At 43.6% G+C, this 71,569-nt stretch overlaps 1 protein-coding gene across 5 annotated transcripts; it reads left to right on the top strand.

Annotated features, from left to right (window-relative positions):
• The first annotated feature begins 29,573 nt into the window (after nucleotides 1–29,573).
• SESN3 (sestrin 3) lies at nucleotides 29,574–65,915 on the top strand. 5 transcript variants are annotated; one of them, XM_086481735.1, is made up of 12 exons: nucleotides 29,574–29,680; nucleotides 39,316–39,322; nucleotides 49,547–49,576; nucleotides 53,119–53,184; nucleotides 56,095–56,292; nucleotides 57,047–57,229; nucleotides 57,619–57,855; nucleotides 59,389–59,536; nucleotides 61,777–61,892; nucleotides 64,269–64,459; nucleotides 64,875–65,019; nucleotides 65,829–65,915. In XM_086481735.1, the coding sequence occupies exons 1-12, from the start codon at nucleotides 29,574–29,576 to the stop codon at nucleotides 65,913–65,915; spliced, it is 1,515 nt and encodes a 504-aa protein (XP_086337861.1). The 5 variants fall into 5 exon arrangements, with proteins under 5 accessions (XP_086337861.1, XP_086337862.1, XP_086337860.1 ...); XM_086481736.1 differs by lacking the exons at nucleotides 39,316–39,322; nucleotides 49,547–49,576 and having other exon boundaries at nucleotides 29,574–29,672; XM_086481734.1 differs by lacking the exons at nucleotides 39,316–39,322; nucleotides 49,547–49,576 and having other exon boundaries at nucleotides 29,574–29,672; nucleotides 59,368–59,536.
• Nucleotides 65,916–71,569: the final 5,654 nt, after the last annotated feature.

The following is a 71,569-nucleotide window of genomic DNA, read 5'->3' as shown; positions in this document are numbered from 1 at the left end:
TTAAACACCTCCAAAGATGGTGACTCCACCACTTCTCTGGGCAGCTCATTCAAATGTTTGAATTGTGTCCCAAACCAGGACAAAAGATGAACATCTCAAATATATATACGCATCTGAACAACTCATTCAGACTATCTTAATGGAAAAATTTGAGTCGAGGCACTCTCAAAAGTTATTTCTTTAATATTGATCATAATTACGTTTATGTGCTGAAACATATCAGCATTAAGTGCATCTTTCCTCCAAATGGTGGAGAGCTTTGATGCGACTGTACTAAATAATATTGAAGATGTTTCACAGATTGGACTAAAAGAAGAAAATTTTACTGGACTATACACCTTGGCAAATCAGCTTGGAAAAGGGTGTCCAAACTCAACTTAGACCCCAATATTTAGGATGCTTGGAGTGTGATTCCTCTTCTTAGCTTGAGTTGAATGCAACAAATATCTGTTTACATCAGAGCTACCTGTCCAGACCCCATTAAACTTTGTACATCTAGGTCTCTCCAAAAGGCAATGTATCTGACCCACCTGGGTGAGCTGCACCATCCAACTGTCTGTTTCTCCCCACTGATGTGCAAGAGCTGCGCTACCTGTCTATAATGCAGATGTCACCTCTGTCAGTGTCTAAAGTTAGGTGGGGTGTCCCCTCTGGCCCTATTCTAGCACTCAGTGATTAGCTACGGTTTGTCCACCACCAGCTGAACATCTTGAAAGCCAAACAATACATTTCAAATCAACATCTCATTTGAAATGGAAAATCCAACTTTCTAATTCCAAGCATATTTCAATAACCATTTGAACATGTCCTGTCCCAGCCTCATCAGAGCCTGCCGCCACCCAGCCTCTGCCCCTGCCTCACTCCTTCACTCTTCCATCCTTCTTCAGGTGTCTTCTCCTTGCTTCCCCATCCACAGGCTCCCACAATTGCCCCTTCCCCAGCCTTAACCATTACATGGGCACACACTCCCCAATCTGCCCCTCTTGGGTATTACGACCTCCTACTACCTAGCCCAGTGCTTGAACACACTAGGACTGGCCTCTCCCAGTGTTGGGGTATGGGGCACACAAGGTGTCCTCCCTGACTCACTGTGTTGGTGCATGCCTTTCCTTGCTTAGGCACTAGTCCCTGCTACCCATCCTGTACACAGGACACAAATATGGTACTCGAGGGCAAAACAGGACATTATAATGTGAAAACCACAAAGGAGAAATCAAGAGGTATTTTTGCCACTGCCTTCTGCAAGGCAGGGTTGGGCATGTCAAACTTAATCTGTTTTAACTCTGTTTTCTTGGAATGTTGTTTTTCAGTCAATTCTATATTCTGGCTGTAAGCCTATGGCAACAGATCTGGAGAGATGACTGGGGTACGTGTTCCTGCAGAGGACAGTGATGCCAGGAATCCCTCCATCTTGCAGAGTTTATTTCAGTCTCTGTCTGACAGAGAGAGTGCTGCTTGTTCTTTTTCAGTAAAAGACACCCAGAGGTAAGCTAGCCTTTCCTGACAGCACGCTCACCTTCCTCCCCCACGCTCCCCCTCACCCCTGCCAAACTGGATGAACTGGATACCTTCCCAAGATACACCCCAACTTTTAAAGCACTGTACTGCTGACATGGTCTAATTCATGTCTCTCTCCAGCTCCTCCATGTACAATGACACAAACTCTTGTTGAGTTCCAGGACGGGCACCATGCAGTGGTCTGAGGTGCCACACGACCTGGGAAGGCAGTCTGTGTGCCACTGGGAGCAGCCAGGCAGACCCGGGCAGACATTTCTCTCCAGAGGATGAGCTGGCAGAACAGCTGAAGGCAACACTGCCCTGGCTGCAGGCTCGTGTGGTCCCTGCAGGAAGCCCATTCAATCAATCATGTTACATTTCTATACTCACAATTTCCACCAGGATGAGTGATTTAGGAGAGGCTGTCAGCAGAAGATGGGGTCTGGAAATCACTGTAGCAGCAAGGGTGGACCACATACTTTCAATATGGGTTTGGTGCCCTTGACTGGGAGATGATAGTTGGTTTCCACTGACGTAGGAACAAACTGACTCCTAAACAAACTCAAATAGGCAGATCATAGGGTGCAAAGATGAGCTGCTCCACAGCATCCACCTCTCCTCCCACCACGGAGTCGTGAGAGCCCTCCTTTGCCCTCATCCTTGGAGACCCTTGTCCCCTTTACCCAAAACTCCCCAAGCACAGGACTGCAGCACCTGGATTTATGAGGCCCTGCACAAGATTCATTCTCTGGACACTCAAATATACAAGAGAAATTTTTGATCACACAGCCTGAATGTCAACTTACTCAACTGAAGTGTAAAAAAACTGGGTCATATTTTGAGGAGAATAGGATGTGTGTGTAAATAATAGCTCTCAAAATTCCATTTATTTTTTTAGCTTTCACTATATTTGATCTGTGATAGTCCAGCACCCAGTCTGACCTTTAAAACAAACAAGTAGATGTACTTTTTCACCCAACACATAATTAAATTGTGGGACTCGGTGGCATGAAATGTTGCTGAGGCCAATAGTTTAGACAAGTTCATAAAGGACAGATCTACCAAGAGCTGCTGAAAGTAATATTCTGGATGTAACTTCCAGGCCAGGAAGATCTCAGCCTGCCAACTGTGAGAAGATTTAGTTCTTTCCTTGGACTCCTGTTACTGACCAGATGGAACCTGGACTGAGCTGGGTGGACTTTTGCTCTGGCTGCAAAAGGCAGTCCTTCGCTCTCTGCATGGCCTCTTTGTCATAAACGTAAACCTTTTTTTCTCCAGTGCACCTTATGCTGTAGAGCCGGACTTTAAGGTCAGATGTTTGCTTGTTCTGGAGGGGTATTTGTTTGCTTGGGTTTTGGTTGCTTTTGTTTTGAAGGGTGATGTGGTTAAATAAAAAGAGGTGCAGGTTGGACTCTTGCATTATTCATCAGAGTTAGGCAATCCCAAACAAAAACCAGGTTGGCATTAGTGGGAGTTTCATGTGTTACTTGTTCCTCAAGGAGATCTGCTCCAGCAGCGCTAATTGGTAGCCTCAACACCAGGAGTATGTGTCTCCGTCTCCAACTTTCCCAGGGACACAGTAGTCACTTGTGGCTGCTGCAGCCACCATCCAGCATGCACCCACCTCCTCCGTGGGCTCAAAGGGGGGATGCAGGAGTAGTAGGAGTAGTGAGGCAGCTAACCCATGCACAGCATGAAAGCCTGTGCCAGGTTGCAAGAAAAAGGAGAGGAAAGTGATGGATGAATGAAATTTGAATAGGAAATGGGACACATTAAGTTGGAGTTTCTCCTCACATACACAGCAAGACTTGCAGGGACATAGAGTGGACAGTGATAGCTCAGTAGAGAGCCCGTGAAGCCAGTGGAGATGGGCTCAGCTATTCCTGTGTTGCGATGATGTGTGATGCACGCTAGGGCTGACTCATCCTCATGCAACTTTGGTGGATCCCCTTTGTTGTCAGGGCAGCAGCATCAGCACAAAACAAGGAATCACACAGCAGTGATTTTGGGAGCCAGGGAGCTGCGTTTCCACAAGAATCAGCCTCTGTTTGCCATGGTCCTTGCTGTGAAGAAAAAATAAGGCTATGGCATGAATTGAACTTTTAAACCCAGGCCGCTCAAGTGGGTTTGAAATTACGACCTTCTTTACTTAATTAAAAATGAAAGGCTCTTTACAGCATTAAGCTACCCTTTGATACAGTTAAAATTGTAAGAAGGGAGACAAACCAGAATCTTAGCTCGGGTTTGGAGATGTAGTTGTTTCGCCTCAGTGGAGCACAAGTTGTTTACAAAATTGATGTTTACAATAGGAACAAAGCACCCTCAGATAAAGCAAGAAAACCCCGTTTACCTGTGGGGAGAACTGGTAACAGGATGCCTGAGTTAAAATCCCTAGTTCAGCAGGGCATACTGAAATGAGTTATTTTGTGCTGCTTTCTGTTGATTTAAAATGAGATGACACAGAGACAGATTAGCTAAAACCACAGACATTATAAATTGCAATTTGGCCTCAAAAGCTGAAATGCTTTGATCTGTGACTCAGTTGGGTCCAAACTGAAGAGCATTTAAAGAGGGGGAAACATGTACAAGGGAAAAAGAGCTTGGACACAAACAACATTTTCTCAAATTACAGTAGCTGACCTGAGTAAGTCTTCACCATTATTTTCATCGGAGTTTAATCACGTCCACCAGGAAATGTGCACAGCAGCATCCGCACATGGAGTTTCTAAGACAAAACATGGCAGTCTCTAGTATGTTCATTAACCACAAGCCTAGAAAGCATTTGATTCTTTTAATTCATCTGATTCTTTGATGCCCAGTTTGGGGCTTATATTTGGTCTGGCCTTTCAGTGAGAAGTGCGGTAAGAGACTTTGGAGCTGATACATAAGCAATTAGTTTGATTTATTTTTTTAAATAGAATCAGAAAATCTAGGGTTTGGCAACTTTGAAAGTCCTTAAGGGTTAAGAATATACTTAAAGTTAAGTATGTGAGTCAGTGTGTGCTGAAGCAGCAGCAAAACTGCCCTGTTCTTTAGGGAAAGAGATTCTCCATCTCTCCCTCCCTCCCTTTGGAAATGTTACTGCTCCAGCCAGCCCTCCTCACTCTACCCAGCGGGTCATGGGGCAAAAACCTGGCTCATTTTCTCAGCAACATGAGTTCCCATCACTGCTCTTTACACTGTCTGATGGTCTTTTGCAGTCTCTTGCAACATTAATCTTATAAAACAGCATTTTATTTTCACCATGTGAGCAGACCTCCCTTGTGCTCCCAATTGCCTTGACATGTGTTTCACAATTGCTGCTTTTGACGATGAGAAAGGGCGAGTGACAGGTGGGTTTCCAGCTAGGGACCGAGCCTGGCCACCCCCACAAGCTGGGCTGAAGATGGAGGTGGCCCCTGAACAGCTAGAAGTCTTCCCAGGCAGCAGCTCAGCCGCTGGAGCAGGGGCCATGCTGGAGGACAACCTGCATCTTTCCCATGTATCTATGCAAGCCAGCGGAAGGCCTTGCTACATCCTGATGTTGGAGGGCATCCAACAGAGCCTCTCTGGAGCATGGCAGAGAAGAGATTTCAGATTAGTTTTGCCAGGATCTGGGGACAGGTAGTTTAAAGTCAGAGGATTTTCCTACTTCCGAGTGTGTAAACAAAATGTATCTCTAGTCTTTCTCCCGTTGGCCTCATTACTGCCTAGCAAGCATTAGCACAGCCATGTGAAGAACCCCTTCAGTTCCGTCTGTGCTCGTCTTTCCTTTATGGGAGGTGCAGTCATACCTGTACTTGTTTGTACTGCTTTTCAGAGGCTTACCAGTACAGTGTTGTAAATACTACCTTTCATCCCAAGAAATGTCCTTCCAGATGGGAAGGGAGCCCTGGACTTGCTGAGATTATCCTAGACTGGAGGCAAGGAGACTTTCGGCTGACGTCTCTGGTGGTGGCATTTGGTGATCCAATGGTCTAGTCCCATGTCTGCCGTGGCACTGACTGATTTGCTGCACACCTTAACTCACTTGGTTGCTCTGCCTCAGATTCCCTTTGGCAAAAAATCAGCAGTCGTATATCCCAGGACAATCGCACTGTTTAATGAGACAGCAGCCCCTGTCTTGCTCTTCTTTCTTTAATTGCTCCTACTGAAGACAGACCCGTCTCCAGAGTAGGACGAGCAGAATTTAATGCACTATTTGCACAGACCTGCAGTGTGAAATGCTGCTAGGAAAAGTGTTTGGGTGGAAGAGTGAAGACAACTTACTTTCAAAAAGGCTCAATTTGGAGAGGTCAATAACTTAAATTTAGATACTGATTCAACATATTGCTGAACCAAATGCTGCTCTTTTGTGTGCAATTCCACTCTTACCACTCATGTGCTTAAAATTAAGCATATGCTTGAATACTTTGCCAGATGAGGTCTTCAGAGCTCCATTATTGCTGTATGTTTTTGCTCTAAATTCACTGTAATTGTTTCTCATTGAATAGATGCTCACTGAGTAAGATATAAAAAGAGCATGGGAACAAAGGGGCCCTCAATCTGAGACTTTGATCCACATATTATTCAAATACATAATGACTGCTTTGATTTATGGATTTATAATTCTATTGAGGCATTCCGGAGATTACCCAAAACATTCCAGCTCCAGTCGATGCTGGAGGGTGTTACCAGAGCCCCTGCCTCGAATTAGAGGGATAACATTTAGTTGCCTGTTTGCTGCTGGGATTACATCACAGATTGCAGGATAAGAGCAAGCTGCACGGCAATGCACTCACTTATATTTGGTGCTAATTGCAAAGGCTTTTTTTTCCCTGTCACCTAAGAAAAGTATCTGAAAGTACAGACTCTCTTCTACCCGCAGCAGATAGAGTTTTGGCAGTATAACAAGACAGCAAACTACATAGTGGGTGTGTTGAAAGGAGCAGATGGTAGATTGCTAGCACAAGGATTTAGCAATGCATTTAGAAAACAGATTATTTTGGAAGATAAGAAATTATGAAGTATGATTAGCCCCCTCCCCTCTACTCCCACTCCCCTCCCCAAACATATCCCCATAAAATGTTAGTTTGGCCACACACCATAAGAGTGACTCAGCTCCGATACTTAGTAAGGCTTTTGCAAGAATTCAAATAGGTGACCGCTGTGAAGAAAAAAATGCCCTTCTTTTCATTTGCATCAATACCAGTTTGGATTTTTAAATTCATTTCACCTTACACAGCAGACCCACCCTGTTGCTAACAGAGAGGATTACAAGTAAAGGGACCTGGCCTCCAAGAGGGACCATTCCCAGATGATGGGGACACATCACCTAGCTCAGGACCTGTTCTTGCTGTTGTCTGTTCCCCACCTACCACCACTCTTGTGGGTAGAGGTGTTTCTTAGTCAGTGGGAACTCAGATCTAGGATGAGGACTTACCTTCATACCTCCCTGGCTGTAAAATTTCCTTTCTCCTGTTCATTACATATTGGTTGTGTTGAGAAATTTAGGTGTGGGATAGTGTGATGGTTCTGGTGTGCAAGCAAGAGGAAAGAATAAGACTTTATTAAGTGCTAAATCTCTTCATGTGATCCATATAGTCTGGCTTCTGGGAGAAAAAGAGCAACATCAGAAATGTGGGAAGCCTGTACTGGTAGACCCTAGGGGGCCTTCTAGTTACATAAGGAATCCCCTCTTTCTTTAAAGGTGGCCTTGTCATGAGGAGAGGATAGATGAAGGGCTTCGTACAGCAAATGGGTGAAATCCCCGGCAGTGTGAGAAGAAGTAGGTTTGTGTTTCTCCCTATTGCTGGGACTCTGGAAGCTGGACTTAGGGGTTAGCCAGCGATCAGCTTGGGGAGTGATTGTGTTAACATTTCCCTCCACTTAGCTGTAGCAACAAACAGGGATTTAAGAAGGACATAAGAGGGGCTGTAGAACAATATCAGGAAAGCCCTTCAGTGTGAGACAAGGAGCAGGAGCTGGGCAGGAAACAAGAGTGCTTTTCTGGTACGGTGCTAGGAGGTCACTCTTGTTACCCACTTCTCTGCTCAACAGCTGCATCTTCTCAGTGGCTGCCATCATCAGTGCAATAACAGGGACCCAATACAAACATCAGCAGGGGAGTTTCGTGTCCTCAGTCCCTGTGGCATCTTCAAATTAGGTAATGGCAAACCACAGACACAATACAGATCCTGGCCAAAGAGTTTAATTTTAGTCTTTTCCAGTTCATCCTCCTAAGATCTCAAATTCTTGGGACACAAGGCTCAAATTCTTGGGACACAAGATTCACCTGAAGACCTAGATCATTTTGGATGTTTCAATTCATGTCATCCCAAATAAGAGGTCTAAAATAAAATCAGGCGCGTTGCATTCTGAAGCTGTCAGTTTCTTCCAACAACTATATAAAGTGCCCAGAGTAATCAGCTCAGGTATAGACTATTACTTCGTAGATATTTAAGCTGGGTGAGGTAAACACCACCCAAAGATCATGGTTAACAATAAGAAATGTTCTGTTGGTAGGAAAATCAGCCATCTGCAATTCAAAAAATAAATGTAGTGTGTTACCTGTGGACGAGAATAGTATTGAACACAGCTGTCATTTAGCAGTACACCATGACTTAAAGCCATTAGGGTGAAGAAGAGGCTGACTGATCACTGAGAGCAGATTCTCTTTGGAGATGAAAATGCCTACTTCAGCATGAAATCACACCGTGTTCAGTGTGTCATTTTCCCAGGTGCACCATCAGATTAGTTCATCTCACTTCACAACTTAAACGAATTCATCAGTGCAGTGACATTGGACGTGGTCACTCCTGGCAGTGTCCGCCTGCCTGGAGATGATGGAATTGAGAAGGCAGTCAGGAATTTTCTGGTCATCAAAGCAGCTACATCTCAGCAATTACCAGCAGCTGAGTGTTCAGATCTCATGTTTGAATTGGGAGTGGAGTATAGGATCTTACATCATGCATCAACCACTACCTCAGCATTTCAGAGTGGAGGCACATCCCTCCAGAAACCACCTGTTTTCCATTCATGCTAGGGCTGTGTCCTTTTTGCTATCCAGAATCTCAGCAGAGGTTTCTTTTGGTTTTAGATAGACTGGTAAGTCTGGATGGTCTTGATCTCACAGCAAAGCCAGGTGCCTATAATCAGGAAGGAACTGCTTTTTTGTGGATAGGACTGATCTGGTGGTGGAACAAACTCACAAGGTAACACAGTCCTCATCTTCTTTTGTGGAGTGTGAACTATAGGTACTCCTATAGATATTGTACATGTTGGAAGAACAGAATTTATCTTGCATCTGTGTTGTCTGCGGCGGATGAAAGTTGGTGGAGAACTATCAGGTCCTTGACTCAGAGATGATCAGCACTGCTTTTGAAGAAGCCAGGCTGATTTTGCTTTCAAGGAGTCAATAAAGTGGTTTTTGCTCAAGAAGTCATTGCTGAATATTAGTAATTCTGGTCACTCTCAGCTACAGTATTTTCTTTCGGCATCAGATTGTGGAGAGGCAGCTTTGAGAGAAGCCAAGTGCCTTTGCTCTATTTCACTCTCCTCAGTCTCACTGTAGCCCTGTGTAAAATGGAGAGCTGGCTTAGAAACCTCCTTTTGGAGACTTGCAATCACCAGCAACATACTGCCATTGGGCTGACTGCTGGTTGCAAACTTTCCAAATGAGCTTTTTTTTTTTTTTCCCCTTTTTTTTTCTCTCCCTCTGAAAATGCTGATCTGACACAAAGAAAACATACTTTGGGAATGGGATGATTTTGACAAGACTCTGACAGAAACCAGGCAAGTTTCCAGCACAGCTCCACTTGCCAGGTGGGTTTCCAAACCCTCCTCGCTCCTTGTTGGCTCATGCACAGCACCCCTGGCAGGCTGCCCTGCTGAATCCCAGGCACAAGGCTCATGGGCACAGCAAGTTCCCAGAGCTTCCCTCTACTGCACTGAAAGAGCCCAGCAAAGGTGACCGATCTCAGGGCTGCAGTGCTAAGAAAGCCATCCTCCTGGGTCTTCTCTCTGGGAGTCTTGGGAATGCTTGTAAATGGCTGACACACAAAATACTGTCTGAAAGTTTTCTCAGATGACACTTGGAACTTTGCCATTTCAAAGTTTTAATTGCTTTTGGAGTAAACTTTTTTTTTTTTCATCCCATCTGTGGAACTGAGCATGGAATAAAATGTAGCTCCATCTGTTCAAACTACCAATTACCTCTCACTCCATCAACAGGGAGGTGTTGCTGCACCACCTGCAAATGCTTCTGGGAGTAGACATGACCTCTCCTCAGCAGCTTCATTCTTTCTTTTTGGTAGATCTCCACAAATGATGCCACTCCCCACACATCCACCCAAAGGGCTCTCAACTGTGGGGCACCACAAAGTGTTAATCCTGTCAACCTCTCTTGTTCCTTGTGGCCATGTGGAAAGGCTGTTCAGCAAGATGGAGCTCTCTTCTCATCAGGTCTACAATGATCAAAGGTATGTCACTGTTTCATCTGGGCTGGAGGACACAAGTCATCTTCTACATGGGACCAATGCACTGCCAAGGACAACCCAAAGGGAACTCCACAGAGGTGAAATGAAGGTGATTATGGCAGCCTGGAGACATGGACTGCAGGATTACACAATCCTGTAATTCAGAGAAAATCTGCAATTCAGGATTGATTTTAGACTCCCTGCTTGTTCCTTGGTGGTTTGATTACAGCAGTGACACAGCCAGCTTTGCAGAGCCTGAGTCTGCCCAGCAGGTTGTGAAAAGGGGCAGCCCTTCTTTTCCACCCTTTTCTCACCTGGCAATCAGGTGGCTGCAATGCCCCAGTGGGTTTGATGGACACTGCAGTTAGAGCCCTGCAAGAGCCTGGCTCTGACACACAGCAGCACTTTGCTAACCAAGTATGTGAAACCCGCTGGTTCCCAAGGGGAATTTTAAGAAAACCCAAATTAAAAAAAAAAAACAAAAACAAAAACTGGTGTTTTTTAAGCCATTCTGGGCTTTTTGTGTTGAGGGAGGGGTGGATCTTGGGGATTTCGTAGGCTGCAGTGCCAAGCACAGCCAAGAAGCAGCCGGGAGCCCTTCACTGGTACAGGGCTGGGCTGGCAGCCGATCGAAAGCACTTGGTTCACTCTTTAAAGACAGACTTGAAAGGCTCCACCATAGGGGAAGAAAAACATGAGAGCAGTGGTATGAGGAGCTGGCTGAAGGGACAGAGACAGGCTGCAAGCTGGAGTTTAGCAGCTAAAGCCTATTAAATGGACAGATCAATCAATAGCCCTTCTAATGGGAGGGAGAGATCAATCTTTTCTCTTTCCCTGCATGGCTTACTGCTACCCCTGCTCCCTTGTACTCACTTCTTATAGCCAGGCAAATTCAGAAGAGCTGGACTGTGGGAGGCTGGATTTGGCCCAGAAAACTTGCCCTGGAGCAGGATCCTGCTGGGCTGTGCCGGCTGTGGCAGGGATCCTCACTCCATCCCAGTCCGGCCAGTTGGTACTCACCTACACCTGGCACAGGAGTTGGGGCTGTGCAATGGCCATGTTGCTCAGGGCAGGGAGGTGGGAAGTTAGTGACAGTCATACTGGTATAACTTGTTAAAAAGTCATACTGTTAAACAACAGGGTCAGGTACAACACCTGGTTTTGATCAGAATCAAGTAAAAGAGAGACGTCCTTATGATTTATACCCGTGGCTGAGGAGGTCAAATCTCCTGTTTCCCACAGTGAGCAATGCTTGGAAGCTGCAGAAGATGAGTCCAGAACTTCCTCAGTAATCAGATTTGGTCCCTCCTAATTGGATATTAGCTTCAGAAATGTTGCCGTGTTGCTTCAGAAATGTTCCTATCAGCATTTTGCAAGGATCCTGTACTTGTTTACGGGCAAGCAAAGAGCCCATCAGTCCCAAGAGACTGGCCTTCAGCAGTGGCCCATCCTCTGCCTACTTAATTTGGAAAGCTCCCGGGTGCAGGCCAGCATGCCTGCCTGCTCACACAGCCCCCACAGAAACGTGCAGTGCTCTAGACGTGATTTTTATTCAGAGTCATGAAAATAGTCCACCCAGTCAGACAGGCCCAGCTTTGTATTGTTAGGAGCTGGTTCCACTGGGGAATTTTTGAATTCAGATTGCCCAACTCTAGCTTGGCAGGGCTGGGTGCCAAGGTATTTGGGCACAAAACGGTCAAGTGAGGTTTCATTCTTTTTTGTAGGCAGACAATATTTTTATGCCCCGTCATGGCTGGGCAATCAAAACAGCAATTAGGTTGCATCAGCAGATGTGCTTGCTTTTAGTGACTGTCGGTCTCAACAGTGCACAAGCTATATTCTGTTTGGTACAAAGATCTTTTCATTTCCAAATAAAACTTGGACCTTTAAAGTGCTTCGTCAACCATCTGAAAAGCTGAGCAGGGGTGGCATTCGCTTTTAGCACTCTCAGCCCAGGAAACTGCAGATGTTTATATTTAGCACTCCCATAAGGTGAGCAGAAAATGGAGACCTTGCATCTGCTCAGCGAAGGCAGGCAGAGCACAGCCCATGCTGTCGCTCGCAGTCCTGGATAGGAACAACAGAGTAGATTTTATTTTCACATCAGCCAAAATAAGCCCGGCTTCCCAGGTATGCAAGGCCAGTGGGAGCCATGGCCAGCACAGCTCCACATTGTCACTCTCTGCCCTGGTGTGGCCTGGCCCAAAGTTAAGCAGAGTCACGGAATGTCCGTCTGTGACTGGGGACAGTGTATGGTGCTGCAGGAGGAGAAATCTGCCATGAGCCCCCCAGGTCAACAGAGAGAAACAGTGACTTACGCGGTCCTGAGCATTTTAAACGGAAGAGACAAACCATCTGCTGAGGGCTCCTGTCTCTGCAGGTGACTAGAGCAGATGAGCCACTAACACGTGGCACTTTGCTTTTAGATGACCAAAGTTAGGTGCAATTAATCCTACCCTCTACCTATACCTAGCATCTGCAGCCATAATTTCCCAAACATCCTGCATTCCCAAATCCACCAAGCAGCGATGAAACTTGCTAGTACCTGTCACTTCGGAAAGTCAGGTCTCATCCACGCCTGAAGCTTCACAGGAATTTTTGCAGGTTGGAGCAACTAGGGGATTAGGTACAATAATACACATGAATTTCACTCAAATTAGCCAAGATGCAGCAAGTTAGAGGCCTAGGAGAAAGATTTGTCTCCTGCTGGCTCGGGCCATTGTGGGCACAGCCACATGCCCATCCTGGCACCAAGAGAGGGCAGGAACATCCACCTAATAGCATGGGCACCGTGGGTTACAGCACACCGCCCTGGAAACATGCTGCAAGAAGACAGTGCAGGGAAAGCTCAGGGTTTGAAAAGGACACATGAGAAAACGGGGCTCCATTTTCATTTGAGCTTCTTTGGTATTAACAGAATATGAACAGAGTTTAACAGACTATTATGCATGGCAAGAGCACAAATTGGTTATCCTCAGGTTGTCTGTAGGCTGCCTGCAAGGAAAATAGTTTCACCTCTCCATGTTAGGTTATTTCTAGTAATGTTTGAAGTTAAGATAAAAACCTTATTTTTTGATATTGCTCTTACTTCTGTTATATTCACTTTGCTCTTTTTTGCCCCCTCTCTGTCCCCTCAGGTCTGTACACGTGTATTTGCACTGAGGATGTAGGAAGTACATAATTCACTGGATGCTACTGGAACTGGCTCCAAAGTTAATTCTATATCTAGGGTCTGAACCAAGGCAAGCAAAGGTCACCTGAAAGTCTTTTACTAACTTCAGAAGAATGCTAGATACTCTGTGCATGTAAGAAAAAAAAAAAAAAAAGAGAGAAGCAAATTCTGAGCCTTCCAGCTTTTGCCCTGGCCCATCGGTTAGTCACTGCATGTGGCAGTGGCCAAAGCACCAGCTTCGTGGTGAGTGTGGGACAAGATGGAGAAAGGATTCACAAGTGCTGAGAGAGCAGGGACTATTCCACATGAGGTTATGAGGGCCCTGAGCTAGGGCTGATGGAGTGGCTGCGACGGATGAGCCCAGCGCTGAGAGCCAAAGGGCTCCCTGGGGCTTTCTCACCAAATGTGTCCCTTGCGGGTGCATTTCATCAGATGCAATTTAAAAGATATCAAGCTCTTTCTTAACTTCATTTGTCTGTATAAATAACTACTGCAGTTGACAAAGGGCTTTCCGGGATCACAAAAGGGATGGGAACTGGTACTCAGAGCTGGAAACGGGAGGACAGACTTGAGACAGTAGTGTTTCTTCCAGGCAAACTGTCTGGGCCATCCTTTAAGCCTTTGCAGCACTCTGAGTCCTCATCACCTCAGCAGGGCTGGGGCAGTCAGGCCAGGCACAGAGGGTTGGCTGATGATCTTCCACTCATTACATGGATGGAGGATTTCAGCTGCACAGCCTCCTTTCCATAGACAGGGCTTTGGGACTCATTGTTACTCAGCCTATGTTACTGTGCTATTTATGTTTATTAAAACCAACACCAATCACCTCCACTTTACCAGCCTGCTTAACCTCCTTAGTGAAGCAGGGCCACCAAGGCTCAGGGCAGTAAGTGGCTACTGAAACAGTCTCCACAGCACTGTGGCTCCTGATTTCTCCTGCCTGTACCAAGACAAGACTCTCACCAACACCAAGACTTGGGTTGTCTTTGTGCCCTGGACTCATGGCTGCAGAGTGACTATCAATGGTTGCCTCAAGCATCTATGTTTATTGAACTAAAGCCTTAGAGGCTGATCGGCCAAGAGCCCTGGGGAGACTCAACAATTTCTCTCATGGTGTACAGAGTTGGGCATCAGGACACGCCATGGAACAACGCAGGAACCATGGGGTGCCCCCAGACCATGCTGACTGCAGCGCTTGGGAGGACATGGCTACACGCACGGGACACATCCACAGGTTCAACAGGGATACTTGTACCTAGGCTAATATGGGGACCCAAAGGTCAGGATCAGACACAAGTAAACCCCGAAATACCAATGTACTGTAAGGCTTAGACACATCTTATATCACCCACAATTATAGGAAATTCCAGTGATGCTTCAGATGTCAAATTGGCTGATTTACTCTTCAGAAAGGTCCACCCCTCCCAGCTCACTGCAAAGGGAGTCCGGCGTATCTGTGGTCCTAACTTAAACACCTCTGCTCTGAACATAACTTAGGTGAGCTAAATAATGCCCAAGAATTGTTCATGCAACTGCACAAACACGCACTGAACTCCTGGGAGGAAAATGTTTGTTCATTCCTTGAGCCCTTATCTGTGCACTGCAAATGTTAAAACAGGCTGAGGAATTTGGCTCAAAAATAGTGATGGACTAGGAATGGAGATTAGCTTTGTGTGCCGAACAGGGGCTCCTGATGCAGTGGCATTTTGAAATGGGTGGCAAAAGGAGGGTATGAGCCACAGGGGAAGAAGCATTTTGCTTTTGAAAGAAAGCCTGAGCCTTTCTTAAAACATGTAAATTCAGTTTTGAATTTGCCTATGCATCTTTTCTTTTTTCCTACCTCACTCCTACGCAATGGACAAATGCAGGGGGTAAGCAGGGGAACTGTAACACCCTCTAAATACTTTGTGAGCCCATTTGTGTCCCTCACCACCCTCTATGCTTCAGCAACTGCATCAGAAGTGAACAGATGCCTATCACAGTAGCTCATAGCAAGTGCTGCCTGTTGCACATATTCAATAAAAGCAGACATTTGAAGATCCTATTCCTTTGTGGATTTTTCAAGTCAAGTTTACATCCAAGGACCTGTTTTATTTGCAACAACTAGGCAGAAACATAAATAAGAAGGACATCTCATAACAGTGTCTGTTATAAAAGTACTATTAGTCAAAGTCTCCATCTCACTTGTTGGATCCTATCCCTTTAAATGACGATTTTGCAGGATCACCAGGATGTCCTGTGAGATGCCCTTAGCTAAAAAGCATCTCTGCTGGCAATTGATTTTTCTGCTGGTGAGGGAGATCTCACAGTACAACTAAGAATACAATCAAATCAGATGGTTTCTGGAGCACGCCACTGTAGAAAGACAGATTCAAAAGTTCAGTTCTCAGCTGTGCCCGTGACCTGCGCCCTGACCTGCACCAAGTCACTTCATCTTCCCGTGCCTCCATTTCCACTCCAAACTTTTTGCATTTATCTCCACGACTTGTGAGCTGGGCAGATGAGTTTCATTGTGTTTGTACAATACATACTAAACCAGAGCTGTCAGCCTGATTTGTGCCTCTTGGCACTGACAATGTTACCAGTTCTTGGGGATTTACTGCAAGCCTGCATGTTCAGTGGCTCTCACGAAGTCACCTTTCCTGGGATGATGTGTTGAATTAATTTTTCATTTAAAAGGAACGTACATTTTTAGGCAAGCTTGAAAAGGCAAGCACTAGAAGTTCATACTTGAAAATGGAAATAGTGCAGAGGTGAGGTGGTGCTATTTTGGGTGTGCTAATTATTATTTTTAACACTTGGTGTTAGCAGCATGGCAGTAACACAAAAAAAAGCACAAATGACATCCCCACAACAGTAAAATCAGTAAGGAGTCAAAATGTTCTTGTTGCAAAGACACTAGACAAGCAAACTTCTAATTACTGTGCTTTAACAGTATGGAAACCCAGTTAATTTACCAGGGGTTGCATAATGTGTCTGCATAGTCTGTTTACAAAGGAAGATGCTGCCATTCAAATGCTGTGGGGTTGTCGGTGGGGGTTTTTCTGCACTCTGCCGCACATGATGCTGGCGGCCCGGCGCTCTTCCCTTCCTCCAAACTGCATTGCCAAGCCAAAATCTGCCTGCTCCCTATGCACTGTGCAGGGCAGCCCTCCAGGGAGTAAGAAAAGGGGCTGGCAAGGAGGAAACCTGGACTTTCTATTTTTTTGTTGTTGATTCCATGGCTGGCTCATTATGGCGTGTGATGGCCTGCTAGCCCGCCTCTAAAATGGGGATAATGAGTCATTATCCTGCCAATAACAATGTGTATCTCTATTTAATTCTCCTCCCAGCACGCTGGCTGCCAGCAGGTGATGCAGATGGCCCAGGTCGGGTGACAGGGAGCGACTGCTAAGCAGCTGGGGTGAGCGCAGGGTGCCCCCGGAAGGGTGTACAGCACCCAAAAGCCACCTCACCCATGGGCCTTTTGAGGAGGTGCTGGAGAGGGGATCACCACCCCAAGGAGCTAGGCACAGTGTGGTGCACTGGGGAGAGGTGGAAAGCCCATGGCCAGGGCTCCCGTCAGCAGCCAGATGCCTCCCATTGTATTCACTTGCATGAATAAAATACAAAAGCGGGTTTATCACATCCCAAGGTGGGAGGCAAATGACTTGCCCCAAGTTCACCCCAGGAGCCTGCAGCAAAGTGCAGCCTGCAGCCAGATTTGTGAAGGAAGAGAGAGGAGACAAGACCCTCCTGCCATCTCACTGATCTGCACAGGATGCCCTGAGACTGCAGGGGGAAAATCTTGTTGTTACTTTACAAACAACTTGATAAATTCAGTCTTGAGGTAAGCAAGATAAATTGCTCACTTCAGTAGTTACATGCTCAGATCCATCCCACCTTGGTAGTTTATGAGTTTCCCAGTTTATCTGATGCAGGGGGGATGCACAGTGCAGCTCTCCCGTGCCAGCCGCGGCTGTGCTGTGCTCCACCACGGGTACCTGCTCGGTCCCGGCACTGCCTGTATCTTGGCATCAGATCTCGCTGGGCTGGTGTGCCGCATACAAACCATTACATGCAATAACAAGTAAAGCGCTGCTTGAACCTTAGCACAAAGAAGCAAAAAACCAAAACAATAAATGCATTTTCCACAAGGGCAGAGACAGCAGCCTTTGAATAGGAATTGCTGGATCGGCTTATGACTCAGCTGGCTGCTCGCAGAGCACTTCAGCACAAGCTCAACTTGGGACGGCAGCTGAGGCTCTGCTGGCTTTGTTGAATGCAAAGCAAAATGCAGGTGGAGATGCCTGGTGAAGGGTGTGGGATATGGTCAAGGTCTGTAGCACTGGTAGAGCAGGGGGGATGTGTTGCCTGCATACCCTCCCTCCGAGTGACGGGGTCACCCTGTTGCAGGCAGCCCCTCAGGGGGAGTCCGGGTGTGAAATGGCGGGTGAAGGGCAGTCCATGCTGCGCACAGGACTCGGCATGGCATGGGGTGCAACGCAGGGCTTGAGGGATGCACTTCACCACCCGGGTCAAGCCCTGCTTGTTGGAGTGGGAGGAGGGAACAACCCAGGCGCCAAAATGTCTGTGACTCTGCTTAGATCATACTTATAATGTTTTTCTGCATACGGATCTACGTAAATAGAAAGAAACCATTCATCTCAGCTGGGAGGACTGGCAGCCTTTGGAGTCACCCTGTCCACTGATATGCAGCCACCTTATTTTTTGCCTGCTCTTTGATTTCTGCCCTCCTCCCCCCACCAGCACTGTTCCCAGGGCATCGTCTTCATGAAACGGCCTTTTGTTCATAGGTGCCCGAAGCCAATGTGTCTCTTTGACTGGCTGCTTCATTTCACGCCGACACCCTTAACTGCTGGTTTCATCTTCCTGGTAGCGATTGTCTCAGATGAAGTTTCAGTATCGTTGTTTCTCATCTGCGGCTTGAGAGTCCCATATTCACCAGCCAGAAGCCAAAACCCTTGCACTCACCTGACCTCTGCAATTACCAGCAGGACTCTTGCTCCATCGTGGTGCAGCCTCTGGCCATGGGGAAACTTTGGAGCAGGGGGCATACAGATGAGCCACGGGAGACCTAGAAATGGTGCAGTTTGTTTAAAATGTCCGGCTCTTCCTGCAGTTTCATTCAAATTCACTGCTGAGACCTCACTTGCTGTGAAGTACAGTTTTGATTGCAGTGTCATTTGAATACTGCCTGTGATGGCAGAGAGCCTGTCTTTACCTCTGGAGGGTCTACTTGTTTTCTACTTTTTTGTTGCTTAATCTAAGAGAAAAGTCGCTAGTCACTCTAGACTGCAAGTCTCCCATGGATTTCATGGGCAAGAGGCAAAATAGAAGTGCAAAGGAAAGTGTTAAACACAACTGTTTGGGAATTTCTCACCTCCTATGCATATTTATGCAGAGCTTATGCAGGTCTCTTGGTGCTGCTCAGGATATTCTGCTAGATACATGCCACCTTTGGTTTTCATTATACCGTGAACATCCGTCTAACTTCAGCCAGCAGCTTTTAATAGCTCTTCAGCAAGCCCCACATATTTGCCAATGCTTTCAGTGGTGTAAGGAGCCCACAGCATGCATTTCAACCATCCTCTTAAAAGATGAAGAGCAAAGCATGTTCTTCCGCAACAGATTGAGCAGAAAAATGGCAAGCCCGCCACATACCCGTAATGCTGTTGCACCGTGTAGGTCCGTTTTTTTATTTCAGCTATCACATTTCAGCTGCAGTGCACGGGAGTCTGGGCTGGAAACCCCCCGTCACTCCATTGCCGCACCATGGCTGTGTTCAGGTCCAAATGTGAACTTTGCAGATCAGGAAAGCACCCAACAGCTGGAGTCCGGGTGCAGTGTCCATGGGAAGCCTGGCATCAGAATAGATTACCTTAACTCCAAGCCCCCTGGAAATTTTGCAGCAATTAGACAAGACATTTAAGATAACTCAGAGGCCCAGGACCTGCTTGCATTCCTATGGGCTCTTCTCAGGCAGCTCTTTGTCCTCCCAGGGTAGGCTGCCTGGTGGAACAGAGACACCGTGCTCACCAGCTTTGCTCAGAGGCTGGAAGAGGAATAGACATTCGCCCCAGCATCGGGGAAGCCAACTGGCTCTGCTCATGGACCAGCTCCAGCACACAACTGTCCCATGTGTCAGTCCCAGCCCCCAGTGCCCACAGCCTCAGCACACAGAGACAGTGGAGACTAGGACTTGGGTACCGGGCAGCTTGCGAAGATACCAAGTAGTTTCATTGCTGCCATGATGCCCATCCAGGACTAGCACCTCCACAGCAGCCAACCAGCATCCCTTCTTGTTTCTGAATAATCTCTCACGTCCATCAGCCCTGTGGGCAAAAGGAAAACATGCTGCAGGAAGGACATGCCTCGATTTTTTTTTTTCTTTTACCAGACACCAACTATTTTGTCCAGTATTTTTCAGATTAAACGTCAGCTTCTCTGCTTTGGGGCAGATAGCTACAGGTCTGAAGACGTGATTTATTCACTTGTGCCCCTCTCTCCCACCCATAGCCAAACAAGTTGGTGATGCTTTAACAACAGCTGCACATGGCGGCTCAGAACACAACCAACAAAATGACCTGGCAGGGTCGCAAGTTGTTCACCACACCGACAAACAGTTACCAGTCACTTTCTTCTGCCTCCCCTAGCTTAGTCATACTACAGACACCGCTTATAAACCACATCCTTTTGTTGCAGTATGACTTGTCCCCACTGCTTGTGACACGTCTTCTGATTAAATTCATGCTTGCCATGTTTTACCATGGGAAGAAGTCGCTGTGGAGGTCCAGAGGATCCCCAGTCTGGAGAAGTCCAAAGCATGGAGGACGCTTTGCCCACCAGCTGCAGGAGCTTGCTCGAGGCACCAGGACCCCCTTTGCCTTTAATGAAGTGCCACCCTCATCCCATGGTGCACTTTCTGGCACTCCTTCTCCAGCGCTTTCGGCTCACACGTTACTTGCATGGTAGCACATCACTGCTAGTTTACCTAAAGGGAATCTAATGAGGCTGTCAGGGAAGTAAGAGGAGAAATTCACTTCTCATAAACTGACTAGGAAGAGACAAATTCTCTGCCTACCAACAGGAATGTGCCTATGAATAGCCCCTGTGTAAACACAGATTACATATTGCAGAATGACACCAAGCATGGTTACCACTAGTCATCTCTTCCTGAAATTCAATAGACATTGATATTTATATCCAGCCTTTGAGGTTTAGCATGCTTCAGCACAAATATACATTTATTAATACCACAATGCATCGGGTCTTATTGACTCTTATTGAGTCTCATTTCACCCACAGATACACTTTTTTCCCAGACTGTCATGCTTGAAATAAGTTAAGCCAAGAGTGAACGATCTTTCAATAGAGTAAGTAATACACTTAAGGCCACATTCAGCATTATTTTACTCACTTCTCTTGATCAAAGTGATATTTATAGAGAGGGCTACATTCTGCTCAGCAGCACATTAGTGTTAATGATATGTGACTCCACTGATTACTGCAGAGTGGCTCTAAACATATATCGACAAAACAGGGAGAAGGAATTTGGCCCAGCATTCTCAGAACAGGAGTACTATGACTGGAGTTATGCCAGGGAAGAATTTGGCCCATATTGTTTCTGAAATGAAGGAGCGAAATAATCCAAAAAAGTAAGCTGATCTGTAGTCTGTTTATAAGAAAATCCACAATTTCCAGCAATTTATAGAGCCCAGCTAGAGGAAAGTTAAGTTTCAAGAGCAATACAACACAACTAGAAGAAGTTATTTCTCCCTGTAAAAGGACATTTTAATAGAAACGAGGACAAATAAAATTCTTAAGACATGACCTTGCTGTGGAAATACAAACCTTTTATGTTTTCCAACTCAGATCATGCTCCAGTGCTGTAGAAAGGCATCGCTCTGCCTATAAAACAGTCATTTCTCTGCTTGTGCTGTCCAGCATTCTCTTGAATCTTCTTCAATATAAATGCTTCAGTGGCAATAGTAAACAGTCAGGTTTGTGTGCCTGAGGTTCAGTTATACCAGTTAGCAGAGCAAGATGAAATGACCCCTGTTATTATTAATTTATTTGCCCAAACAGGAGTCGGGCACTGCCACTTACAGCTTGGGGTCTCCAGCAGTGAAGCTGTGACTGCCAGGGCTTCACCAGCAGAGCAAGGTGCATTGCTTACACCCTTTTTTTTTCCCTTCCAGACTTACTTTCCCTTTCCCCTCTCCTGACATTATAAACAGAGCTTGTGCCTATTGCAAAGCCAGGCTGAAATAGGTCAGAGAGTCTTCAAAGGAAAATCCACATGCAGGAGTCATGCATTTCCATCCGGCAGCAGACAAACAGGCAGGCTAGAGATGACGGGAGCAGAGAGCAGTGGGCTGATGTTGGTCCAGGGAAGCTGCTGCTCCTTTTTTCTTGCTCTGCAGCACCAGATGGCTGGACCCATCCTGCTTGCTGTATTTTGGTACATCACAGCAGGCACCGCCTGGCCACGCAGGAGGGAGGGAGGCAGAAGTGCCAAGGTTAGCGGGTTGCATGGCTCCGCACAGGCACGCTGAGTCAGTCAGCCAGCTCCCTTGCAGGGGTCTTTCCTTAAGGCTGGATCTCAAAATTTGGGACCTCTCCTGTCCAAGGATGTCCCCAGCATCTGGATGGCAATGGGTGAAAGAAGAAACACACCATGCAAACAACTCTTCAGTGCTTAGCCAGTTTTGCTGGGGAAGATCCCACGTGCTAACTGCCTTCACTCACACACCTAATTGCTTCTAAGTGTGGTACCTTCTGAGAAAATCCCGCTTTCACTGACACTTTTTTTCAGGATGTAACTGTCAGAAAAATAATGAAACAGGATAAAACCATTTTTAAATCAAAATAAGCCAAGTCCATAACAGATGCAAATCTCTCAGCACTTCAGCTCTTCTTTGTGTAGAAACAAACAATAAAACTCTGCCATAATTCAGCCTGATCTTCCAACATACTTATGTTCATATCTTGGAGGCTTCAACGGGAAATGGACCTAAATTATGTGCCACATCCCAAAAGCTGCTGAGCTTTGTATTTGTTTCTTGTATTCGTATTTTGTATTTGAAAATAATGACAGTCATAACATTGCTAGTGAATACAGGAAGCTAATTTCAATGATCAGCTCCATCCTTAATGTGGCATCATGCCGTACCATGTGTTTCATTTGCAAAATAGGAACAGACAAGTTTGGCTGCTTCAGAGATTTTAGTTTTTTTCAGCCAGCCAAAGACATTTGTGTGCTCCACACTGGCCAGGCACAGAACTGAGCCAAAGCAGTGTAAAGAAACAGGCAGCAAAACCTTGGTTTCCATCTTACCTCCCCAACCAGCAGGTATCTGAGCCAGCTGCCTCCTGCTTGCCCTCTTCTGGCTGCTTGGCTTTTGAACTCTTGGCCTCATGGTATCCTGTCTGCAAAAGAAGGGCTCAAGGTGGTTTTACCCAGCCTGACCTGTATCTATTGGAGTCCCTCAGGGGTCAGTACTGGGACCAGTACTATTCATTATATTCATCAATGACTTGGATGAGGGAACAGAACGCACTGTCAGCAAGTTTGCTGATGACACAAAACTGGAAGGAGTGGCTGACACACCAGAAGGATGTGCTGCCATTCAGAGAGACCTGGACAGGCTGCAGAGCTGGGCAGGGAGAAATGTAATGAAATACAACAAGGGCAAGTGTAGAGTCTTGCATCTGGGAAAGAACAACCCCATGGACCAGTACAGGTTGGGGACTGAGCTGTTAGAGAGTAGCGCAGGGGACAGGGACCTGGGGGTCCTGGTGGACAGCAGGATGACCTTGAGCCAGCCATGTGCCCTCGTGGCCAAGAAGGCCAACGGCATCCTGGGGTGGATTAGAAGGGGGGTGGTCAGGAGGTCGAGAGAGTTTCTCCTCCCCCTCTCCTCTGCCCTGGTGAGACCCCATCTGAAATAGTGTGTCCAGTTCTGGGCCCCTCAGTTCCAGAAGGACAGGGAACTGCTTGAAAGAGTCCAGCGCAGAGCCACAAAGGTGATGAAGGGGGTGGAACATCTCCCTTATGATGGAAGGCTGAGGGAGCTGGGTGTCTCTAGCTTGGAGAAGAGGAGACTGAGGGGTGACCTCATTAATGTTTATAAATACAGAAAGGGTGAGTGTCAGGAGGATGGAGCCAGGCTCTTCTCGGTGATGGCAAATGATAGGACAAGGGGCAACGGGTGCAAGCTGGAGCACAGGAGGTTCCAGACAAACGTAAGGAAAAACTTTCACTGTGAGGGTGACAGAGCCCTGGAACAGGCTGCCCAGAGAGGTTGTGGAGTCTCCTTCTCTGGAGACATTCAAAACCCACCTGGACGCGTTCCTGTGTGATCTACTCTAGGTGGTCCTGCTGTGGCAGGGGGGTTGGACTAGATGATCTTTCGAGGTCCCTTCCAACCCCTAACATTCTGTGACCTGCATTGTTGTATTAGGCTGTGCTCTGCAGTGATGTGCGATGTAGCCGGGAGTTAAGGCAGGAGTTCCTACTTCCCAGCCAAAGGCCAGCAGCATTTCTCTGTCTTCTTGAGGAAATCTTGCCACTTGGATGTAGGCCTACGGCACTGGGGTACACTTATATCTCACAGAGATGTCCTAACCACAGCTTTGATAAAACCATGTTTAGGAAAGGGATGAAACTTTGGGCGCATTCTTCCCAGTGCTGTGGCTGGTGCCTCACGTTGCAGTCAGGCAGCCTGCACTGCAACCCAGACTTGTCCCTGCTCCATGTGTACAACCCCAAGCATCCGTGTCCTCCCCGTCAACTCCAACTCCAGTCCTGGAGGGAAGAAGTGTTTCTGTCACCAAAGATAGTCCTGCTGCTGTCCTTAAATCTGGTCGGTAGGGCTGTCTTCAATATTAATATGAACACGTTGCAAGGGTTTACTTGTACTTCTCCTTTTGCAAGGAGCAAGACCAGGCTACCTTTATCCTGACTTTCAGATTTTCTTTCAATTAATGCATTTCCTCACTGTATCACTCCCAAAAATTGTACAAGTCAAAATACTTCCAAAGTTAACTCAAAGTATAACCTATTTTTTTTCCAGATGATCCCTCTTTACAAGCTTGCAGCATTGGCCAGTGTGGTCTCAGAAGGCTGAACTGAAGTACACAACATGTTGAAATATATTTAGCGAATTATCATGCAAATCACAGAAGAATATAAAGAGACAGAGGAGAAGAGGCTTCTTGGCTGGGTAGTGATTTAATGCTTTTTAGAGCTATCTAACTGTCAAAGAAATTTGATATTAAAAAGGCCTATTAGGTTAGGGAGCTCAGGTCTCCTGGGCCAGGCCGTAATTGTTTCTTACAATAAACATAATTTCAAGCTCTTTATCTAGTCAGGGTTTAAACGCTGCAAATGAAAAGGTGTGTACCCCCGCCCTCGAGAAAGAATTCCACAAACTATCACATCTCCCTGTCTCGTGCAATTATCTGAACACTCATTTTGCAAATTAGGATGTGTAATCCCAAGGATGGGAAGTCATTTTGTAGTGTCAAAGCGTGCGTAACATCACTCACGGCAAAAACTTTATCTGATGTCCTTCCTTCCCCTAACAATCAAATATAAATCCTGTGCAAATGATATTAAAACAGTGCAACAAAAATTATCATAATGAAGGCAGGACTGTCATTCATTTGACATAATGGCAATGGGTTGGATTTTTGGCCTGGAGAAACCACACCTATTTTCCTATGTATCCATGTTCGGTATGGCTTTATTGAATGATTCATGGACTCATGAAATCTAAGGCATGTGACATGTGTCAATCACCTCACCTAACCACACGCATAACACTTTATTGTGGCAGTCAGACAGGGAGAGTGGGTAAGGCTCCAGAGCTGGGTACTCAGGCATGACTTCTTTTCCTGCTCCTGCGCAAAACTTAAGGATCTTTTAATTTCATGCGAGATTTCTAGTCTTGCAGGAATCCAGCCAGAGCTATTGCGTGGCAGCTGCCCCCTCCCTTTCTCTCCAAGCTGCTGGAGGTCTATGAATCACAAATATATTCACTGCATAACAAGTGTGATTTTACAGCACTTGATCTTGTCAATCCAACCTTTCCAGGAAGCATCAAGCTGATGCATTAACGTCTGAACAACAAAAGCACTGCATGCTTGTGCATTAGGTGCACATCTTGGGGAAACACCATGCGGATTTACTGAGCACTCCTGTAGCACCTGCGCAGCACACTGTAGCTAGGCTGACTTTTCCGGGTCATACAGCATGGTCAATACTGTACAGTCGATCTTGCTCTTGCAATAAGAAGATCCTTATTGCTCCGTGCTCTCTCACAGATTGGTTGACCAGAGGATGGTTGTTGGGTGTGATGCTTTCTGGAAGGCAATGGAGGTGCACTGTGTCCAGCTCTCAACCTACTCTTCAGAAGAACAGAAGTCTGCCAGGCAGAAATATTGCAGCCCAGCAGGAGTCCAAAGCTGGTATCACACTGTTAAACCACGGTATAAGTGCTTGTTCTGGCGGATGAAAGCAGCTCGATGTTTGGTGAGCCATGGCTCATAGCTGATCCATTTGAACCACGCTAGTCTGAAGGGTGCATAAGGCATTAGGAGAACTTTGACCTTCCAGCAAAGGCTGTCACATCTCATCCACTCCTATTGCAAGGGCAGCGGTCCAGGCCTGGCTGCAACGTGTCTGCCAAAAACGTATCTGATGGTTTCGGGAGGCAGAGAAATTCCCACTTCCTTTGGAAGTTTGTTCCTGCCTTGTTGTTTCATCATAGTGTTTGTTTTTTAAACTTTGCAAAAGTGACAATCATTGATGATAAAAATCTGTTTAAACCAGTAACCACTTGTGCAACACTATCTCAGCAGGTCAGTAATCTCTCTGAAAGGACGAGATGGTCTCAAACCAGTATGCTCCACATCTTCAAGAAAAAAAATCTCCACCTTTCCCATACACGGAAATAACTCGCAGCCTCTCTAGGTGGCCTCAGCAGAGAGGACTGGTTGGGTTTATAGAATTAACGACCTTCTGAAAATTCCCAGGCAGGTCAAGATGCCAGGCTGCTTGTAACTCAATTACCTCTGCATTTCAGGATTCTGCTTTCCTTTACGACTCAGCAACCGGGCAAAAACTGAAAGATATGCACAGCAGCAGATGGCAGGTGAGGTACAGTCGGGTCATAAAAACTGCCAGATAATTGTGAAGGGAGCCCTGAATATTTTTTGCACTACTTTGTAAGTTTACAAGGAGAATTTTCAAAAATGTGGATATGTTCACCAAGAAGCCAGCTTGCACAAAGCGAGGTTTTACTCTGCAGAACTTATGCACATGTTTAACTCCAAATGGAACAAGCCAAGAGCTTAAAATCGAGCACACATGCACAAGCCTTTGCAGACAGCAGGACTCCACAGATGGCGTAAACTGAGCACATACGTCGTGTTTTACAGGATCAGTGCCACAGGGATCACATTTCCACTTCCAAACACTGTACCCAGAGTTCAGGTGTTTTGAAAATTCTGATGTTGTCTCTAGTCTATACACTAATTCCCTAACACTGATACTGGATAAGCACTGTATCTGTAGAGGCACACTTCTGATTTCTATTAGGCATTAAAACTCTTTATAAAAAGAAAATGCAGAGGAAAAAAATAAACTTCAGAAAAGATATCCAAGAGAATTTTTGTTGGGTGCAGGAAAGGATTTTAGGCAACTTCCATTTGCTGTATTGTTTCCAAAACCAATGAAACACTTTCAAAGTTCACGCTTCTCTTGACATTTCTCAGATACTAAAGTACTGAAAGGCAAGAGTGGGAGCCACAAAGGTACTTAAGTGCTTATGGTTTAGGTGAGGGTTGATCAACCAAATACTTCAAGCATCTGGGCATACATGTCCCGCCCCCTTTCACAAGAAGCTTGTGGCAGAACAGAGACTAGATATCAAATTTCTTGAATTTTAAACTGCCTTACAAGTCAGCCTAATTTTCACACTTGGTCAATGGAAAATTTTCCTGGTTTTATTGGGCTTTGTTAAAGGTTGGAAGTTGTCACTCAAGGTGGAAATAATTTCAGTGCAGAGGACTGGGACCCAACCAAATTTCTGAGGATGCCCAGTCATGTGTACTTGCCACTGTGGAAATAAACGAATGGATGCTATTATTGAAATCGTAAGTATTTGCCAATGTTCCAATGTCAAAGAGTAACTCAGCCAAAATCATTCCCTTACCCGTGTTTCAAGCTTGCCTGCTACCATCCTTGTTGGAGTTTTGAACCAGGTGCTTTGACAGCAAAGGATTCAAAGTGATCTTGAGCTAGAGAGTCAGCTCTCTGTTGCTAGCGGCTGTAATAACTGATCCTCTTCTGCTTCTTTTAAAACTTCCCATTTCAGACAACATTATCATGGAGCTCAGCAAGAAATAAAAAGCCCTTTGCATCATTCATGTTGTTTACTTACATTTTAGTGTTACATTCAGATCAGATGATGGAAAGTAACCTGTTTGGCTCCCCTTTGTCACTTGTTTTAACAGCAACACGGGGCAGCATGTGGGATTCAGGCACAGCATAGCAAGTACCTGCACTGGAGCAAACTGTTTTCTCATGTTGGGACGTCATTCCTACTACGCTGCTTGGAAAAAAAAAAACCTCTTCCATTTATTCTCTCCATGGCTGCCTGTGACTGTCACATTTGGACGCATTCCACACTGAATCGACTGGCAATAGTGGCATCCACAGAGCACCCGTCTGCTGAAGGCAGCTCTGCCTGAAGAAAAGATCCCTTTGGAAACGGATGGAAGGGAAAGGACGTAGGAGGATGTTGCTGTGGACGGGGTTTTACTTATGGCGGCAAAGTCTGATCTGAGAAACTTTTCAGTAGTTCTAAAAGACAGTCAGATCTAGGCTCAATTAGTCTCCTTTAAGAGATGTAAATTACGAATTGCATTGTGCCCTTTTTAGCCAGACAGTTGACTAAATTACACAACGCTTCATTTTGTAAAAATAGAAAGTATTCCCAGGCAAAGCAGATCGCAGTTCTCAAGTGGCTGATTTACAATGTTTTGTCAGGAGAAACCTTGAAAACAATGTATGTAACACCCCAAATCTTCTAGAAATTTCACAGGGTTATAGCATTCCATTTCTGTAACAAAATCAAATCCTTCTATACCATAATCTTTTAAGATAGGAATTATATAATGCACAACAGTTAATAAATAGACTTTTATTGACATTGGTGGAACTACACATTAAGGCTCATCATGCATATTTAAAAACTAAAGCTAAAGAGCACACAAACAAGGAAAACTGCAGTGATGCTACGATGTAAAAAGGAGGTTTATACCCCAGCTATCCTAGGCTGCAGATTATAGATTTGTCTCTGCCCTAATTACACACTCCATCTCTGTGCATTAGCATGGAACCTAGAAAACCTGACTCATCATTTCTAACAATCCCAGCGACCTGAGGCAAACACACACACACATGCTCGCATGCGCGCTCCAAACGTTCCCAACTTCCCCTAAAGCAAATACCTAATCCTATTCTGCCTGGCAGCAGCGCAGTCCTGTCCCTACATGTGCAAGCTGCCGCCTCAGAGCGGGCGCTTTCGCAGCAAGCACTCCATCCGTCCTCCACACAGGCAGCCCCCCACCCCGGGCACCTTCGGCCGGCAGCACCGAGCATTCTCACCTCACCACAATTAACGGATGCACGGCTTTGGGGTGGGGATACCCGGGGAGGACGGCCTGGGGCTTGGGCCGGGGCCTGGGCCGAGGCCTGGCCCCGGCAGCCAGGCAGGGTGGACGGCTGAGGCCCGCACCTCATCACACCGGTGGTGACCCCTCGCCCTGCCCCGCTCCGCGGCCCCGAACTTGGGCCCCTTGGGGACCCTCCTGGAGGTGAGCGCCCCAGAGCAGAGCCGGGGACCCGCCAGGGCGGCTGCGGGGAGCCGAGGCCCCGCGGCCCGGCCGCCCCCCACCCCTGCCCGCCGCTCCCTCACAGCCCCCGCCGGGCCGCGGCTCCCCGCTCCAGAGGCGGGGCCTCTCGCGCCTCGTTTGCATAGCGCCCGTTGAGCCACCCTATTGGTCAGGAGAAGGCACGCGCCGACGCGCCGGCCCCGCCTCTCTCCTCAACACTGCCCAGAGACGCGACCGGCCCCGCCCCTCCGCGGCGGTGACCACGCCCCTTTCTCCGCCCCCGTTCGGAGGCTGCCTGGAGATGGGAGCCGGAGAAACCCCTGCCCATTGGTCGGCGGCGGGAGGCCTCTGGGATTGGACGGGCGCAGCGCCGGTGGGCGGGGCGGCCGGCGCGGATTGGCGGAGCCCGCAGGGGTGTGCGCAGGGGGCAGCGGCCCGGAGCGGGGTGCTGGGGCCGCGGCTGGAGGATGGGGGCGGACGGCGGCGCGGGCTGCTGAGCGGCGCGGAGCCACCCTGCCGCCTGCCCCCTTCCCCGCCCGGCCAGCGCCGCGCTTCCCGCCAGCATGAACCGGCTCGGCTCCGGCCCCGTGGGCAGCGCCACCGCCGCTTCTGCCACCGGCCAGTACCGGGTGTGCGGCAATTGCCGGAAGGTGCCGAGACAGGTACTGGGGCGGGGGGGGTGGGGGCCGCTGTGGGGCGGGGGGAGCTGAGGGGGCTGCGTGAGGCGGTGAGGCAGAGACTTGTCGGGGGGATTGGGGGAGCGGGGCGGTGGGGCAGCGATTTGGGGGGGGGCAGTGGCGTGAAGAGAAGTGGGCCGTGGGGCAGCAATGGGGCGGGGGGGCGGTGAGGGGTAGTGGGGGGCTCTGGGCAGTGAGGTGGGGGCACCTGGGGCGGTGCGGGGGGCTGTATGGGGCTTGCCAGGAGGTGAGTGCCTGGGGGAGTGGGATGGGGGGCAGCGGAGGGGTGCAGGGCGGGGGGGACACAGTCCCAGGTGTGCCGGGGGGTGTAGAGGGGTGCCAGGTCCCGCACCCCCATCGCCTCCCTCCCTTTGGGATGGTTGTCACTTGCCCCTGCCCTAGGCTGCCCCCCCTGCTCCGCCACCCCCTCCCAGGGTGCGGGGGGGACGCCTGGCCACCCCGCTGGCATGGGGGTATTGAGTCGGGGCCCAGCTGCGCTTGGAAAGTTTATCCACATATTTCACCTGCAAAATTCATCACCGCAGTCTACGTGAAGTCGTTGTGCACGGGCATTCGAAATCAGAGCTTTAAAAATCTGTAAAAAGCACCCGAAAAAGCCCCCCACCCCCAATCTGGTAGACCCCATCCCTACAGTCGTCAGCCGCTCCCTCGCATGGACCCTCTGTTCCTCAGGAGGAGCAGGGTCGCTTCGACGCCTCCTCTCACCATCCCCGGAGCGGGGAGCGGGAGTTGAGGTGCTTTTTGTTTGTCCAGTGCAAATGAATTAAAATTGCTGAGCTGTGCAAATGCGCCGAGTCCGAGCGCCCAAGATGAACGCGATGCTGTTTTTTGGGTTTAATTCCATCTCTCCGGATACGTTTTGCACCAGGTTGGTTCTTGCAAATGCTAAGAAAGCCTGTAAGTCAATGAGCTCAAATATTTGCGCTCTTTGTCCAAATTCTGTTTTTCTTCCTCTGTGGGTCAGGCCAAGTGCCAATCAAAGTTGTTTTTCAAGCCTCTCTTCCCTGCAGTAGGACTGCTTTTCTCTTTCTTTCTTTTTTTTTTTTTTTTTTTTAAGGGTTTGGTTTTTGGAAAGGAGGTGTGTGTTTAGGGGAGGGGGGAGGAGAAAGCTTCAAAATTGGTCAGAGAGAGAATCAGATCTTAAAAATCATGTTTCTTGAATATTTTAATGGAAACAAAATCTTATTAAATGTGCATGCTTGGTATGTGCAGTTATTTTTTCCATAAACTCTTGGATCATATTACAGTTGATACTTGGTGCTCAGCTCTTAGCTCAGCTTGCGAGAAATGTAATGGATCAGAGAAGCACACATCAGCAGAGTCCGATTTTTAACCATTTCGTTGCAGGCTTGAATCCCTTCTTGGCTTTAACTTGCTGCTGTTACTGCTTTAAGACAAACAAGTACTTAAAAGAGAGGAGTTCTGCGGGGTTAAAGCCTGAAACAGCTTCAGACTTGACATACGTCTGAAGACATACAAATTATGTCTGTGGAGAAAGCAGGGAGGGAGCTTGCTTTGTTCTGCCAAATAATCAAAATGTTCTGTTGACAAATAAAGTGCTGCTTGGCAGCGCTTGCAGATCTAAAATTAAATTTAAATTATTGAATTTTTTGAAGCTGTAGTCTCATCCTGCTGGGTAGGACTTGTATTGTATACCTCTCGTATCAGTCGGGGGGAGGGGGGATGGACAGGACTAGATGTTTCTTTTCTGGTAACAGGAAACTTGCCAGATTAGATTTACTTTTTATTTTATTTTAATTACTATTTTTTTAAAGTAATTTAGGGAGGATGATGGTAAAACATAGATACCCAGTTGGGTCTGTTGAGGAAGGCAGCTCAGTGCTGTCCTGCTTTGTCTGTGGTTGTTTCAACTACTTTCATTGCAAAATTGCGGAAGGAAAAAAAAACCTGAGCGACAGCCTGTGAAGCCCTCTTGAAATATAGGTGTTTTGTGCTTTCAGTGGTTGTACTTGGACATCGTTCTGTCTGTGTTTAAGTCTGGACAATAAACATAGAAGTCCAAAGCTTCTGACTACATATGTAATTATTTTAAAGTTGAGATAATAAAAATCAGTGTAAATTGTAACCTTTTGCACTTCATTGGCAAGCATGCAAGTAGAAAGCAGGGGAACAAAAAAAAAAAGGCTTGGTGGAAGTGAGATGCAAATTTGACCCGAGTCTCATTGTAATCATCTTCAGATAAGTGCTGCCTCATCTGTTCTTTTGATGGTGTTGGGGTTTTTTTAATGCTCATGTGATAATATAGTGGAAAAATGATTGGCCTTAAAACATGTTGAATCTCTTCTGCCCTCCTCAGTCTTAAGTCTTTATTTGAAGCCACTTGAGTGCTCACAGTTTAGGTAGTGCTGTTGTCTGAATTATAATGGGCAAAGCAAGCTTTCTACTCAGTGGCATATAATGAAATTTGAAATAGTCTAGCAGGTTTTGATTTCTCATGGGCGAAGGTAAGTTTTTCTTTCAACAAGGAAACAGGAAAAGCTAGATGCAGCACTTCAGGTTTCAGCTAATTTCAAATTAATCAAAGTTATATTTCATTACGGAAAGTTCTATTAGGGTAGCGCTAGAAACTTGTTGAGGATCCATGGGTTAAATTTGCCTATGAGGAAGGTTTTTCATATTAAAAAGATACAATTTCCGGTTGGGTTTATTGTTATGGGACACTTTAAATAACCAGATCTACTCGCAGAACAATTGCTGCTAATCAGAAGGGCTTAGACAGTCATAGATATGACAGCTATGTCATTATTGGATTTAGAAAGAAAAAGATGACAACCAGTAATAGATGATGCTGGTTTGGATTTGGTGAGTGAGCTTGTTGAACAGGCAACCATGGCTAATGCTTTGACTCAGCTTAAAATAAATGGAAGAATGAGCAAAACGAGGTGAGTAGCTCCGGTTCGTGGGATTGATGGGCAGGCTTTATAACAAGACTGTGACATATCAGTGCGGAAAAGTGCTTAAAATGGCATGCAAGTGCTGTAGGCAAGTCTTTCCTAGAGGTGGCCGAGAGTTGCTGCCACTGCAGTAACCAGCTCTCACATTTGAAAATCCAGCATGTGGGGGAGTCCCTGGGCAGGGGAGCTCCGAGGTGTAAATCTGGAGGGGGTCTGGAGCCCAAAGGAAACCCAAGGTACTCCTGCATAAACAACATCAATAGTCCAAGCAAGTAAGAAGAGAAGATATAGGAAGGGCTCAGTATTTCTTTCGACAAATAACTGCTTCAGGAAGGCTTTTAGGAATAAGCAAAAAGTCTTCAGGGGATAGAAAAATCCTGATATGTCGGGAAATGTAGGAACAGGGAGAGTTTGCCAACTGTTCAAGCTTAGTTGCAAATTGCAAAGTATATGAAGTAAAAGCTTCTTTTACGTGTACATACAAGTCAGTAGGATAGAAAAGAAAATGAGTATAAACATGGTTCCAGGATTAAATATTTGTTTTTTGTTAGATTTCAGTGAGGGAGATACAAGGGCAATGGCAAAATGCGTGGCGGGGGAGTATGGTTTAGAAACATCCGTCACTGTTGGCAAGGTGGAAGTGAACCCAGCTTAGCTGACCCTCCTGGCTTGAGCCAGTCTCTGTGCTGGAGTGCTGGACAAAGGTAAATGAAATCCAGGGTCTGTTCTTATTTTTCATAGACCGACCCAATCAAGGTGATCCTGTGAGAGGGAAAGAGCCATCAATATGATGGACATAATTTTCAGTGCTCCTCATCTCCCCCCAGCCCCCGTGCCAGTCTCCTTTTTTTAGCCTGAGTCTCAATACTATACAAGTTACTAAAGCAAATTTTGATGGAAAAGCATAGATATATGAAAAAACCATGTATGACATGATACCACCAAAAGTAGGTCGTGCTGTACTAATGTAGCAGTCGTTCTGTTGATAAGACATCTGCTCTTCTAAAAGCTTTGGATGGACTAAAACTAGACTTCATTCATTAAACATCTGAAGTAGTGTCAAAGGTTGAACTCCCTGCTGCACTAGCAAGTCAGCTCAAATTAAACTTTGGTATTTACTAACACAAAATGTTCTAAATACCAAAAAGTTTAAGTGGGTTTGAAATGTATTTGGGTAAATTCATAACTGAAAAATTAGACGAAACTTGTAAATAGGAAATTGCAACACTTTCCACTATAGCTTCTGTATGCTTTCTTGGCTGTTACGTGTCTGCTGTTGGCCCCTGGCAGTGACAGGTTACTGGGCAATAGGGACCTTTGATCTGACAGATTTTTTCTTATTTTTCTGTTCCCGTTAATTATAGAGCAGTGATTGGGAACGGATGGGAGTGGGGACGGTGGTGGGCCATGCTGAAAGGAGAAGTCACTGTGCTGAGAGGAGACTACCAGCAGGTTTTCAAAGGATCACTTGAAACTAATCTAGTTTACACTTTCCTGATGAAAGCGTGACTGTTTCTGAAGGATGTGCACATGGCAGAAGTGGTAAATGTTGTTGGTCCAGGGGAAGAGCAGAACATTTCATAGGAAGCCGGGAGGTCTTGAGTGCTGGTATAGTTAGAAGTGAGGTGAAATCCAGCGGTATGAAATGTAAGAGTTATAGACTTGGCTATTTGTTACTCATAATTTTTAGTAAGAGAAGCTCCTTGGAAGAAGCAGGGAGAAGGATGCTAGTGGGCGGGAGGACTAGCAGTTTACTGTCACCCTGAAGAGCAGTGTTCTTGGGGAGGAGGGAAGCTGGGAAGGATGGACCCTAATTAAACAGGCGCAGAGGTGGGCTGGTTGGGTGCTGGGAGAAATGGGGTACTGGTTTTGCAGAAGGAGGCTAAAAGAGTTAGCTTTTCTAATCCAGCAGAAACAAAGGTTGAGAGGGGATGTGATCTACATCTATAAATATATCTGATAGTAAGAGCCAGTGAGGAGGAATTAGCTCAGGAGTAGATGGATGTAAAATGTTCATAAATACATTTAGACTGGAAAATTGAGGTGTCCAGAGGTGTGAGGTTCTGAAAGAGTTTGTTCTAGGTCTGATGCTGTCAAAAAAAGCACCTACTTTTAAGACAGAAAAATGTGTGAACATCATTAAATGATGCTTACAATAGCACTAACCTAGGCTCAGGGAGTTGAGGTCATATCCAAAAAAAAAAAAAAGACACACTTTCATTCACTTTATTGTTCTGTGTGGGTAGGAAAGTAGCCCAAAAGCGAACCAAAAATAGTCTAATGTCAGGTCTCATAAGCCCATGTAAACTAAAATATCTGTCACCATGAGTCATGAAGGTGCATGGAGATGCTGTTACCTGTTCTGTAGAAATCAAGAGGCTTTTCAAGGATGTCTCAGCTGTTTTGAGGCAAGTCAGCCTGGTTCAATCTATTCTGAACATAGGCAAATGAAAGTTGCTATGCCTCTGCTTGGAAAGCACCCTGGGTTTTCCACGATGCAGCATCTTTTTGTTTGGTTTTTTTTTGTTGTTTTTTTTTTTGTTGTTGTTGAGTTGCATAGTGTAGTTGGCTTTGGAAATCTGATCAACAAACTTGGCTGTCACAGAGAATCTTATTTTATAAAATCAAGTCATGTCTTCCATAGTTTGACTGCTCTTAATAATAGTCTCCTTATGCTGTAGTTGTCTTGATTTCTGGTTGCCTAGATGGCTTTAAATCTCCGATGTGCCTCTTCCTAAAGGAGTTCTCAAAGTGATTTGCAAAGTCTGTCATGAAAACCCAACCCTGTTTGTATTGGTTCTAATTTTAGCAACTTTGTTGTGTAGGACATGGTGTCTGCCTTCAGTGTTTGTGCCTTCCAGTCCCCTGGAGCACTGCCATGGTGAAACCAGCTCGGGTCACTCTTCCACTAATCCTGCATGCACAGCTAGGGGGAAGAGAAGGGTCTTTGAGGGTCCAAAATGCAAAGCTATAAACCAAGAGCAACAAACCCAACCTTTTAGAGCAATTAAGATCGTCAGCAACAGGCCCCTCACCCTCATCATTACTTCTTCTGGAAAGATTTGGTTAAAAAAGAAAAAAAACCAAACAACTTAAAGAACAGGATTATTTCCTGTGAAATAAATGCAGTGGAAATCCAGAGGTGACTGTCATTTCTCTCCTTCCCCATCCTCACGAGTCTTGCAGTAACTTGTATCTTTTCAGAGTCTGACCCTTTTAAATAATTGTTCTCCCACCCCCCTGTGCAATTATTGGCTTCATTGCCTGGAATTGGAGAGCGCTTTTACTCTTTGCATATGTATGCTGGTCCGGAGGGTTCCTGGGTTCTTCCACTTTTGCCTTAAAAGCTAGTGCAAAAAAATTCCCTTGTACCTTTCTACTCTTATGAGCTGAAAATGAGAAGGCAGAACTATTAAATTTTCATTAGACCTGTAATGAGTGGCATCAGTGAAATGAACCTCTGGTGAAGGACGCTGTTTTGCAATGAAAAGCTGAGAGAGGTGGCCTCATAGGAACCACACTCATTTAGAATAGTCACTTTTATTTAAAAAAACAAAAGCAAAACCATAGTCTTCCCTGAATTACAGGGAGGGAGCGAAGGCAAGAAAGGAAAGAAAGTGGGGAGCAGGATTTTCTTCAAAAGAAACTTTGAGGTTTAGTGTTGGGAGAGGGTTAGCCAAGTGTGGAGGTTGTCTTCTGTTAAAACTTACTGCTGCTGGTAGGAGTGGTGGGTTGCATTAGCCAAATCGCAGGCTGTGGTTTGGAGATGTGGGCTCTGTGAGCATTTGCTTTAAATTTATGCATATTACTTAATTAGTGCTTCAAATTTCACATCTCTTTACATGGTGGTGTTTTGAAATCTGAAAAAAATAATATGGTTCGTTAAACATCCTTGGTTTTTCCTCTCTCCCACATGGGAGAGGGAGCTGTTAATACTCGTTTGGTTCTTTATTTGAACCTTTTTTTCTGGCTAGGGAGATTTGAGCAAGAGAAGATAGTGATATAGTTCTCCCCTAGCTTTGCATAGCTAGGGGAGTTGGTCTGGAGATTTTATTAACAGATTTCCATTTCCAGGGACAGAGAATAAGGAGTGATCACAAGCATAGTTTGCTTGGCCAGGCTGAATACTGGCTTTTGTCTAAGTGGGTCAGGATAGACTGGGGGGAAAAGGGGCTTTTTGAGTAGAAAAGAAATTAAAATTGTCAAGAGGGAGACCTCCGTTAATGAGAAATTGCACATCATCAGCTTTGGAAAAACCTGTATGGAAATAATTTATGCTGTTTAATTTCTCTGTTCTTTGCAGGTGTTCCTGTTTGTATGCAGAGGTCCTACCCATTTTTTGTCTCTGCAACCCAGCCTGGTAGCCTGTGTGCTTTAAGTAGAAGCTATAGGGAGCATAATGCAGATGACTCAAATATCTTGTGAAATTCCATTACAGGGAGGTAGGGTTTTCTCCACAAAGCTGGTTTTTTCCTTGCTGTTTATCTGTCAGTCAGTCCATTGAATGTGTTAGGGAGAGTTCAAGGAATTTTATGGGGTTCTCCATATGCCACCCTGGGCAAACTGGTGTTACTGATAATAGAGGAGGCCACGATCAAGGGGGTATTAATTTTAAATGTCTCTCTTAACCACTAGTTTCAGTTTTTTATTATAGGATGCTTCTTGCATATCAGACATTGGATAACTATGAGTTGGGGCAAAATACCAGTGTAGATGATAGTTAATATTACATGTTTAGGATGCTGAGAAACTATTTTGTTCTTGGTAAGACCTTAACAACGATTGATTTATTCAAATAACTTCATTCTCACATCTTATTGAAATGGAAAGTAAGCTGTTTTGAAGCACAGGCTTTTTCCTCCTAGGGCATAGTGTTTGTGGCAATCAGGGACATAAATTAGTGAGGGGCTGAACAGGGTGTAAGCAATGGTGCTCAGGGTAAGAGGCAGAAGTCAGTGCTCTTAATCAAGAAAGACATCTTAATCTTTCTTGAAGTCCCTAGTTACCTGGATTAGGGTAAGATAAATAAACAGATACAACCTCCTGATTAAACACCTATTTTTTTTCTCATTAATGACACTCTCAAGGTAAGCATCTTACTTTGTTAGACTGACAATGGATTTCTAACGGACTCTGAGCTCAGCACCCAGCCTGGTGAACTTGATAACAGCATGAGGCTACCTGCCATCCTCTTCCTCAGGGGATCAGGTGGGAAAAAATAATAACAGAGAGGAATATGAAGTATTCCTGGCTTCACGTGTTTTGAGTAGGCTGGAACCGAAGTGATAAGGCTGCATCACACAAGAAGTAAGTTCCTCATGGACTTGCTCCATTTTGTGTGGTCAGCGTGTGGACCACTCTTTGGGTTGTGGTTTCAGTCTTCCAATGTGCACAAATGTTAGGTTAACATGTATGAAAGCCAGGAGAAATAGCACTCTTGAGAATTATGTGGAACCATAGGTCTCTGTTATCTATTGAAGCACAGAAGACATTTGGAAGAAAAGTAAAAGGTGACTTTAAAATCAGGTTTTCATCTATTCAGAATGAGCAATTAGCTCGTAAATACAACCAGTATGTGTCAATTGCTGCACTTTAGAATTGAAATGCATAATTGTGTATCTGTTTTAAAGTGTATTAAATTTGAACTTAGTTTTGACATGAAACTAGAGAGAATTGTAAATTCTTTTAGAGTAAATTGATGCTTTAAATGATGGATTACATTGACCCTTAGAAGGGAGGAATAGTTGCAAGGATGGCTTCTCAATGTTTTCGCACAAAAATTAACATTAAATCTGACTTGGAGGATACTTGGGAAATAAGATATGCTTCTGAGCAATTCTGCATAAGCTAAATAAAACAGAGTTATATTGATGATAGCCAAGAAGTACTAGCTGTCTTGGTGTAAGCCATTCTTGGAGCAGTATAGAGCTGCTTACTCAAAATCATCTTTTATCTGTCCCTGGGCTGTTTATTACTGCGTTGGATTTGTTCTGGCTGATACCAACAAAACAATTGAAGGCCAGCATATGTTCTCTCCTCTGTATGAATTGTGCAGTTAAAACTATTTAATAAGACAGTATCTTAACAATGTTGAACCTAATTTAATAGCATGTGCTTGTAAATATGTTTAATATCTCCTGCTTTAGCATGTGGTGAAGGGAATATAGTTACATTATTGGCTAAATGTATCTGGAGGGGTTTTGGCCATATGGTTCTAAATCTGTTTTAATGTAATTATCCCTATTAACTAAAAAAATAAAAAATGTTCCCTCTGAGTTGATTGACATTCTTCTCAGTAAAGTACCCTCGTTGCTGATTAGAGGTGTGGAAATAGTAATTTGTTCTAGCATTTAGAAATTTGATTAGACCTCTAATGAAATGGAGCGCCTACATGCTGTCTAAATATTCTACCTGGCACCAGCTGGATCTCATCCAGAGTGGAAGAACACTTGAAATGTTCCTTTACTACAATATGTTTTGTGTCTTGAAATCAACTGTGCTGCCTGCGTGCAAATACCTCTGTCTGTTCAGTGTGCAGAGTGAACCTTGACCCTCCCTGGAAATCGGCATCAGGATTTGATTATTCTGCTGAGCACTCATTGCCTTACTGCAATAATTAGCTTAGAGTTAGAAAATGAAGGCAACTGTTGATGTGGAAGCACCCATACTACTAACCATAAATTGGACTTCAGAGTGGCTGTGCACATACGTTATATATGGTATGAAGTGTACATGGGGTAGAAGCACGCTGTTAAAGTTCACAAGTGGTCACTGTTCTTGTGTAGTAATAAGTTAGTAACAACACACTATAAATGAAAATTTAAAGCACCACATTTCTCTCTCCATTATGAGCTGGCTTGTTCTGTTCCCTCCAGAGCCTGGTAGAAACACCCGTTGGGTGCTATGGCAGGTGTTCTAGCACCCATGTTTTAAGTCCTCTTTAACTCGGTTGCAGCAGTTTTCACTCAAGAGCACTACTGCTAGAAAACTCTGAATCAGGACTCTTCATTATCATCCTGCAGTGGAAACTTCAGTCCCAAGAGGTAGGAAACGCATTAAAACAACACTTTTGGAAGGGGCATGATGTGCATTAGTCAACGGTTCATTTTGACTAGTTAGCTTCTGTTTCTGAAATACAGAAGGTAAGCGGTGGTGCATCTGAACTAGAATGAGATATAGCCTTTTGTCTTTAATTCTGTTTTTCCACCATGTTTAGTATTTTTACATTTTGCAGTCTCCACTTTTAAACAAATACAGTGGAAGCATCAAACCAGAACTCCAGCTTGTTTATGTGATATTAATGCTTCAGGAGACTTCAGAGGTTTTTTTTATCTTCTGTTCCTTCCAGAAAACCCAAACAAACTGTTCAATTACATTAGTAGTTTTAAGTTTTGCGTTACTGGGGAGAGATTGGATGAAGCAGTAACATCAGGGATCATGCAGGTAGAACCTGCTTTGAGATAAGTGACTTTTATTCCAGCAATTTAAAACTTCTCGTCTCACTTCAACGCTGGTGCTTCACAAGTCATTAGAAGAAAAGGTGTGTTGGTTGAAAAGGTCAACTGTAACATAATTACAGGCTGAAGGAGCCTGCAGCCGGCGTTGAGATGGAGCTTGGTGCTTGTTACACCTGAGCAGAGGATGAGTGGAAAGAGAGCAGTCTGCAGCGAGGGAGGGTATGCTGGAGCCGTCTTTCACACATGTCTTAGAAAAGCAAAATGGGAATGGAGGTGGAAGGAAGGTCTTCCTCCATGCCCGAGCTCTTTGGGTCGCTTATGCAAAAGGTATTAGATAAAGCTGTAGTTACTTGACCTATTTATCCAACAGAAACTTGCAGTACAAGCAAAAGCAGTTTGACTATCCAGTGCTGTTGCTCTTTTGTATGGGACACTCCTTTGGGTTAAGCTGTGCCTCATGAATACTTACAGGCAGCATCCAGCCATCCAATGTGAGTAATTTGTCTTGTTTGAGAAGCTAGGTCTGTGGCGTCGGTTCTGGTTTCCCAGAAAATTTGGAATACACATTGAATGGTCTTAACTTCTGTCTGTACAGAGCTAAGCTGGGTGCAAATAAACGCTGTGAATGTGACTCTAGGAGATGGGCTTACTCTGATGCAAAGCTCTCAGTTTGGGTTTGCTGACTTCATTCAGAAGAAGGGCAAGTAGACTGGAACACAGTGGAAGGTCTCATTAAGCGATACACATTAATTACTCTTCCATAGCTACAGAAGTCTTTATTCAGGCAGAGTATTACAAAGTAAGTAGGTTTATTATTTCTGTAGTATTTGCTGGTGATTTTTTTGGTAGAGTCATGAAGTCACTAAAATGTAACCAGAAGTCCTCTTAGTAAAAGTGTAGGCAGTAATCTAAAGAAACAGTAGCGCCTGTCAGCTCTGAGGTTGGAGGTAAATCCAAAGTTCTGCCAATCTGCTGGCCTGGATGGCTGAAGAGAGCAGGAATAGCTGATTTGTCTCTGGACACCTCTCTGTATTTACATGCAATGAATCTTCTGTAACAGTTCTGAGTCTTCATTTTTGAAAATCAGCATCTCTTTTAAGCTGTGACAGGAAAACACATTTGTATTTCGCTGCCACCAGCTCAGCGACATTAAGTCCGTGTGTTTTGGAGATTGTGTCTCAGTAATGACTCACTTTGGTAAGATGTAGCTTAAGACACAAAATGTTCTTTAAAAAAAAAAAAGAAGAAGGAGGAGGAAGAAACTGCCTGACTGCAAGTATTGTTATGGTTGTTCCAGCAAATCTGTGGCTTTCAAATGTACTTCTGAGATGCAGCCTTTCCTCTGTCAGTCTCTTGCCCAAACCTCTCCCAGACTAATCAAACGTAAAGCAGTTAGTGTGTCAGCTCCTTGCTCATTGTAAAACAGTCTCCAGCCTTTGCAAACCAGACTCCTTGGAGAAATAATTTGCTTTAATTGGTGACTATGTTAGGATTTCCTATCAGGTGAAGAATAAAAAGGGCTCATCTGTGGTTTTCCATCTGTGGCCCTAACACCTATAAGATTTCTATGGATTTCTTTCAAGGAGACCGTGTAAGAAAACTTATTTCAGTAAACTCAGAAGCGTGGTGTAGATGCTACCTCCTTCTGAAAAATGCTTACAAGTCAACTAATCAAAAAAGGCTTAAACTCCTGGCTTAGACAGCAAGAAGCTTGCTCTTGGAAATTGTACCTTTAGGCTAGAGGTAAAGCGTGTTAGTCAGGGAGATTTTATTTTTCATCTGGCACGTTCTTTCTGTTTGAGTCATCAACCAAAGAAAGATGGCAAAAAAAGGCGTTTCTCTTAAAGCAAGAGGACACTGCTGCTTTTGGACATCAGAGGGGCTATCCCTTTCCAGGCAGAGCTGTGAGAATAGCATCGGCATTCCTTACATTATTTGAACTGTAACAAAGATGCTCAGTGGTCATCAATTGTACATGAGCATTCGTCTGAGAAACTTGTGCCAAGGGGTCTCCTCATTTCTTTAACAGCTTTTCAATGGATTAACTTGGAAAATTTTAAGGAAAGTCGGCCACAACTTCTGTTTGCTATGCACTAGAAACCACGTCAGCCTCATGTTTTAATATTTTTATGTCATCTTGAATTTTAATGTGAACAGCTTAACTAAAGGTCTTCATGGTGAGGAAGCATAGCCAACGTCTGCTTATATTCTTCCAGGTAGATACCATCAATCTAAACAAACATCATCTGCCCATCAAGTGAGTAGGAAGGGTACATATTTTATTGTCTTCATGTTTTAACTCTTCAGGGTTTTTTTCTTCACCATTTTCAGATCTAAATTGATGTAACTTCTGATGAAGTGCATTTAGAAAAGGGGAAGAAAATAGCATTTGCTTCCTAAAAGCGGCATTAGTAGATAATTGAAGTGTAACGTACTCAAGGTAATGAAGTAAATGGTATGATACCACCTGTGTTGAACAGACGCTGTAGGAGTGTGCTCCCCCAGGCACTAAGGAGTTCCATAATATGGACTGCATCTTTAAACTGGATTAGCACAGTCCAGTTTAGCTAAAATGTCTCCTTGTTTGGGTGATGCCAATTGCTATCTCTATTAGAAAATAGATTTCAATTTTTTTAATAGCATTTATAGAATAAGTATTCTTGAACCAATCTGCTGCAGATATATAATATAACAGCATTGGAGCAGGTATAATGGGTCAGATCAAAACTCAGTGTCCCATCTCTGGCAGTGGCCAAGGGAAGGTATCTAAGGAAGGGGACACAAGATGGAGCAAGTTCATTGTGACACTGCCTCAGCCCTGTCTCCCAGTCTCCAAGTATTTGCAACTTGAAAACTTCCTGAGCTGGAGGTGTTTTCTCCATCTTTAATAACCATTTTTGCCTTTCTCTTCTATGAGCTCGAACAATTTACTTTTAAAACACACCAACTTCAGGTGTCCACAGCATCTTAGGGCAAGGATTTCCACAGCTTAGTTGTACATTGTGGAAAAGGTTAAATATCTCTGCTTGAGCTTGTCACCTGCCGGTTCGTTCCTAATCCTTTTATTGGAGGTGGTAAAAGCACACTATGCATGGACTGTGACAGCCAGGAGGCAATCAATTAAAATATCTTGACATGCTCATGACAGCTAGCTCAGCAGCTGAGAATTGCTTTCCAAGACTCAAGCTACTGTGTTTCACAATCCTATGTGGAAAAAGATGGCAGAAAGCTAGCTGGGGGTGGGGCTCCAGTACTGAGCTGAGCACATTTCCCTCTTTTTATCTGGGTGAGAGGATTTGTTTTTCTGAATTTTGGCAAGTTACTTCCGTGACTCTTAAGACAGTTCCTGCACAGAGATTTAAAATAACTGCTATGATCATTTTGTACATAAAATGTGTGGGAAAAGCAGTTTGAAAACCCATGCTGCTGCCATCTGGTTGACTTTCCTGTGTCTCAGAATAGAATTTGGTTTTATATAGTACCTGGTAAGTGAAAGGTGCTTGGGAGCATGTTCCTGTAGCAGTGTATTCTGGGACACTATTTATTTGCTCAGTAGTAGTTTTTATCGAGCTGAAAATACTACAAGGGCACAGACTTATCAAGAGGGACTGTTGGCAGGGACACGTGATGAGTTTACTTCTGGAAGTGTGGAGCTTCTGCGATTTTACCTTTTCCTTGAGATGCAGCGAAGAAGCAGCTGTGGTACAATCCGGGTAACAAAATGCTCCTGTGCAGCAGCTGTGCTGCTCTTCTTCTAAAATTCAGACTTTCCACTTAAACTTCCTGGTTCAATGGTTTTCACCAGCTGGCTGATCAGGGGACCAGATAGAGCACACCACCTCCTGCATTTTACGAGAACAGCTACAAGAAGTGAGAGCTATAACCAGGTAATGACATTGCATGGTGAAATATTTGGTGAAAAGTAGGGGAAGTGGCTGAGAAGCAGGGCTGTATGGTCTCAGATCTCATAGCTACAGGTCAAACAGCTTTTCATATTGGAACGATCCTCAACTTTTGCCTTCTTGAATTAAACTCTTATGGTGGATTTCCACACTTTGCTCATAAAGATTTTTCAGTGTTTGGTAGTTAGTAAGTATGTAGTGTTTGACAATAGTCACGAACATTGCTTGACTAACAACACCTCAGCTGGCAAAATACCTTGTGTGGCCGGGACACAGTGCAGCCTTGTTGCTTCTCATAGCCTATCATGCAAGTAGTTGAAGCTGGGAAGGAAACAATTTTAGCGAGCTGGTGCAGAGGTCAGAGCCCAGCTTCCTCCCTGCAACTGCAGCGGGATTGAGATGCTAATCAGAGGAGGATATTGTTATTATTTTTTCTGTGAAAGTGCAAAGGTAGGACTCAATATTTGCTGTGAGCAGATCTCTTTATGATACTATTCAATCTGAATAGTTTAGCTTCATCACTTCAACTGAAAACTCAGCAGCGGCTTAAATAAAGTCTGTCTGATTTCTCAAGCAGGTTGTGCAGCTGAGCTCTATGCACCTGCCTGACTTAGGAAGTGTTAACCAAGGACTTTGTTAAAACTGCTGTTAGCCAAGGACTTCTTTAAAGCTAGCTTTAAATATTTCTGGAAGAGCAGCAGTTGTACTAGTGACTGCGGTGCAGACATAACCTTAAGAGTTTTACCCGTGGTAAAAATCTAAATCTTAATGTTTTAAGGCACACTGCGCCTGAATTGTGTCTCTCTGCTCTGTCATAATGTGATGGCAGTGCCAAAGAGGAGAGGTGAGAGAATATGACCTCAGTTCCAGTCCATGCTTAAACAATTCTCCTTCATAGTAAAATAGAAACTATTCTTTCATAGTAACCTGCAGTTAAATGCATCTTTCTTCCTGTGAAGCCTTGGTGATGATGATTTCTACTGGAATGCTGTAGCACTTGAGGATGTTCCGTCATGAATTGCAATGGAGTCTGTTAAAGGTTTTCTTTAAAATACGTTGTTGGAGTATTTTGTTGTGTAGTGCACTTTTATTAATCCAATATTTCAGACATTTACGCTCTTTTAAATACTTAAAAAAAAAAACTAAGCCACTTTCTTCACAGTAGAAGGATACCATTATGCATTTACAGTGTGGATGAATACCATTCAATTTCACTTGCTTACAAGGCATGTATTTTCAGACAAAACTTCTATTAAAAATTCGGTAGAGCGTTCTTGGGAGGCAGTTCTGCCAGATTCATGATGGATTTACACAACCCTAAGGGTATTTCTCTCCTTTTTTTTTTTTTTTTTTTTTTTTTAATATCCACCAGTTACGCTTCTCTGATTGGCAGTACGCCCAACAAATCAACTGTGGGTGTGTTTATGAATTGAAGTATTTAACCATTCAATTGCTGTGTTATAAAGAGGCTGTGCTATCAGGAGTTAATTTAGGTGTTAACTCAGGCCTGTCAAAGCAGCTGCTGTTTTATCTGTACGTTCTATCAAACGTTTGTTCTACCTGTTGGCAGTGGTTTTCTGCATGGATCGAATGGGGAAGTCGGTACGATCCGTCCGTAGGAGGACGGAGACCACATACGTGACCACAGCTGCTGCCCTTGCCCACGCTGAGCCTGCAGCCTCCCGGGCACGTGGGACCCCGCTGGCCGTGCGAAACCAGGCCTGGTTAGATGGGCTGTGCTCAGGCAGGACAAGGCAGCCCTCTGCATGGGAGGCGTCGGATTAAAGGGTATGCTGTGCTGCTTCAGAGATTCTTCGTTAGCAAGAAGCATTGGTGTCCTGGCTAGTGGTTTTGCCAATGTTCCCCAAAGTAGATAATACTCATCTGTCTCAGTACGTCAGACTTGGACTAAATCTGAAGGTGGAAGTGGGCCAAGGTATAGATGAAACAAGTCCCAACTAAACCACTGAAGTCTTCCACTGTAACTTTTGCTCTTGATATCTAATGCTGTTGAAACATAGAAAATGGTCTTCGGCCGTGCTTGTGGGATTTTGAGTCATCTTAACGATCACAAGATTGTCTGTCCTGAGGGTGTTTCTTGAGGAGCACACGAAATCCAGTGTTACTGCTGCGTGTGCGGGGAGGGGAGGAGGTAAGGTTCTCCATGGACTCCTGAGGGAAGCTCTGTTTCTCTCTCTTTTTTTTTTTTTTTTTTTTTTTTTTTTTTTTTTTTTTTTTTTTTTTTTTTTTTTTTCTGGAAGACCATTTGTTGTCTGCTGGTGCTACCTGTCTTGCCTAGCTTCAGACCACTACGTTTGACCTGGTTAGCCATGGATTCCTGTTAGTATATGGAGAAAAACCATGCCTTTCCATGGCACAGTTGATCCTACCCTGGGTTAGGCATTGCCTTTCTTTTTCAATTATAATGAGGATCCAGCTGGCTAACTCTGATTTGCGTGTCCGTTTGGTCAGTTGAGTTTCACCCTTGGTATCTGATAACAGTTGGGGCATAGGTAAGAACTCAGATTTTGAGGTTTGGCTTAAATTAAATGTGAGTGATTCTCTAGCAACAAGGAAGTAAAAGTAGTTGTTTGTCTCTCATCCTTTTCATGGGTTAATAATCGATGTTTAGGTTTGACTTGGCACCTTTAGTTGAGCGAATCTTCATGAAGATCTTTCCATTTTTCCAGTCAGGAGCCTTAGCCTTACTTTCTCAGACCTACTCTGTGCTTCAGTTACATAAAGATTAAGTTACAGATGTGTCTGTTACTTGATCTATCCAGGTGTATTCTGACAAAACTGCAAAACATAGTTCGGGCTTCTTAAATAGAGAAGTGTTTTGCAGCATTCCTGTTATTCTGGTGTATGACTTGCAGTCCTTGCCTGTCTGTCTGCTCCCAGATGCAGTTGAAGGTTGGTTTTATTTAATAGAAGTTATCTCCAGGACAGGGAGAGTGGTCTGACAGAAGTAGGACTAAAAAGGATGTAGATGCAGGCTTTCTTTATGAAAAAGGAGATAGTTACTGGCAGAAAAACCTATCTGTTTGCTTCTGAGTTCTCCTGTAGGTTGAGTGTACCAGGTACCTTTCAAAGATCAAGGAACTGCTGTTGGACTTCTGCTGCCTGGCCATCCATCTTGGGTTGGGTAGAATTGCTGCCCTTTGGTTTCTAATTAGTGTGGATTGTGTTCTTAATAGCTTTTGGAGGGATGGGAACTTGGGATAGGCTTCCTTTTATTGTGTGAAATCCAAAAGGGCTGTAACCTGTTACCAAAGCAAAAGCTCCCCATCAATTGTACTGCACTGGCTTTCTTCCCAGCTCCTTGCACCACTTCTTCAGCGGTTAGGCACAAAGATGCCAAATTCTTAATGTTAAAAGTGACTGCTTTAAGTATTTTGAAATGCTGTTCCATAAAAAAGATTTCCTACTGTTTGACTTCCTCTGCTAATTTTCGTCTTTATCGCTTAGTTTGCATTTTTGTAGTTGTACAGTCTGTTAAGAGGAAGAAACCGTTGCAAAATCACTTGAAATACCCTTAACAAATGACTGTAGGCTAGGACTTTTACTTTGTGAACTCTTCACATTTTGACATTGTTTGTTCTGAACATCACTTTTATTGCTTCTGGAGATATGTCCTGGATTTAATTATAGGAATGGGTCAGTCCTAAAGAGGAGTTCTGCACTGTCAGCAAATAAAGTGTTGTGCGTCGTTCAAATTATTCCTCTGTACATTTTCTCTTTTGTCTTTCGGCTCTTCTTTCTCTACACAAGTTGTTTCGAAAAACAGGATGCCAAGGTTTACCCTTCTAATGTCTATTCAAATTTTTGAAGTTGCAACACAAACTTAATTTGAGATGAATTGCAGATATATTCTGAATCTATAAAAGTTCCCGATTTTATCATGTTAGATGCCATAAACAGATTTTTTTCTTTAAAAAATATTGCATCAGTAAATGTTTGTCAATAAATGTCAAAATTTCACAGCTTTGATGAATATGCTTTCTTTTCTAAACTGATGTTCCTCTGACAAAGTTAGGTGGATAAATTAAAATGCAACTTGGTATACGTAGAAAAAGCCAAAATCCCTCCTGCATCCTAAGGAGGGGTTTGAATGACAGTAGAAGCTAAGGCACAATCAGTGTTCAGGTAACTTTTTTTTACCCATGCTTTCTTTTGCCTTCAGCAAGGATAGAAAGAGCAGACGGTCCAGTATGACTGTAAAATTGTGTTAGGCTTTACTGAAACCCAGATCATTTGACTGTGATCAGAGCGAGAGGAGGTAGACCCTGCTCCGAGATCCAACAACCAAAAGTGGAAGTGTGTTCAGTGAGCGATAGTGCAGGTAGGAGGAACCAGTTTGTGGGCAGGGTTTTTACCAGCAGCAGCAAATAATTCTGTCTGTACCATGTGAACTAAAAATGCAAGGCATTGTGCCTGTCAGACTGAAAACCAAAAGTGGCTTCTGCAACATCAAGTCCGTGAGACTGAACTGGTGTATTTTGATTTTGAAGAACTGTAAGATAAATCTGAGACAGGGACAAAATCGAGCCCTTTGGGGAGATTCAGCTCCAGAGAGGGAGTCCTAAACCCTGTTCGTTCTTCATTCCCAGCCAGGTGTCCCAATGACATGCTCAACTCAGATTCTTGCCGCAGATGATAGTGTATTATAAAGAGATAGACCACTAACTATAAATAACAAAGATCCTTAGAATGCTAGATGGTAGCAAAATTGCTTGTAGATTATAATATAAGAAAAGGTATAATAAATAAGAAATTCATACTAATCACCTTTCCCCCCCTGCCCCCCCCCCCCCCCCCCTCCAAAAAAAAATCCTGCTTGTTTAGGAAAAAAGAGTTTGTTCCTCAGGAGAAACTAATTTTGGGATGCCCTTGGGATTTGTATTTGAGCTAGTGCTTTTTATTATGCGGTGGCCATTTTTGTCAGAGTGGAGGCTCTGAGGCCCTTCATGGATGTTTCCCGACACTTGCACTGCTCTGGGAGTTCACAAGGAAACGAGTAGCAGCGTTGCCACGGATTGCAAAATTCCCTCTTGAGGTGTGAAATATTTCTTCCCAGTGATTTTTATTTTTTTTCCTCCAGTCACAGCATGACTACCTTGATGTCAAGTTCAGGATGAATTAGCTTTTATGCACCACATGCATAAGAAGCCCCCGTACACCTGCATCAGTGCAACCGCTTGGTTCTCACCTGTGCTTTCTGCGTTTGTGGGTATTCAAAAGTACTTCCTAAACGAGCTGTTCAATCAGCCGTGCCAGCCAGTGGCCCTGTTCTCAAATAAAACAGCCTCCTTTTACAGCTTGCTAAAAATAGCTGGTTCTTTAAAGCCTGAGGACGCAGCAGCGTATGTGATAGCAAAGAGGAAGAAGGGTTATTTCTTTTGCTTTAGGCTTTGGGAGGAAAGCTGCTGTGCTGTCTCCGTGCCAGCCGGGCTCGTGCTTGCCCTGCTTGGGCTTCATGGGTGCATTGCCAGCCGAGTGGCTCTGGCATGCCATCCTGCTGCGGCAGCCCAGCAGCTATTTGAGATGCAGGTGCCATGTCCCAGCGCCTGCGGTCTCTTGGCTCTGCAGGGAAGGTGTGCGGTCGCTGCCGCAACTGAAAATAAACCAGTGAGATGACAAGTCGCAGCTTTTTGCACTGGGGGAGGGAGGGGGATTGGGCAGAGCTCGCCCAAGGATGAAGAGATTTTTTGCAAATTCTAGACATGCAGGTGGGAAATGGTTCCACTTTGTCACTGTTAAAATTCCTGATACTTAGCTCCTAACACCATTGCAAGTGGAGCTTAAGAACAGAAAGCAGGTCACAGATAAAGCTTGCTCAGACCTGATTTTCCATGAGTTCCTGCAGCAGCTCTCCTGTGGTCTGCAGAAGTCTCGTTCTGCTGTCTGATGCCGCAGCGTGCTGCTGTAAAACCTGCTTCTAGGCTCTGGCTTGCAGTGACCCCTCTCCCAGTAACCTGTGTGGGCTCAGTTTTCTCTCTTATCTTTGAAGCTCTTCATCATCTTTTTTTCTTCCAAAGAAGCATCCCCCAATAAGGTGCTAGTCTTAATGTAAATGGAATTGGTTGCAAACCTTTTAAGATAGCTTATTCATACTCCAGCAATGCGTTTCTGGAGGAACATGAAGCAGCAAATGGCTGGTATATGTGCGTACAGCATTTTAGTTCCTGAGCAACCTATTTCTTGCTTCAGCCACTTAGCAAAGAATCCAATTTCAAATAAGATACTTGGGACCCTGGCTGACTTAGCGATAGCTAGTGTCATCTGCAAAGACTAGTTGTCCAGGAAAACGAACCTACTTTCTTGGGAAACAAGAAGCTTTGCAAGAACTTTCACCATAAAGGACCATGTATCTGCAATGTTGCTTTATGATTCCTATACATAGTTTTCGTGTTTGGGTATTGGGTAGACCTTAAATCAATGCTCTAGGTAAAGCGTGCCCAGAAGCAGTGGTTCTTATCTACAGCTCAACAAAGCCAACAATCTTTCTTAATGCTTCTAAACTTCCCATGTTTTTATTAATAGCATCCTGAGAACTTGTGCAACCAGATGATGTTTGCTCCTTTTCTTCTGACAAGCTTGTTTTAACCAGTTTTAATAAAATAAAACCTTTGGCATGAAGGCAAAATAATCCTTTGTATTGATAAGAAGGGAAGGTTAAACACTTCTAATATAGGAAAAAAAAACCAGCTCCCTGGAAGTGTGCTGTGATTAGTCTCACCAACTTGAATTATCGTGTTTGGGGTTTTGGCGGGTTTTTTGTTGTTTTGGTTGTTTGTCTGTTTTTTTTTTTTCTGGGCTTGTGTTTTTTAGAACTGCCACCACCCAAAAGGAGCTGGGTTTTGTCCTTTTTGTGGTATATTTCACACGCCTTGTTTTTTCATGTCTGACTGTCTCCTTGGCTTTCTGTCATCATTCAGCGGAATTAATTGGAGATACTTGCCTATGTTCATCCACCCAAGTACTGTTTCCTCCTTTCCTTCTCAGCAGTAGCTTATCTGCAGGGTCAAAGGAGTAATAGCAGTCACACTGAATGGGGAAACAGCGGAATGGAGCCCAGATACTGCTAGAAGCAGCATATGCATTTATTTGCCCTGGTCTGGCCTCAAGGACCAGCTTTGCAGAGCCTGAAGAAGCAGGGTATAGGTCAGAGAGCATGATGGGGGAGGCAGTGGTTCAGCTGTGGTTTAGACCTGTGCTCCAGTGAGAACTGCCGGTTTGCAGCTATCCAAGTTATCTCACTTGTGCAACCTGCTTCCTCCACATTATTCAGTATGAAATGAAGGTTTTAAACTCTAATATCCAGATAACCTTCATAAAACAAGTAAAATGCAACCTTAATAGTAATATTGGAAAGCTTTTCTTTTTTAACGTTGGCAGAAATGACTGGCTGCTAGCAAGATTGTGTATTTAAAGCTAGAAGAAGTCTTCCTGTGCCTTGTATAGCTGTGTGAGGAAGGGATTGCATGTGCAGGTACCCTTTCTTCTTACTTTAGACTGAATACATTAGATTCATAAGAATTATTTTGTGGGATTTTGGGGCTGTGACAGCAGGCAGCAATTGCAGTAAGTCGTCTCCTGGCTGCTGGGCTTCACACAGTAGATCCAGCTTATTTCTGCATCTTTTCGCAGCTAATTATTCCAGAGTCACAAATTTAATTGTCCTGCGAGAGTTTGCTTTGGAACATCTTTCCTGAATAATCACTGCTAATTTTTGCATGTTTTTTTCATAATCTAATTTAGAAAGGACAGGATGTTTTTAAGGAGCAGTACAATAGTTACGCAGCTCCAGTGGCTTCGTTTTCCTGTGTGGAAATTCGTGGTGTGCTCCTTCTGGGACTGGCGCTACTGTTTGTTCACGTGGTGGTTAAGCTTAAGCCCCCCTGGTAGAGGTATTTAAGGGTCATTTGTTACGGAAAACATCGAAGTTTTATGTTAGGGGCGTGAAATATTTAGTACACAAATCCGATACTGCTGTTGATGGATAACTTAAGAGTCACCAATGCTGCAGTGCAATTAGGGACTTGAGAAAGTGTGCAGCCCTAGTTTCCAGATAGGTGGAATATAACTGTAAAGAGGAAAAGAAGACAAGACAAGAAGCAACTGCTTTAAATTACAGCAAGGGAAATTTAGGTTAGGCATTAGGAAAACTTTCTAACAATCTGAGGAGTTAGTCACTGAAATAAATGAACCAGGGAGACAGAGGAACCTCCAGGAATGTCTTTAAGAGGAGGTTGGACCAAATCTGGTCAGGAATGATGTGGACAGTGCTGGTCCTGCCCCTGGTGAACCAGAAGAGCAGACAGCCTCCCTAGCTCCCCTTCACCTCTCTGTCTGTCAGTGGCCACGCTGTGAAAGCCTCCACAGTTTATATTAGTTCAATTTCTTATCCCTAATAAATCAAAAAAGCCCTCTGGCTCTTGTTATGCTATCAGCCAACAGCCTGTTCTATACTAAATATATCACCCTCAAGGGGCATTTCATGACTTCGAGCTGGGGTTTGCGCACCAGGGCTCGTACTATGTGTGGTGTTCTCCTCCGGGCTCAGCAGCTGAGCAAGATGGCAGTTTCACTGGATTTCTAGAACAAGCCTTTAACTGGGTCATGCTGGTTTGCGTGGACTGTGCTTTTCATGCCATTTTTTGGCACACGAAGTGCTTACGCTCTTCCCAACACTGGGGATCTCATTAGCTACTGATACTGCAGAAAACAGTGTCTTGCTTATAATTTCCCGAGTGTGGCTTTTTTCCCCCTCCACTTTCCAAACTTCCATTCAATCCAGTGAATGGCTGATTTTAGCATCATGGCAAATGTTGTGTTGCTGTTGTCTATGTATGTTCAAGCTGGTCTGTAAACCAATTAGGATTAGACTTTGTTTTTTTTTTTTTCTGTCTCATCCCTTGCCAAAATTAGTGCCATTCGTTCTCGCATAGTACAGGGGCGCAAAGCTGATCTAACAAGCATGGTGTGGTGGCTTCACCTCCTCAGTTGGCTGTAAAACACTCAGGTGGCCTTGGAAACAGAACCAAATCCAGGGCTCGAAGACCTCATCTTGAGAGATAAAGCAAGTTAATAATGCTATTGGTGACACTGACCAAGTTATGCGACTGTTTTGCAGGAAAAAAGAGTACAAGTCTCCCCACCATTGACAAGAGGACCAAGTGCCTTTATACCAGAGAACGAAGTAAGTTTGCGATTAGCTGGGCTGGATGGGTGGTAGCTTTTAAAATGGAAATACTGAAGGACAGTTTCACAATGCTGCTTGTCCCTTGGTACCCGGCTGAACTCCTTTGCAGGCAAAAGCGATGGTTTCTCTGGAGCAGCAGGCAAGAACCACTCTGCCTTTTCACACAAGTGGTGCAGTTTGACATCTATTTGGTTGCCAGCACTCCCGGAGACAGCCATGAGTGTCTTCGTGTGGGGGATGATCACTTATTACTTGTAATGCCGGGCCTAAGGAGAGGCCCAGCCACTATTGCAGCAGTATGATTATGTAGCTCTCAGAGCAGTGTCTGACCTTCACTTTGAGAGAACCTAAAAATACAACTAACTCCTTAGACCACAACTGTGGCTCTTGAGAAAATTTATGGTTGAAAGGTACAGTTTGACTTCAAACTCAAGATTTCTTCCCATGATCTACTGAAGCCTTGATTAGCAGCTTACTGCAGGAAGTAGCAGCTTTGCTATGGTGATGTTCTCCTGTGATCCCAGTCTTCACAGAGTATTATTTATTGATCAGTGTATCATTTGGGATGGCCGACTATAGGACCAGGACCTCTGTTTTATTTTGGTTTGAGTAGTTGCTAAAGGCAGATAATTCATATGCTAGAAGGATCAAAAATACATTTTGAAAGGCGAGATAGCTGCTGTTCTGAGTCTCTCTCCATTTATACACTGTCAAGGTTTGAATTTAAAAACAAACATAATGAAGCAAAAAGGAGGAGAGGTCGAAAAGAGTCTTTTAGACTTGGGGTGAGGGAAGCAGAATGAATTCCGGCCAGCCAAACTTGTGAAGAGGACTTCCCTTTCACATGAAATACGAGGTGAAATTGAGATGCCAAACTTTGTAATGACTTAATTTTTCTCATGAAGTCAATAATTGTATAAAAAGTAGAAAAATAAATGTAGTTAAAATGATAACATATTTTGAGAGAATTGTTAATTAATTTATTTCACAGCTGATACACTTGGTAAAGGTGCTAGCCAAAGGTGCAGGAGGAATCACTGAGCAGCTCTCAGAAAGTAGTAACCCCAGCGGCTACCCATTACAAGCACAGAACCTCCACCTGTATGGATAAAACAGCAATTCAGTATTGTGAACAAATGTTAAATATTGTTTGTTAAGCAAACAGCTACCTTTTTCCCCCATTCCTTGGCATGAAATAATACAGTGGATAGGAAAGATGTAGTTAAGAGATTAGTAACACACTTAATGTCTCAAAAATCTTATAACAACACTGCTTTTGTCAAAGCCTGCTTTATTGTCATAATGGAAGGAATATGGATAGAGCAATAACAACTTGGTTGTAAAGGTTCCTGTTAAAGTGCTGTAAGGCTTTACAAGGAGAATAAAAAAACATATTTGTGGATCCATGGATGGTTATAAATCAGGAGGAAGTACATATACAGTATGAAGAGGATAGTAATATAGGTGGAGATAAATCTCAGAAGCAATAAAGCAGCATATTGCTATGCTTAACACAGCAACAGTGTAGTCCTACAGGATTATATTTCAATTTTGTCAGCAGAATTTCTTCTCCATAACTTGTACTGTTACAAGGAAAACTCCTGGCAAGCTGGAGAAGATTAGAAACCTTACCAGAGACATGAAACATGATTTCCCCAAGAAAATACTAAATGACACAAAGTTCTCTTAAATATGTGGGAGATATGGTTGCTGAAGACTAAGGGGGACTCCTTAGAGTGGAGTGAAGGGTATACAGAAATAACAGATAAAATGATCTCTAATGTGTGAATAACTTTATGATGGTAAAAGCATTCTTAAGGAAAACTGAGAGGCCCACAAATTAAAACAGGGAAGAACAGTGGTGAGAAGTGAGAATGTAGTACGTTGTTCGTGCTTCTTTGTATGTAACTTCTATATAAGATTTGATGGAAAAATATTTGAGACGAGATCCATTCATCAACCCGTCATAAAGAAGGGAAACATGTTTTAAATAGAATATTTCAGCAAAAGCATTGTGTCTTCTTGGTTTTAGGCACTTTTTATCTTCATGCTAAAATGTTTTCTCATTTCATGGTGTTTGCAATAGTAGGCTGGCTGGTTTAATACTGTGCACTTTCAGAATAAATACTGGGTGTTCTAGACTTTGCTTGTAACTTCAGTGGTGAACATGTTGAGAATGGCTGTTCTTGGTGATAAACACTGAGTAATAGCACTAATACTGTGTCAGGGCTTGCAATGCAAGAGCTACTTACTCTTTTGCAGTTTCATTTCATCTTGTGCCCAAGGTTTGGATTGGTTGGAATAATTAAAGAACAGCTTTTGTTTAAAGAAAGCATTAAATTCCTATTCTAAATAATGCTTGAATGTTATGGACAAATTAACATTTGATGTCCTCTTCAATTATACAAGCACAGAAGGGGTAGGTTGCCAGGCTGTTTCTATAATTTGGTTACATAACCCAGTTCCTGTCCATTAATTTTGAAATTGGTTTTAGGGCTGAATGCTTGGGTGGTGTGTGTCTATATGGGATGACTTCCATAAAGACTTTACTTTCCATTTAGCTCTTGCTTGCTTCCCGCTCTCTGTACAGGTTTGACTTTAAGCATCTGCAAGTTTAGCCATTTTGGAAAGATCTACAGAAAAATGTTTTTGTTTTTTGTAGAAACATATTCAAATAACAGAGGTACAGTATAAAGTGCTCTTCAGCTCTCCGTATACAGGTAGCATCAGTATGTGTGTATGCGCATGCGTGCAAGCACGTATATTTACAAATATACATCCGGATCTCCAGCATCGCCTTTTAAGTTTGCACACAAGCAAACCTTTCATATTGCAGTATGTTTCTCTCCAGGGCTAGAGCTGGAGAAGATCTCTTTCTCTGTTAAGTTTGTCCATCTTATTTTTAAGGTTATGCAAGCGAATGGTTTGGATGAACGTACGAATCTTCTTGTGGAAGAATACTCTACGTCTGGTCGCCTGGACAACATCACGCAGGTCATGAGTATCCATACTCAGTACCTGGAGTCTTTCCTCCGCAGCCAGTTCTATATGCTGCGCATGGATGGGCCCCTTCCTTTGCCCTATAGGCACTACATTGCTATAATGGTATGTACCAACAGGCCATATATTTCCTCCTGCAACCTTGACTTGTGTATTTAAAAAAGAAGAAGAAACGAAGACTCCAGAAAGGAGAGAGTAGTGTGATATTTTGACGGGGGGGGATTTTTGTAGTTGATGTTCATCAGAATAAAGCGTGCCTAGCCAGAAGGTTTTCAATGAGAAGGGAGAATTGGCAACGTACATGTTTCCCTGTTTCCCATAGTGATACACTTCTCACATGCCCACTAGAGTGAGGTTTCACAGAGAACAGTTAAAACTGTGTAATCTTATTTCTGGATTTTTAAGCATCAGTGCGCAGCAGTAGGATGAGGTGCAATGGACTCAAGTCACGACAAATTTCAGGTGGACACTAGGAAAACAGTTTTTACCGTGAGGGTGTTGAGGCATTGCAACAGAGGGGCCAAGAGAGGTTGTGTGGTCTCCAAGGATGGAGATCTTGTCTGGACAAAGCCCCGAGCAACCTGATCTAAGTCAGCCCTACTGTGAGCAGGGGATTGGATCAGATCTCCTCTAGATATCTCTTCCAACATAAATTAGATTCTGTGATTCATAGTAAGGTAAAACATGTTTTTATTGGAAAATCCTCCATACTGTATAAAAACGCACTGCAATAGAAAACATGGGCTTTTGGAGTGAAATTCTGTTTTTGTTTTGTGTTAGTAACCTGTCTTCCACCTGCAGCAAAATCAGATTACCTGCTAATGTGCTGCTCTCTTCCCTCTGTGTTTGATTATTCCAGGCTGCTGCCAGACATCAGTGTTCCTACCTAATAAATATGCACGTTGATGAGTTTTTGAAGACTGGCGGGATTGCAGAGTGGTTGAACGGTTTAGAATACATTCCCCAAAGACTGAAAAATCTGAACGAAATAAACAAACTGCTTGCACACCGGCCCTGGCTAATCACAAAAGAGCACATTCAGGTACCTGTTAAGTCGTGCCCTGTAACAGCAGTAAATGTCCAGTAATAAGAACTACTAAGAACTATGCAGGTGTCTGGTTAGGCTTCATTACCCTGACTGAAAAATTCAGGGAAGTACTAGACCATTGAATAAGCCAATAAATTCTTCTGTGTGACAAAGCCAACAAGATTTACTTTTTAGGAATAACATTGACTAAAATAACCCCAGAAGAAAAGAAGTAATATGTTAGGCGTCTCTTTTTTTTAATCTAGTAAGAGTTTGTGTGCAAAAGGAGTGTGGCATTATTGGAAGAAAGGAATTGATCCCTTTTTAAAATACATTGAATTTTATGGAAAAGCTGGGGGCCAAAAGAAATTTTATATTTACACTTTTTTTTATTCTCTTTTCAGAAACTTGTCAAGACTGGGGAAAATAATTGGTCTCTTCCTGAACTGGTGCATGCTGTTGTCCTGTTGGCACATTATCACGCTTTGGCAAGTTTTGTATTTGGTAGTGGCATTAATCCAGAGAGAGATCCGGATACATCTAATGGAGTCAGGCTTATAGCAGTCAACAACTTCTGTGTCTGTGATCTTGCCAATGACAACAACATAGAAAACGCATCCCTCACAAGTAGCAACTTTGGGGTTAGTGTTGCAAGAAGATTCTTTTGCTTGCTTCTGTTTTGCATTAGAAAACTTTCTTCCATTCTTTCCTGTTTAAATTTCAGGGTAGTTTGAAAGTTTTTGTCTACTTTACTGAAATGCTTGAGTCTGCTAACTCTTATGTTCGCTCTAGCGGTTTTCAGTGTCATCTGTTGAAAACCACAGTGTAACAGTGGATGGTAGCCAGAGCAGTGTGATTTTGATAGTTAATCTGACAACCCATTGGGCAAGACTAAAACTTTGCTTTCAGCTGAAAGCTTTAAGTCCCAGTTTCTTCCGATAGTGTGTCACTGACTGGAGCATTGTGTCATCCGTGTTCCTGACATGTGGAATGAAAAAAAAGAAAAATGGAAGTCATAATAAAAATAATTTTGACTTCAAGGCCTACAGTCACAAAACAGGTCAATTCTTAAACACTTCCATGTAGATGGGAGGAAATGGCTGAAATAAAATTACTTAATTCTTCATGCTGGTGTTCCAGTCTTGAATCAACTAACAGAGAACTTAGATTATTAATTAATTAACTTAAATGCAGAAATATTTTTCTGAAAGTGGCTCTAGAATGCTTTGAAGACATGTCCCTGAAGTAATGACGATTGATGAATTAGCCTCAGCACCTTTGATGGAAGATGGGGATTATGAGCAAAGTCACTAGATACATTTTTTTGAAAATAGCACTATAATGTGAATATGTGATTAGTCAGTTCAATTGGTGTATCTTAAATTTCTGGGCTGTAAGACATGCTGGCTCAAATCACTGGGGAGTCTTATTCCTCATTTGCAGTGGGCAAAAGGCTGCTACTGACTCTGTGCTGCTTGTTAAGCAGTGAGTAGCGTGCTAGAAAACAATTACACCTATGGACAGAAGACCAGAATCCAAAGGAAAAGATGGAAGAGAAAAAACAAACGATTTATCTTATGAAAAATCTGAATGATAAGTACAGATCACAGAATGCCAAACTTTGATGTATTTCTAGTAGAGAGGCCTGTTTTGCTCACAAAAGCAAGAGAAAAGGTCAACACAAGGGTTATTTTGATCCCGTGTAGTGAAAAGAAAAAGAAAACACTGATTTGCCGTCTCAGGTTGTGTTTCTGCACGGCAGTGTTGTACTGTATCTTTTCAGAAACACATTTTGCATTACTAATAGACTGAAAAAAGATTGCTGTAATATTAAAAGTTGTTTTCTGATACACGTAGGGCACACAGGTGGCCTCTCCTGAGCCATTTACAGGGTGGAATATATATTATAAGCAACTGTGGTTTCAAACCACCTCTTCCACTGTTAATCCCACTGCAGTCGATGACTGCAATAGGTTAGAGTAACACTGCCCAGCTCCCTTCTTCGCACTGACTGAAAGCTGTTTGTCTACGCTGTATGTGACAAAATGCATTCTCCGTGAGTTTCTGTGTATGCTGCTGCCTTTTTAAAGAACGTTTGTTGTCAAGCATGAAATCTGAAGATGACACACGTTGTCTATCTTCTAATTTTGCAGAATGTCATGGTGTTTTTGCAGATTGCAGATTCTTTAAGTGAGCTGGAGGCCTTAATGGAGAGAATGAAGAGGCTACAGGAAGATAAAGAGGACGAAGAAGCCTCCCAGGAAGAAATGGCAACTCGCTTTGAAAAGGAGAAGAAGGAGAGTCTGCTAGTAATTAGTGGAGGTATTTGTGCTTTTCCAGTTCCCTTTTGTTTGTGCCTTGTAAGAACTAAACACTTGAGGCCAGTTCAGTGACTACAACTTTTTCTGTCCATTTCTTTATTCTGGTTCTTGGTCTAGTAGGAGTGTAGTAAGGGTGGTCCTGTCACTTCCTTCATCTGCTTAAGATGTCTTGGTTGGCAAATAACACCATCCTTTTTGCTACTTGAAGTTGAGCTTTTGTATATTAAAAAAAAAAAAAAAGCCTGTAGACCTCTTTAAAAAGTTGGATGTAAATTTTTCTTTCTTTATATGCTCTATATCTTCAAATTAATTCATTCATGTAAATATTCAGTAATATTTCACAAGTTTAGGTTCTACAGTGCTTAGAACTTCAATGACACTCATAAGTAACCTTCAGATATGACATTTAGTTCAGGAAATAGATTGGGATGAGACTCGGCTTCTTTACCATTTGCTGCCCACCTGGAAAGGACATTTCGAACTTACCAGTCTAAGTGATCATACTGCTGTGCCGTTCCACTGCCTGTGTTGTGATAGAGATTCTTGGCATTTTTTTTATTAGTAGGTAATGTTCAGAGTTCTGAGCTGAAAGCTTCTTTTCCAATGTTCTTCATATGCTTTGGAGGCCTTGGTCTCTGACAAACTATACAATGAAATCTGTTTCCTGTAGACAGGAAGGTGGGGTTTTTTTCCAAAGGAAATGTTTGAAGAAAGAGTACTATTAAGACAATCAGAATCTCCAACCATTTCCTCATAATAGAGGCTACTTGAAGATGATAGTTTGTGTCTTTTTAAGAAGTGACCCATAGAATGTTTCACATTTTATTGACGCTGTTCTTCGTGAGTTTAGACCTCAGTAGCTTCAGACCAAACATGTTGAAGGTATCTAAGTTGTTGTGCATTGAGCCCAAAAGGAAGGAAGAATGTGTTGTGAATCACCAGAAAGTTTGTTTTGTGGCTCTCTAGGAACCTGCAAAATCTCTGAAAGAAGAAACATCCAGCAGTGTCATGGCTGGATCTTAAGAAATGGACGTTGTCCATTCTTGCTCTGTTTTTCTTTGGTCAGACAGTATCAACAGTGCAGATATAAACTGCCACCCATTGCAGTTCCGTTATCAAATCAGGACTTCCATGAGTCTCTGCAACTTCAGGCATATAAGGAAGAGGTATTGTTTAGGACAGGTTTTTTGATGGAGTTGCTGATAGTTTTCTTGACTTTCCTCCCTCTTGGCCTTTTGCCAATTTGAGTTGAGGAGTCTGTATGTGTTGGGTATTTACCCTTTCACGAAATTCAGTCTTTGTCAGGGGAGAGGAGTGTATGTGTGCAGGGTTTTTTATTCTTCTCTGAGGATTTTCTGTAGCAGGTGCTGTGCAAGCTTCTTGCTACGCAGTTATGTTTTGATTGTTTAATGAGGCAAAGAGGAGATAAAGCACTTCTGCAATTCTTAGATTAACTGACTTTTCAAGGTGCTAACAGTGGACATATGGCAACTGTTCTGTCAATGCATGTGGAAGCGAGCCAGGATTTTAACATCAGGGTCAAATGCAGTCAGCTATGCAGTAGTCAGCTTCTGCAGAGGCAGTTACACAATCGAGCCACCTGTTTATTTCGGAGGGAAGGATTGATTCCTGATGGAGAACCTACGCTTGCTTAGTGACACATTTTGGAGCTCTTTGAAGATGCTTAGTTACTAGAGCTTCTGGCAGAATTTCAGCCTGATGTGCTGTAGAGCTCTTTGCTTTCATATAATCTTCAACTGATATTTACAAGTGGAGTGTTGCATTGCTTTCTGGTTGCTCGTACTCCGGGTTATAGAACAGAGCTGGTGTAATTCCTGTCACCAAACCTGTTCAGCATAGCAATCCCGTTGTCAAGGAACATTTTTCTGTTTCGTATCCTAGCACAATGACTTTACTAATGGGCTTCATCTTCCTGATTTTAGATACCTAGCCTCCCTCAGAAGTCAACAGAGAGAAAAGCGCACCTCCAGACAGAAGTTTAGCCCATCTCTTCCCATTTTGTAGAAGTACGTTAGGGATCTGGTGTATGCTCACATTTAGTTGGCTCAAGGAAAGGGAAGGATCCCGTACAAGCAGGCTGGGATTGAAAGGTTTCTTTTCTTCATACTGCTCTCTTCCTTTGCACAGCTTCTAAACTGCTCTCTAGTCCATTACTATTGGGAAGTCAGCATTAACTCACGTGCTTGCCTAAAGCAAAGCATTTTGCTGTTTTATTCACAGCATTTGATGATGAAATAGTTTCTACAGATGTCTCCCGCTACATTGAAGATCCTGGGTTTGGGTACAAAGACTTTGCAAGGCGAGGAGAAGACCACCTACCAACATTCAGAGCTCAGGTATCATCTCTTTAAAGTACATTCACTCAAAGAATGTTTGTATATCTCATTATAGGGCAAATAGCGTAAAGCGGTTGTAATGGGGCACGTTTGTTGCATGCTCCTTTTGTTGTCCTCATCCATTAAATAACTCACAAGCCTCCGTAAAACTACCAGAGATGAGTCTTTTACTATTTATAAATCTCAGATAAGGGAATACTTAGCTTTAGTCATACTCCAATTATTACCAGAATTAATGTTTGAAAACTGTGAAGCGTATCACTAAATCTGGAATAAAAGTGAAAGGTAGAAAAGAAAGAATTTCTTTCCTGTCCCTTCAGATGCTGTAGAAAAAAATGCACTGGAAGAACTCTTTATTCCTGTCATTTTATCAAGCGTTCTCTGTCCAATGGTTATCAATACCTAGATGTCTATACGTATTTGAGAGCGATTTGGTATCATATATCGTTCTCATATATGCACCAAGTCACTGGACTTTGAATATTGGGAAAGAAAAGGAGTTCCTAAATATGATTACTGAAGTTTTTGGCTATATTTGAATATTTTTTTTTTTAGTGCTGTTGAAAGAACAGCATGTACATTTTACCTGTACGTTGTCTTACATATTGACATCTTTTTCCATGACCAGACTGATGAACTTCATAATATATATAACAGGAGGGACATTCTAGGTGGTTCTGTTCTGGCTTATAGAGTAGATTAATCCACAGTCTAGTAATAAATTGTAAGGAATGGAAGAAACCTTAAACCAAATCAGAGAACTTAAATTATAAAAACAGTGGGTGCAGGAAAACTCCATGGTCAGAAGATGTATCTAAGACTCTAAAATAAAGAATGCATGATCACTCTCAGGAAATGTATTTAGCTATATAGCAGTCTCTGCTGATCTGGGTAATTTACTCTGCGGTCTTTATATGAGCCTGGAATAGGTAGAAATTGCCAAAAAGAATAAAGCAGAGTCAGTGCCTGTAAATCAAACGTTCTGTTTAACTACTTTAGGAGCAGTAGGCTGCCATGGAAAAAAGCTGTACAGAAGTTGAAACTGGAACTAAAATATCTCTGCTCTTAAATAAACAGGACAGCTTCTGGCCTACACTCAAAGGAGCCATCTTGATAATTTAACTTTATTAGTACGCCCTACTCTTAAGCGGTTAGATGTATATACCCACAGCCTCCCAAATGCTGTGCCATTAATGCTATTTAAATGGCAGCAGCATCCCAAAATCCTGCAATTAATCTAATCTTTACTCTGATAAAACAAGACTGCCTTTTATCTCTGTGGATTTAAATTTAGCAATAGAAAAAGGTACTCCATACACAGCAGAATGTCTTTAAACTTTTTTGTTTTCCTTTTCCATTGTTAGTATGGATGAACTGCTGTTAGAAAACAGCACTTTTCCCCTTCTGGGGCTTCTGGCTTTCAGAGGCTTTTGTGACGCCCCAGGTGTCCTGGACACCTTTACAGGGCTGGTAGGTACGGCGTATTCCTCACAAGCCTTACGGTCTTCTGGACTGTCCGCTGGAGGCCAACTGTGATGTTGTGGCGTGTTTCAGATGTCACTGATTGCCTCTGTTAGGCAGCTGAGTACTGCCCTACCTACTCATCCCCACATCCTAATCAGGGTGCCAGTCCAGTAGACGTGCTCTAAAGTGCCTGGGGGAGGACCCCTGCCCAGCAGTACCTTCTGAAAACAGCCAGACACAGGAAGGACATGGAGATGACGCCTGTAATTGTAAAGATGGCATCAGTGATTGAATGATTGAAGCCTTGCCAAGGATGTGGCAAACTAACATGTTCTGGATAACCGCAGCGTAGAGAGTGGTTGCACGCTGCTCTGAAGCAGGGTCGTTCTCTGCTGCTGATGCCATGCCACCACTCTGCAAAGATTTCCCATCTGAGATAGATGAAAGATGAAAGCAGCCTGGATTTTGTTAGTTTTTTTCAAGGATGGTTCAGCACTTTACCCAATGATTGTACATCCTGGCTGGAAGTAAATACTTCTTCTCTGCTCAGGGCTGAGCATCAAAGCCTCCAAGAGGAACAAGTTTTTAAACTTACAGGGCCATCCCACACAGAATGGCACTGGTCGGAGTGGCACAGCAGACAGTGGAAAATCACCTCAACACTTCAGGAGAAGCTTGGGGAATTTTTCTCCTGTAGGCTAATGATATCCAGCTCGGGGTGGGGTGTTGTGATATGATACTCATTGCCAGGAAGCCTGGGGAAATGGAGCAGGGTGAAGAATGCAAAATGAGAAATTTTTTAGGAGAATAAAGTTATAACTAGCAGACAACAGAAACTATTGAGCTATAGAGAAGATCAGATAGGGACTTCACTTCATTTGTACACTTGCATATTTCCTTCTCTTCCTGCAGGACTACACTTGGGAAAATCATGGGTTTTCCCTGGTAAACAGGCTTTATTCTGATATTGGGCATCTCCTTGATGAGAAGTTTCGGATGGTATATAACCTCACGTATAACACTATGGCAACACATGAAGATGTTGATACAACTACGCTAAGAAGAGCTTTATTTAACTATGTCCACTGTATGTATGGAATCAGGTATGGATGAACATCCCCTGGCTTAGGAGTGCATTTTAAACTGTGTAAACAGAATGAAAAATGAACCATGTGAAATGCAGGATTTTAGACTCTGGGTGTTAAAGTGGAGATGGTACCTCAGTCTGGAAGCTAGAGTGGGTTTACTGGCATATCAGTATAACTTTTGGTCCCAGTGGAGAAAATTATTATGAATCAGGATGGAAATTATTATAGAAATGTTTTCTCTGAAGCCAGCCTGTATCCTTTGTGAGAAAAGACAACATCCTAAAACTAAGCCTTTCAGATCCTCTGTTAGCAGGTGGTTTTCTAGCCTGTACAATAAATGCTCCAATTCCCAAACGTAAGAACATAATGCTGCAAAAGCCCATGCTTTTAAAAACTTGCACCCGTCAGAATGATTGCCTGTGTTATTTAGGTATGATGACTATGATTATGGAGAAGTTAATCAGTTACTTGAACGCAGCCTGAAGGTTTACATAAAGACAGTGACCTGCTACCCAGAGAGAACTACCAAGCGCATGTACGATAGTTACTGGCGTCAGTTCAAGCACTCGGAGAAGGTACGTATTTCAAAGCCAGACCCCCACGTTGTTTAAAAATGAAAGTGTGGCGAGACCTGAAAATGGCAGTATCTGTCAAACAAACTGGTTTTAGCCAGAGAAAAACAAATGGAATTAATTCATTGAGTGTTAGATACCAGTTTTACAAAAATACTTCTTAGTCTCTGGAAGTACTCCTTTTTTTATTGTTATTTTGAGTGACTTCTCCATAAAATTGAACTGACAACTGTAAAGGAAAAGTGGATAAACTTGGGAAAACTGTGCCAATACTTGGGATTTGGGGATCAAAAAAGACCTTAACTGATGTGTGTGTAATATATATATATATATATGTATATATAATCTTCATGGTGTTTTTCACCAATAAAAATGTCAGCATGTCTTCAGATATCCAAGTTAAATGCTTCCTGACAAGGGTTGCTTGTGAGCCTGCTAGCCTATCTGGCATGTAAACTGTTCCTTATTCTGTGCCCCTATGTAGTGGTCATGGGTGGTAGTAAAGAAAACAAAATATAATTCATAAAGAACTGGTACCATCAGGATACAAAAATGGTTTTATTTCATCCCCTCAGAAGGGAGATTGCTTAAAGCAGCAGTTGAGGCTAGTTCCTTGCAGTCCTAGGGTGTTGTCTAGTATTGGCATAATACGCAGCTGTCTCAAGAGGAACTGGAGTCGTGCAGCAGGGTACAGGGAGAAAGGACGTTGTTTCTTGCAGCAATACTTCACTAAAGGTCAGAAATTTTAACCTAAATGAATAAACAGTGTTGCATTCAGAGGTGAACTAAATGGCTGATTGAATTTTTAACAGGTTCATGTCAATCTACTTCTAATGGAAGCTCGTATGCAAGCCGAACTTCTGTACGCCCTTCGTGCCATAACTCGTCACTTAACCTGAAGCATTCGCTGGGCAGGAGTAAAGGAGTTTTTGCTGAGTATGTAAAGACCTTTCAAACTAGATACACACCAGAAGCTGTTTGTGATGTAGCATCAGGTTATTCAATTCTCTAGTGTCAAAGTTTAGCCGTGCTTCTTGACGGCTGTAATGTGCAATGACGTGTTTTATTTTCTTGATGCTTAACATTACTAATGATAACAAAAGTAACACTGAGGAGCACTACTCTGCATTGTTTCCGGCTGGATTTCTGCGCAGTGGTCAGGATCCTGAAACTGGTTTTGTTATATCCAATCCTAGCGCTTTGTTCTTTAAGCACCGGAGTGAAGTGCTTAGAGACTCCTTTTTTTCCAAGCAATCATTTTTCAGATGAGTGGAGTCCAGCAGAAGATCGGTTCTGCCTGTCCTGAGAAGGTACCACCGTATCGTGACTCGTGACAGAGACGCGAGGGCTGCGTTGCATGGGATTGCCCACTGGATTCTTCTGTGTCTCCTGGAGACTGCTTGCCAGTCACTGTCTTACTACAGCAGTTGCAGGTGATGCGAGATGTGGATGTAAACATTGAGCACACTCTAATGTGAAATTAATCATGAGAAACCCTACAGCATGCTACTGAAGTGCGAAACTCATCCGCTTTGTCGTGCCCCTTCCCATGAGAAGAGGCCTCACGATCTGCCATTTCAGCCACCCTTACTGTGTTCCAATCATGCATACCCTTGTTTTACTGACAGTCACCCTCAGCTGTCCTTACAGTATCCATGCCCATCACATGTTGCTGTTTGTTTAGTTGGCACCTATGAAGTTAATACACAGGCTGACCAAAAATAGGGTTGTGGGTTTTTTTGCACTCTCTTCTTTCTCAATGTTTTAACTAAGGAAAGTAAAGGCAGGCTAGCATATCTGTTCTTTCATATTGGATGTATAGAAATTTATTTCCCATAACTCCTTCATAGCATGAAAATTTAATATTCAAAGTTTAAAAAGTTTCTATGCATTAGTGTGAGTGAACAAAAGAAAAGTGCAATATTTAAAAAGAAAGCAAGCTTTTTTCCCTGTCATGCCACTGCTAAAGTGTCCTTCTTATATAGCCATAAAGAAATTTTAAAACCAAATTTCTTTATTGTCTAAGGCCTAGCAGTTTTGTTTTAGCTTTTACGGCTTAAGACAACCTGATACTGAGATGCCAAAGCATCCCCAAAACAAAGCATTCTTGGACAACCGGTGATACTGGGGAAGGGAAGAAATAAGCTGCCAAAAATGTCACACTTTTGTGCTGTTTTCTGTTGCTTTTGACTAATTTTTAAGAGCACAAAATGTTGATATTTATAGCTTTATTTTGTATTGCATTTAATGAACCAGTGAAGTGCCTAAAGAGATGCTTAAACTTACCCGGTAGGATGCAAGTTGTCACTGCTTCAACTTTTGTCTGTTGATTTGGACTTTTCATATTTTTTTGAGGAGGGTGACCTTTATTTCTGTTATGTACATTCAAACCGAAATGGATAGGTTTATTTTTAATGTCCCATTGGACTGTAGAAGTTAATACAGGATCCTTTTTCATTGGTGATTGCAGAATAGTTTAAAAAAATACTATCAGTCATATTTTAACACTTTTCATTGACAAAATCATGGACCAGTATGCCTCTAAAGTTAGGTTCTTTTTTCGTCCCTTTCCCTGATACCTTGCTGTGACTTCGCATGTTGGTTTTTTCGCTTTATCTGTCTGTTCCAGATTGGAAAGCTAAATGATTGTACACTTTTCTGCACTTTCAGACTGCAGATTCTGCATGTAAAAACCTTTTGAGGAAGAAATCAGTAATTTTTTTTTTTTTTAATGTAATGTTGGCTATTTAGAAAACTACCCAAAAGACAGCATCGGGCTGTCTTCTAGAGCATTGGGTAAAACATCAGATTTATTTGTCTGTATAGCTGACTGCAAAGATTTCTCAGAAGTATTGAGAAGCTCGTATGTATGAACTTAGATTAACTTTCTAAGTGGTTATGATCCTTTTTCCTTCCTCTTGTGACTGTAGTGGCCATACCTAATGGCTTTTGTGCGTAAAGCAGTTCTGCTGAGAGAAGTTTTCATGCAATACTTTTGCTTTTTCCAAGTGATGGGAACTGTACAGTACTACTTTAAATTCCTTTGCTTTGAAAAGTCAAGTAGTTCTCGAGAAGCACAGTTAAGCTCTGGAAAGGAGGTGAAACTAAATTGGGGTAACTAATATGACAGCGTAGTTTCCCTTCAGAAATGCAACGACTCTTAGAGTAGGTTGAGTTTTACGTTTGGAAACATGAGTGCCTTTACTTCTTTCCTTACAAAATATACTTGCCAGCTCAAATGCCTTCTGAGCAAAGTACATGAGCAGATTTGAAATATAGAAACCATAAATGGATTGCTTCATAAAATCTGTAGTAAACCAGTGATTTTTAATTTTTTTTAAGGTGCCATATCAAGTCACATATGGCCTGCAAGACATTCCACCATAGGAAATGTCATTGTACAACTAGTTTGCAATTTCTCTTTTTTTTTAAATATTAAATGCAAACTTGAAACTCCTGGAAATGTTTTCCACGTGGCATTTTTTTTCAAAGTATTGCATTTACAGTGTAACAGTTTGTAGCCTAGTTTTTATACTCAAATTTATGATTTTTAATAGGTGTTTGTTCAGAATAGGTGTTTAAAGCCAGACAACTCTACCATACACTTTACGCACGCTTTAGGCTCACGCTGTGCCAAATTTTAATGTGCAAGTGTTCTTGGATTTTTTTGCATCTTTAAAGCACTCATGAATGTGAATCTTCACACTTTGTTCATTAATATTGTTCTTAAGAGTACCAGAATGGTTGGAAGTGTAGGTGCTCTCCCTCTGTGTTCCTTTATTGGAATTGATATTTACCAGCATTGATGTTAGTCCACAAAATCCCAGCTGTGACCAGCATAGAAACAAAGCGTACAGTCCCCTGTCTACCGAAGAGAAAGCTTGGTAGGTACAAATTAACCAGCTAGCACAGGGAACGCTGTCAGTAGGGAGCAGAGCTTTTGAGCACGGGCAGCTTCTTATCACTGCAAAATCGCTCCAACATGTGATAAGAGTACATTCTTGCTGAAATTGCTCCGTTATTTTTGGTAACAAAGAGAAGTGAAAAAGGTGCTGATTGAAGAAAGCATTTGCATTTCCCAGAACACCCTGCCTGCAGCCAAACATCACCAGAGTGCCATCATACAGGGACAGAGACCATTTTAAACTAGTTTGTGCATCTAGCGACTAAAGCTACTGTTGTGGTATCCTATGAGAATTTTGGTGAGCTGTGGATGGATTTATTTCCATCAAGACTGAACTGAAACATATATTCTTTGTCCTAAAGCCTTCATTAAAATGAAAAGGATGTACTTTCAGCTTTAAGAGTTAAAGAATTGCCACTATTTGCTCTTCCTATGTATTAAAAAAAACTTTAAGGACAGGAAAATCAGTGATTGTAAACACTTACAAATGTAAGTCTCTGTAAATTTAGAACAGAACAAAAAGGAAAACATTTTGCTTCTCTGTTACTTTAGTGCAGAAGGTCAAAGCACCAGATTCTTCAAAAGTATTTTTGTTCATAGTGATGCTGATAGATGTGGTCATGGGATTTGGAAAAAGCAGCTGGTTGACTAATTTCAATGGGAATTTAAGCATCTAGGCACTTAGCAAAATCCTGCGAGGTGCCCGCTTGCATTTTTTAGTCAGATTTTTATAGATACTTAGTCACCTAAATTCAATAGAATGAAATCAGTTTCCATAGAGATTAAAGGAATAATGTGTAGCAGATCCATGTGATTTGCAGCGATTGTTAATGAAATGGGTTGTTTTGGGGACTTAATACAGGCTTAGAGAAATCTTTCCCAAAGCAGTTAAACTGTAAGCTGCTGCTCTTGCAGAACAGGTTCTCGATGTTTCTCATGCATGTGTGTTTTCCATGGACATAGGCATGCATTTCAGGCTCATGTTCAGAGTTTGGTCTCCCTTTTAGAAGAGCTGAATTATTTAACCTCTGCTTGCAGGAAAGATTTATTGGTGGTAGCAAGTGATGAAAAAATTGTGGCCAGAAAGAAATACTCCAAATCTTCTTGATTTCAAGTGACGTTCTTTCAGTTACTTTCCTTAGAGGTGTGGATCCTTCTCTCATAAATAAGGAGTGATGTTGCACAAAATGGAGGAAGAGGGGAGTGGATTCATTGTAAATGAACTTTCCCAGAGCTGATCTGAATGTAAAGTTGTATGAATTCGTTTGCCGCTAGCGCTTGTTCCAAGAGCTGGATGAAAAAGTCAATTTTCACTCCCTGAACTTCAGGTTTGTTCTCCCTAATGTCCCCCAGCACTATGTTTGTCTGAAGAGATACATCCAACTGCTTTTCCACATTTGGGAATTGTAAATGAAAATTTTATCTCCAAATGAAAATGAATTTAGCATTTCATACCTACTGCATAGATCACATGTGTGGGAGATGGAGAGAGCACAGTAGTGTGAGGAAACTCTAGGAGCATCTTGATCAGTGTTAACTTATCCCTTAGAGCACATTTCCTGGCATGCGGTCATGCTGCTGCTCCCCCGACACACATCAGGTCTCTCTTGCAGGCATTTAACCCTTCTGCTGCTCACCAAGGGCAAAAATTGTCGTTTTCCAACCTGCCACCACCACCACCCTGCATCAAGTGCTTCCTGTCTTCCCAGCTCACAGCCCCTGGCAGTCACGCAGGGGCAAGCTCCTAGCCTTAACCTTGTAAAACAATGCTCGCTAGCTTCCTCTATCGCTGTTTGCTGTTGAGTTCGGCGGGTCTTCCTCATGTTCAGAAACACTTAATTGCTGTATTAGGTTACTTCTGGACAGGAAAATTCTAAATCTGGTTCAAAAGGATGACACTCAGTACTTGCTTACAACGTTTAGGTAGCATTTGCCAGTAGTGTGTCAGATCCCATCTCTGGAGCTACAGTAACAATCCAGTGGATCCACTAAGGAAACGCTTTCTTTGGCAAAACTCCCCATGCTTGAGCTGTTCAGCCGTGCAGGTTTCTTTGAGGGACATCTAATGGGGGATTTGAGGTCCTCTTGTGCCAGGCAGGCTTACAGGGCCGTTGGGTCGGCAGCTCCTCGGGCGCCTTGCAGCCAGGCAGACCGCAGCCGGCCTCCGGAACAAGTGGATTTGGGTGTTTCACTTACCTGTGGGATAAATCCAAATGCACACTGTGGAGTGGCTGCTGGAGACACAGGCAGGGTTGGGTGTTCCTACGGGTACTGAGTGTCATCAGGGCTCGTGGAAAGCAGAAATCTGGACTCAGTGTTTGTTCCCGACCGTAGTTAGAGGTGGTATTAGAGATGCCAGTTAATACACTAATTGTGGGGAGCGAGCCACGCTGTCGGCATCAGAAGGTACAGACCACGGGCGCTCTTGAGGGGACACAACCAGCGCCGGAGGAGTTGGCATGTTGGTCAGTTGAAGAAACTTCACCGATGTGTCCGAGAGGTTCTTGTGTGTGTCTGCACGTAGCGAGATGGTGGGAGATGCCTCCTTCCGAGGTGTCCAGAGGGCTTCTGTAGGACAAGGGCTGGGACCCTTTCCTTACTCCACGGATGGAGCAGGTAAAGGGAACCGTTCACTTCTGCCTGAGAAAA

Source organism: Leptosomus discolor, chromosome 1 (assembly GCF_034619465.1).
Source record: "Leptosomus discolor isolate bLepDis1 chromosome 1, bLepDis1.hap2, whole genome shotgun sequence".
Classification (NCBI taxonomy): Eukaryota; Metazoa; Chordata; class Aves; order Leptosomiformes; family Leptosomidae; genus Leptosomus; species Leptosomus discolor.
This window is presented reverse-complemented; position numbering and strand designations above follow the sequence as displayed.

Coding starts and splice junctions, on each gene's coding strand:
- SESN3 (XM_086481735.1), top strand. CDS start 29,574: ATGAACCGGCTCGGCTCCGGCCCCGTGGGCAGCGCCACCGCCGCTTCT. Junction 59,537..61,776: donor TCTGCTAGTAATTAGTGGAG/GTATTTGTGCTT, acceptor TTTTATTCACAG/CATTTGATGATGAAATAGTT. Junction 64,460..64,874: donor CACTGTATGTATGGAATCAG/GTATGGATGAAC, acceptor TGTGTTATTTAG/GTATGATGACTATGATTATG.